Here is a 72,089-nt window from a genome sequence, read left to right as displayed (position 1 = left end):
CAGAGGTGGACACAACTGTAATTGCGTCATTAATCGGACATGGGGAATAACATATGCATATTGGTCATGCACACATAACATATGATGGATGAGGCGTAGGGACACAGAACATGGCAAAATTTACTTTTCCACATTCCCTCCTTGTCACTACGTTTCCATCAGGAAACATCAATTTTCATGATACCATCTATCATTTCATACAGTACCATTTGCTCGTCTCGAATTGTCTTGGAACGGGATTTAGAACGGGGCTTGGGACTAGGAATACAAGAGGTAGCACACATACTGCAAATCGCAGGGCCACATTGTATACAGAGGCAGCAGCTAAATATGATCGCTACTGCAATACCTAGAAAGGACAGGACTTTCCATCCCCATGCGGAAATTACATTCCAGAACCAACCGGACCATGTCCAGGTGCCTGGATCTTGGTGTAACAGATGGGCAATCTTATGGAGTCTGGTTATAGCTGAATAAACAGACGGCGCGTTATTTGGAATAAAAATGCAGCAACTAGATCCGATGACTCTACAGGCCCCGCCCCTATCGGCCAGTATGACGTCAAGGACGAGACGATTTTGCAAAACGACAAATCTCATAGCAGATTGTTCTTCGGTTAAGTTACCTAGAGCAGAGGCAGTTTCATTTACTACAGCTTCAAGGGTTCTTGTTAACCTACGGATCAGTTTACTATTCTGGACAGGTCCTACAAAGAAGAAGAAACCTTTATTGAAATCTGTATACTGTTCTAGAGTAGTTTCAGTATAGTCGACAATTGGGGACTCCCTTCTATGTCTAATGTGTACTAGATGTGTGTTTCTGTGATAATCAGATGGGGCTAGGAAAACAGGTGGCAGTAGGAAGGCAATGTAACAGGTTCCCTCCCAATCGAGGGGCAGACGGACATATGCAGTTTGACCACAAATAAAATAAGAATGACGTGAGGCTTTAAAAATAGATTTCCCACTGTCACTATACTTGATAACAGTAGTACATTCACTATGTCCTACGTGTACAGAACCATAACTACGGACACATAATTCGCCTTTGACTGGTAGTACTGAAATAGCAGGTAAGTCTGGAGTAGTATCAGACTGAACATTCAGGACCATGAAATTCGACGAATAATTACCTAAATTATAAACTTCATTTTCTAGATCTAAACCTGTTCTGTGGGGGAAACCTTGCTTGTCTGAAAAACATGTACTGTTAAGAAAAGACATATCTGTTGAGGATGACGTTAACGTGGACCATGCTCCACACGAACCATTATGTGAGAATGGATAAGGAAAGAGTGGCAGAACTCCCTTCGGTGTCTGAAAAGGGGGGAGTCGACCACACACCCAACAATTAGTGGCATTGCTGGTCTGGTGTGAATAATGTAACATACGGATAAATGTGTTGTTGCGCATAGCGAGGCGGTATGAATATTCGTGAGGAGGCAGATCACTAAACGTGTGCTCTACTGTAGCATTAGCAGACATATTAGCATGAGGAACTGGAAAGTACAGATAGAACGCATAGCTGGTGCAGGAAATCAAAATGCTGATGAATAATACGAAACTCAGAAAAACGATACATCTGATTGAACTTTGACTGACTCTCTCACTATGGGGGTCTATTTTATACATGTCAGAAACAGTCTAACCGTTTCACCTAGGGGAGGACTTATACAATCAAACTGACTGACTTATTTTACTAGACCTTAATTTGAGCTTATACTCCTGTTGCGGAGTTTTCTCTAACAAGGGAGGGGTTGTAATAATGTCTTGTGCGGGACAGTCCTTTAAAACAATGTTCTGGCAATCTCTCGAATCTTGGGAATCCTTGGAAATGTTTTTAGAAACTGGTTTCAATCCTTTGAAAAGTTTTACATGAGAAAGGTGGACCCACCCCTTCCTGCCTTCCAACTTGACGGCAGTACGGGTGGTCAAGAGGACCTGGCGTGGCTCCTTCCAACGTGGTTCCAGCGGACTTGATCTGTCAAAATTTCTGATCATCACCAAGGAGCCTGGAACGATCTCGTGCGGTGCCACCTCGGTATTGTCTGGAAATGCGGCGGCAACCTGTGAACGACATGAGTTGAGGGCAGACATCAAGGAAGCTAGGTAATCTGTCAGCATATTACATGAAACATCGGTAATACTTCGGGGTCTAGGAGTACCCCACATGTTAGGGGGGCGGCCGAATACGACCTCATACGGGGACAGACCTGATCTGGAATGTGCGACCATGCGCATATAAAACAAAGCGACTGGCAGAGCTACTAGCCAGTCTACACCTTTGTCCTTACAGACTTTTGCAATGCGGATTTTCAGAGTCTGATTATGTCTCTCTACGAGACCGGCTGCTTCAGGATGGCGTACACAATGAAACTTCCACTGGTACCCTAACAAAAGGGAAACGTGCTTCATGAGTTCAGATGAGAATGGCTGGCCGTTATCAGAATATACGACTCTAGGGAGTCCATATCTAGGGAAAAATTCACGAACCAACTGCTTGGCAGTGGTCGCGGCTGTGTAATCTGGGACTGGATATGCTTCTGTCCACCTGGACAAAGCGCATACAACTACAAGGACATACTTGAAACCTCGACATCGCTCCATCTGAATATAATCCATCTGGAGGACCTCAAAAGGGTGGCCAGGGGGCTGGAAACCACCTTGTTCCACCGGGACACTTTTACCTGGATTAAACTGACAACATATCATACAGGTACGGACTTTCTGCTTGGCTGCAGCTCGTAAATGCTTGTTGAACCAAATGTTCTGGATACTGTCTAACATAGCTTTTTCTCCTAAATGTGCTGGACTATGTGCGGTATTGATAATGACTTGAACCATAGAATCGGGGAGAAACCATGTGGCTCTACCCTTCGTTAACCATCCTTGATCTGTCTGGACCCCTCCTTGTTCAGACCATTTCTTGATTTCATCGGGAGTAGCATGTAACTGGATATTTATGACATCTTGTGTAGGGTCCTTAACTGTCATGCATGTAATCGGATCTGGAGTATGTGTCAGATTAACTGGAATGTCTGGAGTCTGTGCTGTAAGCTTGGCTGTGCGATCTGCTAGATCATTACCTTGGGAAATAATGTCAGTAACTTTCGTATGTGCTTTGCATTTCATGATAGCAATGGATGTCGGTAAATGTATGGCATCTAACAGGGCTTGAATAAGGAGACCATGCTGAATCTTGGTTCCATGAGAAGTCATGAAACCTCTCTCCTGCCAGAGCACTCCGAAGTCGTGTACGACTCCGAATGCGTAACGTGAATCTGTGTAAACATTAACTTTCAGGTTCTTGGCATGTATACAGGCTCGTGTCAGAGCGACTAGCTCTGCTGCTTGAGCGGACAGGGTATCGATACGGTGTGTTTCAATAACTTCGGTGTCAGTAGTCACTGCATATGCGGCGACTAGTTCTCCTGTACTAGTTCTCATACATGAACCATCCACATAAAGTGTCAGGTCAGGATCTGGTAACGGAATGTCTGTCAGGTCTTGTCTTGGCTTAGTCGTAATGTTAACTACTTCCACACAGTCATGTGGGTCAGGATTTGGATTAACTGATGGTAACAGTGTAGCAGGATTCAGGACGTTGCAGCGTCTAATTTCTATGTGTGGCTGGAACAGTGTCAATTCATAACCTGTTAAACGTGCAATTGTCAAGTGCTGAGTTTGTGTTCGGTTTAAAAGAACTTCTACTGAATGTGGGACTTGTACTGTCAGAGAATGTCCTAAAACTATGGAATCACTTTGTCTGATAGCTAGTGCTGTGGCTGCAACTGACTTGAGGCACGCAGGCAACGCCTGGGCGACTGGATCTAATGTGCTCGAAAAATAAGCACAGGGCTTGTATTGTCCTGCTTGATCTTGTGTGAGAACAGATAATGCTGTACCTTCCCGTTCAGTAACGAAAAGTGTAAAAGGCTTACTGTAGTTCGGTGTGGCTAGAACTGGAGCTTGACATAGGGCTTTCTTTAACTCATTGAAACTAAGTGTATGTTCAGATGTCCAAGGGAGGACAGTCGATACGGCTACCTCCTGTGTCGTTAACTGTATCAGTGGCTTGGCTAGAAATGCATACTGGGGAATCCATTGTCTACAATAAGAAGTAAGGCCGATAAAGGCACGTACCTCCTTCTGGGTTCTGGGCTGGGGAAGACTCGCTATTAACTGGATACGGTCGGGTGTCAACTGCCTACCCCTCTTGGACAGCAAGTGTCCTAAGTATACCACTTGCTGGACACAGAATTGAAGCTTCGAAGGTGACACCTTGTGCCCCATCTCGGCTAGAAAATACAGAACTGTAAGGGATGCTCGCTCGCAGTCACGTTCAGAACGGGCTGTGATCAGTAGATCATCGACATACTGGAGCAGGGCAGTGTCAGTTGGCATGTGAATGTTGTCTAGTTGTCTCTTAAGTGCTTGACTGTAAATACTAGGACTTTCTGTGAAACCTTGAGGAGCGCGTGTAAACATATAGCTCCTTCCATTTAAACAGAATCCGAAAAGAAACTGGCTGTCTGGATGAATTGGAACACTAAAAAATGCATTCTTGAGGTCTATGACAGTGAAAAACATGGCTTCGGAATCAATAGCAGTTAACAGGGAAGAAATATCTGGGACAACTGGGTACTGAGGAATAATACATTTGTTAAGCTCTCGTAAATCAATCACTAATCGATATACTGGGGGTGCATTCGGATCAGTACGTTTCATGACTGGAATGATCGGAGAATTACATACATTGGAGTCAGTTTCTACAACTACTCCTTGAGCCATGAGCTCGTCAATAATTTTGGATAAGGCTGCTACAGCCTCAGGTGGCAATCTGTACTGTCTGATTCGTGGTAACACTACACCTGGTTTGAGAGTCACACGATGGGGTGTGATTTGCATGTAACCTACATCAGTTGGACCTTGCGCCCATAAGTGCTGCGGAACATTAGACAATCTGGAATCAAAATCTCGTAATACATAGTGACCCTTAAAGTCACGTAGGAACAGACGTATTCCCTCTGGGGAACAGCAAATAACTGCACCTAATTCTTTCAGTGTCTTAATGCCTAATAGATTTTCTGGACATGACTTAGTAAGTAACAGGTCAGTAGTACGGGACAATGGACCTACTTCTAGAGTGACTGGCTTTGATATCTCATTAACTATTGGCTTTCCTGAAAATCCAAGGGAAACATTTCTTGAGCCTGAGAGCGGAGCCCCTGGAACTTCGGCATGACTAATTGTGGTCCTACTTGCCCCTGTATCGATCAAAAACTTTCTGTCTTTCCCTAATACTTGACTGTGAACATAGGGACCTTCTTGATCTACAGGTATCTCGATGAGAGGCAAGCCTACCTCCCTCTCTAGGCTGTTTCATGAATATGGCTGGTACTCTGGATACTCTGTCTGAGCATACTGGTACATCTGCGATGTAACGTGCTGTGTTGCAGCAATAGGCTGCGGTGCGGGAACTGTCTGTGGTGCATTCTGTGACTGAGGAATCTGTGAAACTTGTTCTTGTCTCGGCGGACGTGGTCTTTCTTTAGTCTTACCAGTAGCTATATTATGTTTCAGAACTGCACACTCGTTTATAAAATGACCTGGGTGTTTACAATAATTGCAGTTCCCTTTAACGGGAGCCGCAGGATGACTGGCTTGATTCGGACCCCTCTTCTGACTGTCTTGAGGAACAGATTGTGCAACTAGCACTTTCATTTTCGTGTCTTTCATACGTTTTCTCTCGTGTTCTTGCTCTTCCCTGATTCTATTCTGGTGGTACTGGAGCATCTGGAGCATCTGGGACGGAGTATTTGCTTGCCAGGTGCTTTCGACTTTCAAAACTCGATTTTTAATTTGTGGACTTGAATTCTCGACTAATTTAGTAACGAAAAGGTGAGGGTATGACTCACTACTTGTCTTGAGACCACTGTTGATACTGAAACATTTCTCAAATCTAGAATAAAAATCACTAATATCTTCGTCTTGTTTCTGTTTACAGGCTGAGATTGCATCCCAGTCTTCTTTTCTCGTTGTCAATAATCTGGGTAAAACTTGAATCAATAATTCTGGTAATTCTTTACATTTATCTCCAAGACCGGTACCTGGTACTCGTGCCTTGTCTTCAGCTTCTAGAGCTGTCCAATCGATCTTTTTCTCTCCCACCTCCCATTCCTTTTCCTTTAACTTTTCATACACCCCTGCGGGTAACAGGACCTTTAACATTTTAATGATATCTGGGTAAGTGTATTCTCCCATACGGAGCATGTCTTTTAATTCTCTATGGAACCCCGCTGGATCTTTGTCATGACAGGGAATTAATTTCTTCATTTCAAGAAGTTCCATCTTTGAAATCGGAGTGTATACAAACACTCGTTGCATTACGCCACCCGCCCCTTGGACTGGGTGGACTTCTCGTAACGGATTCTGTCTGTCTATGTAGAATGATTTACTTTCTGGGGGTGAGACATGAACAAAATGTGGGTTCAAAAACGTTCTATACTTGTGACGCTGTTCTAGAATGACACTTATTAAATCGGTACCTAGACCTCTCCATTTATACTGGAGTAACTCGTTCAGGATATCATGCAACGGGCCTGGATCAGAATGTTGACCCTCATACAGAGTAATGAGGTACTGGATCATATACATACCCACCAGTCGTTGCTCGGCTGGGGGCAGTTTCAGAAACATTTGTGCCACTATTTCGTCTGGAAAAGTGGTAGAATCAGTAATCCATCGGACTGCTGATCGGGCTAGTTCTTGTTCATGCATGGTACTTAATTCACTATAACCGATTCGTGATTTCAGAATGTGATCGGTAACTTGAAATACTTGTTCTAGAGAACCTTGTTCTGGTGCTGGATGATGAAAAATAGACTTGTGTTCTAGGCGTAAATGGCGATCTGGAAATCTAGATTTTCCTACATACGCTATTCTGGCGGGATTCTCGCTTTCTTCCTCTTCAGGATCAGAGATACTTTCTTTCTCGCTTACTTGTGCTGCTTTACGCTGTTCGTGTAACCTTATTATTTCTTTACGAATTTTCTTGTACATACTCTCCATGGCACTGACGGTCTTGTGCTTACCCTCGGCTATATTATCACTCCACCTTGTCAGGATTCTCATTTCGGCGGGATCTTTAGACGGGTAATCTTGTTCTCTTATTAGACAATTGATCAGGAACTTTAATATCATGAGCTGGATCTCGGCTTTCCTTTGAGACATAATCTCCCCAATACTTTCTGGATCATCCCCTGTACGGATGAAACGATATATTCTGTCTAGATCTTCTTTCATATTCGGCAAGGTGACTAGATACTCGGTCACTTTTCTTACGCGGAATGAATATAAAACCATATTATCCTCGCCTGGGACTGGATCATAGCAACATTCGGCAAGGGATTTTCTTATTTCTGCAACAGACTGATATCTAGGCGTACGCTGTGATGCTTGTGCATGTAATTCGGCTAATGTTAAACGCTTGTGTGGCGGCGGGGTTTGAGGAGGACCTCCTCCTACGGCCCCTAGACTAGAATCGTCGATTGACATTCTTCGTCCTGGCAGGGTCGGTAATTGTAACGTGGGCTGGACTTGTATGGCAGGCTGACCCGGGGGAGCTGTTAAGGGCACCCCAGTGTCTGAAGGAGCAGGAAGTGCCTGATTTACAGGGACTGGCGGAGCTCGAACAGGATTTGCATATTCTGGGACTGTGTCGTCCAAGTAGGACGAAATAAAAATGTCAGCTGCGGTCGGTTTATGACGTAGCTTGGTCGGAACTAATAGTGGCGGGAAATTACTGGATGCCTCTGGGGTCGCTTTTGGCAAGCCCTCGGCAAGAAGAGGATACATACCCTTAATGAGGGCATGCCTCTGTCTGTCTGACTGTTCGGCTTTGACTTGTTCACTTATCTCGATTAATTCTCTTTCTTGGGCTCGTTCCTGGGATTCTCTACTTAACTCTGACTTTCTGACCTCCTTTTCAGTTCTTCTATGCGCTTCTTTACGCCATAACTCGATGGCATCCTTTTGTGACTGTCTGGCTTTCTTTTTCCATAATGCTTCCTCTACTCGCATGATACATTCGGCATCCCATGTACCCGATACGGGCCATCTATACTTTTCTTCTAACTGTTTGGTATACTCTACCCATAAATCTAGATACATTATGGCGCTTATGCCATGTTTCTGATACATAAAATGACCTGGACTGTCCCTAGGTGGGACAGGAACCGCTTCTTCTAACAGACCCTTTCTAGTTTTTAACTGACGTAACTTGGAAAAGAACGGCATGACTGAACTGTAATCTGGACACAATACAATACACAATGAAAACACAAAATCACATCACACTCATACCACGACAGCAAAATACACAAAGAACATTATAAATAACAGTTCGAACAGAATATTACCTGGAATACTGAGAACAGAAACAGAACAGAATTTCTCGAGAACGGAACAGACTAGAATTACTGGATGCACTGCTGTAACAGTACGGAACATACCGGTCCCATAAAGGGACGCATCAAGACCCGTATCCACCTAGGTGAACACTTCGTTTGTGAGTCTGGGCACCACCAACCCACGGACCAGGAGTCAATTTAGATTGGTCCTGTCTAGATACTACCCCAGCAATGGTACTCACCGGGCAGCACGGAACGGAAGGCCTCGGACGGGACTGGACTGCTACGACGACGAACTTCGGACTTCGGACTTCAGTTACGGGTGGGCCTCCGGATACCTCGGACCTTGGACTCTCGGCTTGGGCTCTGGTCGGGACTCGCCGCGTTCCTCCACCGTCTCGTTTGGATGCTGGACCGCCTCCTCCGTCTCCTCCGTGGGCCTGAGGGATACTTGAGCAGAAATATCTGCCACTGCGCAGAAGAGTTCCGTCACGACTGCAGAGGGTCAGGGGGTCGGCGTGGCTTCACCGACGCGTGGGGAAAGGGCAAGTCCCTATTCGGGCGCCATTATGTGGTATATAAATAAATAATACCGGATCTATTTTTGGATGAATGAATGAATAACAGATAGCTCAATGAAATAAGAGTCAAGATTCGAGGTAGTAGGAGTTTCTGCAGGTTTATTACAGCATAAGGACAGGATCAGGACAACCTGCATAGGATGACCCAGCAGCTGCTGGGGCTTGGTCTGGGATGAGCGCGCTAATCTTTTAATAACAAGACATCAACTTATATACATAGCGCAAACACATAGCATTACATTGCAGTAGGCGTAGCAGTGGGTGGAGCAGAAGGCGTGACGCGGAGCAGTCGCGAAAGATAACAGTAAAAAGAGGTGTAACTGGGAGTATACATAGACATGTGATGCAAACATAACAGAATATGTCATGAATGGGCGGAAACATAGGAGGGGGCTACCTAAGGAGCCGGGACCTCTAACCTAATGGTGCGCGAAAACTGGCAATGACGTGTTACTAGGAGAAGCTGGGGGCTATGAACTCTGTGCTAGGAGCAGAGACTAGAGTCTGGAGGGTCGGAGCGACATGTACCTAAACCCTATCTGGTATCTAATGTTTTAGGGAACATGTTGATATAAACTAGAAGTCATGAGGGGAAAAGCTAACTTGACTCTAAGACTGGACCATGCATTATTCTACATGTAGTGCGTGATGAAGAATATTAAATGACCATTAATACAGTATTTCTCTAACGTGGAGCCGAATAGGCTAGACAATGACGGAAACTATTGATGCAGTTCAGTGGCTTAGGAATGCAGAGGAGGAGGACTGAACTCATAGCTGGAACTATAACATACTTTTGGCAGACTCAGAGGCAGAGCCAAGCTGCACCGGGCACTGCGAGGCAGGAAGTAAGTGAAGGGTCGAGGATACAGGTGGGGGTTGTATCGCTCCTCAGCGAGGCTTCAGGAGACAGGAGCTGAATCTGATGTCCGGGCCCTTTTGAGGCCTGGAAACGGGGACTTTATAATGGAATAACGTGCACACTGGGAAACGTGGCAACATTACTTTACATAGGCCTGATATTCGTAGTATTCACGAGGACTGGAAAATGTCATACCAGAGGTGGACACAACTGTAATTGCGTCATTAATCGGACATGGGGAATAACATATGCATATTGGTCATGCACACATAACATATGATGGATGAGGCGTAGGGACACAGAACATGGCAAAATTTACTTTTCCACAACCCGCTGGTCATAGGGGAGCCGACCCTTCTCCTTACTCTCTGTAAACATGGACCACACAAAGGGGGCCAGTTTGTTAGCACTCAATTTCTATGGGAATTCCGTTCAGGCCGATGGCTTTCCCGGAGTGAAACCCTCTTATGGCCTGTGCTACTTCGTCATTGGTGAATGGTGAGTCCAAGTATTCCCGGTTGTCATCCGATAGAGTGGGCATCTGGATGTCTTTGATAATTTCTACATTTTCTGCCTCAGAATATTTCCCAGCTGTAGTGTATACCCTCTATAGTATTCGTCAGTCACTGCTTGTGGGTCCCTTATCATACTGGAGTTTCCCCCCTGTAGCTCTGGCACTAGCCGTGACGCCAACTCCCCTTTCTCAAGCCACGCTATTAATTTACAGGCCTTGTCTCCATGTTCGTAAATCTGGCTCTGCGTCTCAAGATTTTGTGCTCTGGCCTTGTCTCCAGCAAGTCCCCTATATTCATCCTGGCACCGCTTTAATCGGTGCACATCATCTGGGGCTGCTGTCCGAAACACCTCCTTCTCCAGCCTCATCACCTCTGCCTCTACCCTATGCAATTCAGCCCGCCGCTTCTCTTTTGCCTGGCGACCAGAGACACTAACTCGCCGCAGATCACAGTTTTGAAAACTTCTCACAAAGACTGTGCCGAGTCCACTGTGCCATTATTTTCTAAGAAGTACCTGTCCGTACTTTTAGTGATTTCTCTCTTTGTGGCCAGGTCTTTCAGGAGCCACGCGTTAATTGGGGGGACTCTGCCTACATCTACTTGACCAGCCTCCATCCGGAGCCAGATCGGGGAGTGGTCGGAGATTCCTCTCACCAGGTGTCGCGCCTCACACATCGCAGCGGCATGGGCCACTGGTAACAGCACGTAATCTATTCTGGACAGGTTGTGGTGCGCGGCGGACACATGGGTGTAGTGTAAGTCATTTGGATTTCATATCCTCTACCTGTCAACAAGCCCCATCGTTTCTAAGAAGTCAGGGTGCCTCTCTGTGCGGGTCTCAATGTCCGCACCGGGTGTCTATGTAGTTCCCCATCTACCACTGCATTGAAGTCCCCCCCATCACCAGGAAACCCAGTGGCAAAGAGAGAAAAATAGTGCCCAGATCACGGAAGGTATCCGTCTGAAGACCAGGAGGTACATAGATGGACATGAAAGTAACCAATTTCCCCTCCCATTGCCCCGATATCCCGATGTAGTGGCCTCGCTGGTCCGACCATGTGGCTTGAATGCAGAAGGGAAAGGAGTTCCTGACTAAAAGGCTAACTCCCCTAGAGCCCGAGGTGAACCCAGAAATAGCAACCAGTTTATAACCTCCTCTGTGCAGGGCCATACATCTACTTCCAATAAGATGGGTCTCCCGAAGTAGTACTACATCTGGGGAGCGTCTTCTAATTAACTGATTCACCATTCCCCTCTTAAGTTTGTCCCCGAGGCCGTTCAATTCCAGCTGAGCACAGTCATCCCCGTCTAACACATGGCATAGAAGCGGTATGGATAAAACACAAGCATAGTTCTGTCACCTGATGCGGAACAAAAAGGAAAAAGAAAAGAAACAAATTCAAACAAATCAACAAGCCCCAGACCCACTAGCCTTTCAGCCCCCACCCTGCACCCCTGCACAAGGCTTCCACCCATCCCCAACTAGCAGTGTGCCTGTCGCCCCAAACCAACTAACAGCTAACTAAAGGTAGAAAATAGGAGGAGATCTGGGCCCCTCCCCCCCAAGTCCCTTTGTGAAACAGTCAATACCCCTGCCTGCACCATTCCTTAGTACCGGGGTCAAATTAGAAGAGGTCCTTATGGGTGTAACCCACTACCTGCCAGACTCCATAGTCCTTCACACAGCTGTCTCCATCACTCCTGTTCCTGTATGTCACCATCGCCATCTCGAGTTCGTCCCTCCAACCCATCCGGGGGGAGGCCGTCCAGCCAGTCTGACGCCACCTCCGGATTGTCAAAAAACCATGCTCTTCCCTCGACCTTCAACCTCAACCGGCCATTCGGTGAACTTTTAAGGTTTTTTGTTATGTTCATAAACATATCTTTTTATCACACCTAATTATAATATTACTTTAATCTTTGGTTTTTCATTGAATATAGATATAGTTTATCATATTCAACCCACTCTGATAAGCTAAATAATTGTTTTTAATTCTGTTTTATTGAATTTCCTTGTAATACAAATTGATTTTGTCTCTTATTCTAATCAGGTAACACCAAACCTATAAAGGGTAACATGTAGAGAACCAGATATGTCTGCAAACATTTGTTGTTAAAAGGAAATGGGGAACAATTCCTCAGTCAGCATATTGTTAGTCTAGGCTTATAGGTTGATGATACCAGCATCTATAATAAAAGAGATATCAATGGCAATTTAAAAAAAAAAAACACGGTGCTTGGTATTGACAAACAAGTGGGTTCTAACAATGAATGTTCTACAATTAGTTTCTCTAATTTCTAATTTCTAAGTCTGAATTGTGTTTTCCTCAACACGTCTGAGATGTTGGAATGAAGCTATAACCCCCCCCCCATTCCAAGAGTAATGCCTGCAACTTTAAAGCTCATGACCCCCAATAATACAAGGGTACAGACGCGATCCAACTCTTTCTGCAGTGGTTGGAGACATATCATAAACATTTATGTGGACTTTGTGCTGTTTTGCCTTGAAATGTCATTTCACTTAAAGGGGCTTTTACAAAAGACCGGACAATTTTTTAAGCAAATGAGCTCAGTCTCTTTGCTGCTTCTCCTCCACCCTGTTTCACTAATTACCCCTGTATTCCAGTGAACATCTTTTATGCAACTGTCTGTAATGATGAGATGGAATGATGTAATGCACACTGTGATGTAAAGCGCGCAATACAAACGTTATTCTTCTTGTGTTCAAAAGATCGGTCGCTTGATAGATACGTTTCTGTGGCAAATAAGAACAGGGCGTATGGGAGCACATAAGAAGGAAATCAGATGGGATTTTGAATTTTGGCCAAACGCATGCGTGTGCATAACGTACGATGTACCTCACGTTAGTCGGCCATTTTAAAGTCAGGCACATCGTTATGAACTGTATATGCAACATCAACAGTAACATCAACGCGCTGAAAACTGTATATGCAACACGCGCTAATATACACATGTATTCAGCATCAACAGTAATATATTTAACATGCTGATGTACATAGCAACCGACTAAAAACTGTGTGTGCAACGTCAACAGTGATGTTTTTAATGCGCTGATGCACAGAGCAAATTTTCAACAGTCAACAAAGCATATTAATAAAAAAGTAAAAAACTAAATAAGTAAATGACTAAACAAAAGGAACAATAAATAAGTAGTACTAAGAATTTAAGTAAACAAAAGCAAACAGCAACAAACATGACATCAGACAGGGAAGCGATAATAAATATGAATTCTGATATTTATGATGAAGTAAATGATGCAGGGAAAATATCAAGCACTGTTTTTAGGAGACCTTTACTGTTTGACCTTTCAGAACAACAAAATGTTGCTCAAAGATGGGAGAAATGGGCAAGAAGATTTGAGCATTTTTTAAATGTAACGTGCAAAAATCACACTGATGAACAGGCAAAGGACTTGTTACTTAATTTAGTAGGAGATGAAGTAGAAGACCTCATAGTTACATTTCCCCAACAAGAACGAAACACCTTTAAAGGACTTATGAAATGTCTAAATGACAAATTTGATCCGCATAGAAATTTAGATTTTGAAAGATACAATTTTAGCACAGCATGTCAAAAAGAGGATGACACAATGGATGATTTCATGACCAAACTTAAAAAACTAGTAACATTTTGTGAATTTGATAAATATAATAATGAAGAAGCAAAAAGATTAAGAGTTATACAAGTTTGCAGCTCAAAAAAATGTAGAAAAAACTCTTAGAAAAACATATGATCTTCAAGAAATTCTGCACATGGCAAGAACAGAATCACGAGCTGAGAAACATGCCACAAACATGGACGAAGGAAGAATCAAATCTTTAGAACAAGTAAGACAAATGTCATCGAAAACAAACAGTGAAAAGAAAATGGAAACACATTACAAGGAGAAAAGACTGTGTTATAGATGTGTTTTTCAATTTCCCCATCAAAAATTCTGTCCAACTGTAGGACAACAATGTAAAGAGTGTGGCGGATATAATCATTATTCAAATATGTGCAGATTTAAACAAGAAAAAAAAGGAAACTGGATAAAAAAGGAAAATGGAAATAAACAGTTTAATTTTAATAAAGGAAAAAGAAGTGAAAGCGTGAAACATATAAGAGAAATGGAAGCAGTTGAGAAAGAAGAATCTGAAGAAGATTTTGAACATAGTGAGAGGCTGTATATGATGCAAGAAAAAGAAGAAATTCAGCATTTTAATATGATTAGAAAGGAAGACATAAAAAAAACCTCAGTTGATCTTATTGTAGGTGCTCAAAAAGTACCTTTCGTTTTGGATAGTGGTCCAACTTGTAATATAATGTGTGTGTCTGAATATGCACAAATTACCAAACAACCCCCTCTTAAACCATCTAATGTAAGTGCTTTTCAATGGGGTACAAAACGTCCTGTCTCTTGCCTAGGAAAATTTGAGGACATTTTAAAACATGAACAAATAAGCAGTAAAGAAGAAATACATGTTCTACAAGGAGAGGTTCCAGGGCCATGCTTACTGAGTAATGTAACTGCTCAATTCATGGGACTATTAGCTTCCAAAATTATTTGATGGTTTGGAAAATTGAAAGACAAAGCAATACCTTAACACATATATGAAACAATAAAGCCGATAGCTCAATCTCACAGAAGAGTCCCTATTTACATGCAAGCAAAAGTTGAAAAAGAAATCAAAACACTATTAGAAGAAGACATAATTGAAGAAGCAACAGGCCTAACACCTTGGGTATCTCCCATTGTAATTGTCCCCAAAAAAGACATTGAGAACATCAGAATGTGTGTGGACATGAGAATTCCAAACACTGCAATTGAACGAGAGTGATTCCCAGGCCCTCATTTAAATGATATGATTAGCAACATTAATGGTGCAGTTGTTTTTTCAAAACTTGTTTTGCGTAAGGGTTATCAACAACTAGAAATTGATAGTCAATCGAGATACATTCTCAAAACATTTGGTTCTTTTCAGATATAAACGAGATATAAACGAGTACACTTTAAAATATGCTCTGCTGCTGAGATGTTTCAAGAAGTCATAAAAAATATCATAAGGCCTGTACAAAACAGCATGAACTACAGTGATGATATCCTAGTGTTTGGAAAAAAATCAAGAAGAGCATGATCAAGCTTTAGATAATGTATGTCAACAACTTCTTAAAGCTGGACTAACTCTAAGTCTTACAAAATGTGAACTAATCAAAACCGAATTAACATTCTATAGGCATATATTTTCTTGTGATGCAATGAAGCCAGATCATAAGAAAATAGTTGCGTTAAATGCAATACAAAGACCCAAAGATATAACACAATTGAGATCATTCTTGGGAATGGGCTGTTATTGTGCGAGATATGTAAATAATTTTGCAACTCTAAGCTCACCACTCAGAGAGTTAACAAGAAAAGGTAGAACATTTGAATGGAGCGAAAGCTGTGAACAAGCGTTCATACAAATAAAATCACAAATAACTATGGCAGCAAATTTAAAATACTTTGATCCAAATGTGTGTATGGAACTGGTAGTGAAGAGAGCTCGAAACTATTCTCTTCCCCAAAGCCTAAGACTCAGACCTTAGAAAGACTCTACTTAGGCTGAATGTAAGCTATAGCTGAAGCGGCAACAGTTCAATAGCGCGGGGACACACTTGCTAGTGTAACCATGCGCTTTACAAGCTGTATAAAATAAATAGTGGATGCCAGTCCTGTAGGGCTAGGTGCTATGCTTGTACAACACAAACCTGGAAGAGAAACTCCAAGATGTGTAATATCTCATGCCAGTAAAAGTCTTTCAGAGGTTGAACAAAAATACTCTCAGCCTGAAAAAGAGGGTTTAGCGGTTGTATGGGGATGCGTCCATTATCATGATTTTATCTATGGGAAACCTTTTGTAATAATAACAGATCACCAGGCCCTCATTTTCATTTTTGGGAACCCAAGAACAAAGATGCCTCCAAGGATAGAGAGATGGGGAATGAGACTAATGGATTACGATTTCAGAATTATTCATAAACCTGGGAAAGAATACAATCCTGTGGATTATCTCTCTAGACATCCTTGTGACTCAAAAGAAAGACAACAGTTGGAGGCAGAAGAATATATCTGTTTTTTAATAAAGTCAGCAATACCTGAAGTTATCTCGGAAAAATAACTGATTGAAGCCACACACTCAGATGATACCATTCAAGAAATAATCAAAATTATACATGAGAACAGTTGGAGATTAATAAATACAGCAAGTCGTTTCAAGTCAAATGTAAGAAAAGATGATATTCTGGCTTTTAAAAATATACTAGCAGAATTATCTGTAGCTTCTTCAGGCATATTATTGAGAGGAAACAAAATAGTTATTCCAGTTTGTTTACAAAGGAAAGTAATTGATCTGGCTAATGAAAGCCAAAGAGGTATATCTGCAACAAAAAATTTCATAAGAGAGAAAATGTGATTTCCAAGGTTGGATCAGCAAGTGGAAGAAGTAGTTCAATCGTGCCATATATGCCAATGCACTTCACGAGAAAAAGAAACACAAGAGCTTCACATGTCAGAATTACCAGACACTGTATGGGATAATGTGGCAGAAGATTTTTATGGCCCCTTGGATTCAGGATATTATCTTTTAGCCATAATTGATGAGTATTCTCGTTTTCCCATTGTAAAATTAGTATTGTCAATTTCGACTTCAATAGTGCTTCCAGTTCTTGATGACATTTTCTCTACGTGGGGTATACTCAATGGGCTAAAAACTGATAATGGTCCTCCTTTCAGTGGAAGTGAATTAAAACAATTGTCTGAATTATCTGGGGATTGTGCATCGGAGAGTTACTCCTATTTGGCCACAAGCTAATGCAATGGTAGAAAGGTTAATGGCTACCATCAAGAAAGCTGTGCAAAGAGCAAAATTAAGTCTCAATAAATCAAGTGTTATGTCAAGTGTTGAGAGATTATAGGAATACTCCACACACATCTTCTGGAGTATGTCCATCGCAGTTAATTTTTGGACAATCAAGGCATACTCGTCTACCGCACTTACCAGCAAATCCACCAGAAATTCATAGTGAAGTGCTTAAAAAAGACAAGGAGTCAAAAGAAAAATAAAATATTATGCAGAAAACAAAAGGAAATGTCACAGCCAAGAGTACCAAGTGGGCGAATTTGTTTTAGTTCGACAACAGCAAATAAAAAAGTCACAAAGTAGATTTCACCCAATGCCTTTGGAAATAACAAAAGTCTGTGGAACAGCACTAACTGCAGAAAATGAAAGTAGGACCATAACTAAAAATAAGACATTCTTTAAAAAAGCCAATTTTACTGAATATGAAAATACTCAACCAAATACAAACAAACTAAGTAGAAGAGCTGAAAGAATCTTCAAGAAACCTGTTCGCTTTATTGAACATTGGGGAGGGGGGAGAAATGTAATGATGAGATGTAATGATGTAATGCACACTGTGATGTAAAGCATTCTGGAATGGAAGGTTGGGGGATTTTCAAGTAAGTACAATACAGTTGTAGTATAGTTATATCTGGGGATTGGATAAGCTAAGAAGCTGTTTTGCTGATGACAATAAATATAAAAGAACATACCTGGATGATTGAATCAAGTTATTATACTGTCGATGCTACTGCTGGAATTTGTTACACTTTCCCTGCTAATGTGTGACCTCATTTATATTCCACTGTGCAACACAAGATACCTTTTTACATTAGATCAATGTAATAGAACCTTCAAAGCCCCCGCTCCTCTCCCATGTTGATTTTTATCATGTATACAGTTCCTGTTGCAAGTCACAATGTTAATACCAAAAATATAACTAGACATAACTATCATGGCCTAAATATTATTTACAAAAACATTGTTCAATTAGATGTATATTTTCTGTGATTTACTTCAAAGAGGTGGCGCTTTTTAGGCGATATTCAGAACAAATGTTTTGTGAAATAATATATAAACCATAATGTTTGGGTACCATACCATTCAGCTCCAAAACACACATAATCTTGCCTCACTCAACAGGGGGAGAGGATGTACCTCCACTCACTCATTCCCTCAAGTATAGGCTGGGTTTTGGATCTCCAGATCTGAGCCTCACATCCCATTCCTGTAGCAAGCATTAGAATAAGAGCTCCACCTTATCCCAACCCTATCAAATGTGTCTACTGTTTCCTGAAATTTCCTTTTACTTCTTGGTGCCATCTATGATTGCCCACCTTGCATTATTAACCCTGCTCTTCTTCATAATAATTGATTAAGGCTTATGATGAGTGGAGCAACTCTACTTCTTGTGAACATTTTGCACTGATAAAGCAAAGCATTTGCACATGTAGTTTGACCATCGCTCAGAATTAACTATAACTGTAAACACTGTTAATTGGAACCCTTGTGTACCTAACTCAAGTCATAACTTTAGTTGGGTACGTGTCTGCTGTAGATCTCTATAATTTGCCTAATGATGCAAGGATTAAATCCTGATGGGGCTTTCTAATCATATTATTCTTCGGATGTTCATAAAATGAGATGACTTATCAACTGATATGTGCCCTGTCACCTAAAAGTCACTACAAGCAATGGGGTTACGGATTGAGGCAAGGGTGAAACCTTCGTCAAGCAGGAACTTCGGCCCCCTGACCGAAGGACCCTAAATCGTGGTTATGGATCGTTGCTAGGACACGTGCTGAGAATGTGTCATGTACTTTTAGCGATGTATCGGTTCCGAAGAGCTGCAAGGCGCAATGTGAGAACCTGCCTCATCTACGAAATTACCATTGACAAGAGATTTGTGATTGTAGGGCCTGCGTGGGTGAAGCTTTACACAGCGGCAGTTCTGATATGACTGCAATGTTGCTGTTGAGTCCTTGGTTTGAGAGAACCCTTGCAGAAGAGGCGATCCATCAGTTCTGCTGGGGATTGCGCCATACAGCAAAGGTGATGAGCTAGTTCTTCTGGATCCATAGATGGGCAGGCAGATCACCTTCAAGCCCACTTCCAGGGGTCCAGGACAGGGGTGGCACTACTTGGCTGGGCAGGACTCCCAGATGGCAGAGTCCCGGGGCTGAGTTCAAGGTTGTTGGAGCCTTTTGTCCCTGAGGCTCTAGTCAGCAGGCCAGCCCTCAAGACTTTGGAATTACTTTGGAGCCCTGGATTTAACAGAGGCTGGTTCAGTCCTTCTCAACCAGGCAAGAGGGCAACAAGCAGCAACTCAGCACAGCAGGGCAACAGTCCTTGGGAACAGGAGTCCAGCAGAGTGTTGCTGTCCTTTCAAAAGCACAACAGTCCTTCGTCCAGGCATAGTATTCACAGGTTCAGAAGTCTACTAAAGAGTTGGTGTCTGAAATCCAATATGTACACTCAGTTCTGCCTTTGAAGTAGGAGAAGCTTCTAGAAGTTTCTCTTTGAAGTGCACAGGTGTCCTGCCTTCAGTGCCCTGGCTCCAGGCTAACTGCATGGGCTGTGCATCCCTTGGTGTGGAGGCACGACACAGCCTATTCAAGCAAAAGTAGGGCTGTGCCCAGCTTCTCCCTCCCATTCTGGCAATGATGGCCCACTAGTAGCATTAAGTTTACAGGTCCTGGGAAAATCTAGTGTCACTTTACTAGGGCTTCACAAGTATGTTAAATATGCCAGTTGTGTATAAGCCAATGTTACCATGTTTTTAGGAGTGAGCACATGCAGTTTAACACTTGTCAGCAGTGGTAAAGTGTGCCGAGTCCTAAGACCAACTAACAAGAGATCGTAAAAATGGAGGAGGAAGTCAAAAGGTTTGGGGGAAGACCACCTAAGACAGACAGGTCTAAAAGCCTGGGTCCACCTGCCCTGCTCTTTCTTTTAGCAGTGTTATGAAAATATGATGTTCATTTTTTCCTGAACGCTGCTAGTGCACATTTCAGCAATCTCTGTCCTTCTAGGATAATGATGACTGGGGTAGAGGATGGCTGCCCTGTCTGGCTCCTTGTTTGTAGTGCAGAAACCATGAGTTGCTGAGTATTATTTCCAGCTCCGGACACCTGCTCTGCTGATACCAGCAGAGGAAGCAAGGGAAGTAAAAAAAATCCATTGTTGCTCTGTGCATGTGTGAGAGTTTCCAAATGTTAATTTGTTTTCAGGAAGAACTAAATCTTACCCCTTTGTCCCCCAAATGTCTCCAGCTCTCACCATCTGTGCAGGTGTGAGTATGTGTGGGTGAGTGTGAATGTGTGGAAGTTGTTCTGATTCTGTGTTAGAACGTATACCTAAAGTGAGTGGGACTGAGTGAGACTGAGAGAGAAAAAGTGAGAGTGAGTGACTGAGAGTGAGTGAATGCATATGAGTGAGTGAGAATGAGTGACTGACAGTGTGTAAGGTTGAGTGAGAGTCAGTGAATGAGATTAGTGATTGTGAAAATATTAGTGTGAGTGACTGTGACTGAGAGAATGAGTAAGTGCAAATGAATATAAGTGAGCATAATAAATAGGTAAGAGTGTGTTTTTGTTATTGTTTCTTTATTAACCATTCGAATATTTAAAATGATTACAGTATAATGTGCTATGCTGTGCCTCCGTACACCACTTCCCCTCCCCCTCCGCTTTATTGAGACCTTGGAGCAGGAATGTTCCCCTGGCCTGCGTATGCTCTTAAGTAAAAGTTATTTGCACCTGCAGATGGATGAGGCTTTGGCTAGAGGGCCGATTGTTGTGATGACTTTCCTCCTGGACATTTGGCTGTGTATCCTAAAGTAAGGTGAGTCTCTTCCTGTTGAGCCTATACTGTGCTACCCTACATAAGCCTTAGCTCGTCCTGAGGATCTGTGAGTGAATCTGCGCATTCAGGACCTTATTGAATATACAGGTGGACTGTGAAGCCTTGGCAATCGAGGTTGTCTGCGCCTATGACGGGTCTGCTGTACAAATACGATAAAAAAGGATAAGGTGCAGGAAGGGCTGGTTTAAGTGCTGTGTGGTTCCTCTCTTAGCCCATTAATTATTCTGTTGCAGCACAGTCAATACAGACTGGCAGGTGTTAGTAACTTGTTAGTCAAGAGTTAGTAAACTGGACCAATGAGTTATTGGGTGGTGACCCATATTATGCTCCCAGTTCTAACCTGTCAGTAACCTGGCTTGCTGCCCCCTTGAAGGGATAAAGTGTACTGAGGTGCCGCTCGCAGCGGTAGGACTTTGGTGCTGTTTTTCGTTGCTCTGGGCCATTTGGAATCGGTAGGGACTGTGAGGACCAGCAGCCTATGCTCACCACCAGCTGTGTCCTCTTCCCGGACCACGCCCACGCCTGCAGCCTCATAGCCGCTCGCGGCCCCCGCTTCGCGGGAGCCGCTCGCAGCGGTAGGACTTTGGTGCTGTTTTTCGTTGCTCTGGGCCATTTGGAATCGGTAGGGACTGCGAGGACCAGCAGCCTACGCTCACCACCAGCTGTGTCCTCTTCCCGCACCACGCCCACGCCTGCTCAGGTACATAGGCATTCCTCACTCCCGCTTCGCGGAACGCGCGCGGGCGGGCACCGGGCGAAGCCCGGGCCAAGGGAGGGCCCTTCTAGCCCGTTACAGACCGAGCAAGACCGGACCGGGCCATTCCTCTTGGTCTGTTGCTGCAGGCCCGAGAGTGACGTTTAACTCGGCCATAACCCTCGACGGTGATTCAACTAGGACCGGGGACGATGGCAACAAGAGAAACCAGAAGTAAAGCCACGACATCCTCTTCAATGGTGGCAGGTACTTTGGACAATTTCCTCATCAGAGCAAACTCACTGTTGGCAAATGAACTAACGATAATAGAAAAAAGGCTCTCGGAGGGGATTGAAAGTGTTAGAAGATCCTCTTTGAGTCTAATAGCAAATGCTAAAACCCCTGACAAGGGTGAGGACTCACATATTGCCATTTTGGACTGTATTGATCAAACAATATCATCCGTCCTGCAAGACTTAAGGGACAGCCCACCACTTCCCAGTGACTCTCAACTGGCTATCCCCGATGTCACTTCAGTCCCACTGTCAGTTAATGGTTTAACATCTGGAGGGGTGCATGACTCAAGCTCCCCTCAGTTACGAGGGGTGAGGGAAGGGGCTGTTCCCAAGAGGAAACGAGGGATGCAGACAAAGGGTGGCAAAAAGCCTAAATTAGATCTTCGCTCTACCAGCACTGAGACTACAGGTCCCACAGTGGACCGGGTCCCCCCTCCATTAGTTAACGATATTTGTTGCTCGCCCACACAAACTTTGACGGTAGCACAGCCTGCTGCATTCAGGTTTGGGGAGGGGCCTACTGGGGGGGGAAATAACCTGATCTCCACTTTTAGGGAGACTATGAAATCTCTGTTGGCTCCCATGGTGGCTAGACTAGATGGTATTGAGTATAGGTTACAAGCACTAGAAACTGCCACCGGGAGCATTGGGGATTTTGTGAAAAGTTTGGGGACTACCCAAAGAATTGCCAGGGCTAACGGGAGGGCTCCTACTCAATCCAACCCCCCTAGTTTAGCAATCCCTCGCCCACCCAATCCCCCTATAGTTCCTTTACCTAACCCCCCTAACCCAGCAATTACCTATCCCCTCAACCTCCCTTCTGTAGTTAATGCCCATTTGCCCACTGCCCCCACTACACTAATTGTCCCCGTGCTAGCCACTCTTCCTAGCTCAGCCCAGAGATCTGCACCGAGCGTCTCTGTGAATTCCAACAGGCTGACTGGGAAATTGTTGGTGTCGGGTGATCGGTTTGTTAAAGACACAAGTAGACCTAACTTGAAAACTGCAGTCAATTTACCACCTGAGGCTGCTCCACACGTAGTGTTTCTAAATGGTGTTCCTGACCCTGCACTAGAAAATTTTGCTTCCTTGAAAATTAAAGTGGTGAGTTGGTTGAACATTTATAGACCCCTCCCCCCTAATATTAAAACCGAAATGATGATGGTCCGAAGAGTTCCATGGGTCGGATTTACATCAAAGAAAATCAAGGGGGATTGCATCCTGGTAAATTTTAGGAATCTACAGCCTGATTCATGTACGGGCCGTTTTGCGTGGCCCTAATAGCGAATCATAGCGACTCGCTATTGAGGACACGCAAAACGGCATTCATGTAGGAATTGCTAAATCAATAGCGATTCCTACATGTTCTCTATTTGCGAGTAGCAATTTGCTACTCGCAAAAAAAGGAATGACTCCCCATTCATTCCTATGGGCCAAAAGGCCCATAGGAATGAATGGGGAGTATCCCTCATTTGCGAGTAGCAATTTGCTACTCGCAAATCAGTTAGCGATTTGAAGGGTGCCAGGGATGTCCAAAGGACACCCTGTAGCACCCCTAAAATGCACATTTGAACAGGTGTTGCGCACATGTTGCACATGTGTGCAACATGCAACTTGCAACTTGCAACTTAGAAAAATGCTTTTAAAAGCATTTTTCTGAGTTTTTGCTATTTACCGAGAGGTCTGACCTCTCGGTAAATAGCGGCCCAAAAGTGTAAAATCGCAATTTTTTTTTGGGTCATGAATAGCATTTGAGGAATCTCTATTAGAGATTCCTTAAATGCCATTCCTCGCAAATATGCGAATTCTTAAATAGCGATTTTTGCATTTGGGATTGTGAATACCAAATGCAAAAATCGCACTCGCAAAGGGCCAGATTCTCAGAATCTGGCCCTTTTGCGAGCGCTATTAGCTACATGAATCAGGCTGCTAGTGATTGTATCTCACATTTGCAACTGGCTAGGCAGTACGGGGGATACAGTAATCCAGCCACTCCCCTTGTCCTTTTTCTATCCATCCCCAAATAATTGTATGTGGGATCCAGGGTATGATGACAGGTGGACCTGGGTGGGCCCAAAGGGTCATTCCAGAGGGTCCAGGCCAAATCCCTACGAAACTATGAGACCTATTGATTATTTCCATACTAATAGGAATAGCTGCCTCGACCAGGTAGACTGAGTACATGGGGAAGTAGGCTCCCGGGGTAATGCTGGGGGATCAGCTTCAACAACCCGGACCAACATCCGGGAATCAGTCTCTGAGAGCACAGCTCAGTTGGAAACAGGGGTAGACTTCACATGCATCTGGGAAATGCAGCATCTTACTTCGATTCATGATCCTTCACATATTGGCACTAAAGAACACCCAACGCAAGTCCAAGCCCGATCCCCTGGTCTTTCTGCAATAAAAATACTTTCCTGGAATGTAGCAGGTCTCAGTAACAAGCTGGCCTGCCCTGATTGGGGTTCTTTTATAGATACCACCGAAGTCTGTCTCTTCCAGGAAACATGGGCCAGGGAAGAACAATTTCGAATAGGGTTCGTCTCATACTCCGTACCCGCAAGGTGGGGGGGAAAGGGCAGACCGTCGGGAGGGTTAACGATATGGATAAGAGCTGACCTAGGCTGCACCGCCAGGGTTATGAACACGGCATCAGAGGACGTGCAGTGTGTGATCCTGGAGTGGTGGAAGGGTGCCAGACTTGCTCTGGTTAACATTTACCCTAGACCTGTGAGTGTTATTTCTGAGTCCACAGCTATTGAAGAGCTTCCCTCTTTTTTAGGGGGGATCCCTGAGGGAGTGACATTTGCGATAGGGGGAGACTTAAACTCCCACTTTGAGCCACTCGAGGGTCTGTTGGATGGTGTAAACTAAGAAGAGGATGATGTATGGAAAATCCCACAACCAGCTGGGCCGCCTGTAAGGTCATGGGCGCCTCTGGCATTGCAAATAACTACCCTGACGTTGAATTACTCAATCAGGGCTTGCAATGCCAGGGTGAAATCGGATATCCCTCCAATGAATACTTTTAACAAATTAGGGAGGGAGGCGCGCCTTGATTATATTTTTGTTGAATGCAGTGCTTGGTCTAGGGTTTTGGAATTTAAAGTGGTCTTCTGGGCAGAGAGCAACCATAATGCACTGATCCTTGACTTTGCTCTTCCTATGGTATCAAAGCGCAGTTCTACATTTGAGGATGGCCGGGCTAGCAGGGTCTTACTTTCAAACAATAGACGCAGGGTTAAATGGGACAAGCTGGTCACTCACTCAGATCAAGTGGCGGGGCTATATGCTAGGCTTGTCCCAGCACTGGGGGCTGTTGCCACCCTAAAGGTACAACATCCTTCGTATAAAACCTACCCAAGGCTGCCAGAACTCAATAGGGAACTATTTGTTAACCTGGCTGAAATCCTAAACCCTCCGGATCATAGAGGGAGTAGGGCAGGTAGTAAGCCCAGCTGGTATAACAGGGCCTGTAGACTGGCAAAAAGAGAACTCCTTGAGGCATTGAAGCAAAATAACGATAGGGCACGGATAAGGCTCAAGAGGAAAAGATATCGGCAATTAATTCATTATGCTAAGATTGAGTGGGGGAATGATAATTGGGCAAACTTAACATCTGCCCTAGCAGTGAAGGATGCTCGCAAGTTCTGGCAAATCATAAGTACAGGTTCAGCCGAACCCGAGCTGGCAGTAGCACCTAATATCGCTCCTGAGGTCTGGGAAGAGCACTTCCAGACCTTGTACCAGGGGGGTAAGTCAACTGGGAACTCCCCCATATGTGGCATAGAGCTTACCTCTGTCCCCGCTTCATCTGAGTTTGAGTTCACTGAAGGGGAGGTCATGAACGCTATTGCTAGAATCGCTGTTGGCAAAGCTCCGGGACTGGACAAGGTCCCTGGTGATCTTTTTAAACATGAACCTGGGATATGGGCACCTTATCTAACATTGATTTTTAATGCTATTTTAGGGGGTATGGCGGACCCAAGTACTTGGCTGGGAGCAGAGATAGTTCCTATCTATAAGAAGGGATCACCTCTGCTTCCAGCCAACTACAGGCCGATCAGCCTAATAGACGTTTCACAGAAACGTTTTGCGAGGCTGATCGTAGACCGCCTCGAAGGCTGGATTGAGGAGTCCGAAATTTTAAGCCCATATCAGGCCGGTTTTAGAAAGAATGTCTCGACCACGTATCAGATTTTCCGACTAACTATGCTTTTTTGGAAAACAGTCAAAATCAAGGGCGGATCACTTTATACTGTTTTCGTGGACCTCCGTGCGGCCTTCGATTTGGTCCCACGTAGGAAATTGTGGAGTGTGCTCTCAGATATGGGCATTCCTGCCCCTCTTCTGTATAATTTAATCAGACTCCACACTGACAACTTCGCGCAGGTCAGGTGTGGGAGAGAAGGCAAACTGTCATCTAGCTTCCCCGTTGGCAGATGGGTGAGACAGGGGTGCGTCTTGGCGCCCACCCTGTTTTGCCTCTACATCAACGGGGTAATTGCCCACCTGAATGCGGTCCCCAACAGAGACGCTCCAAGGCTCGCTGGGGTTGGGGTCTCCGCGATTATGTTCACGGATGATACTCTACTGCTCTCGAAGACTCCCATGGGTATCCAGCGGGTCTTGGACGGTTTTGTTAATTTCTGTTACGATTGGGGGCTGGAAATTAACACTTCCAAAACGAAATTTATGATTTTCAATCCTCCGAAAATAACACGCCCAAGCCCTCTGATCGGAGGTGTTAGGCTTGAAAGAGTGCAGACGTTTGAGTACCTGGGTCTTACTCTTAACGAGAGTATGACCTGGGCTCAACACCAAATAAAATCTCAGTTAAAGCTCACTCAAAAGGCAGGGGGCATTCTTAAACTTCTAAGTAAAGCTACAGTTAAGCCAATTGGACCACCACTGGAAATGTATAAATTACAGGCACGTGGGGCGGTAATCTATGGCGGCGAATTGTGGGGCAATAATTGTGCCCCCGAGATGGTTACTACGGAAAACAAGTTTCTCAGGCAGCTAGTATCACTGCCACCAAGTACGCCATTGCTGCCCCTAAGGCTCGACCTGGGCCTTAGACCTCTAAATGAGGAATTGGGCCTTAAACCCCATACCTTCTGGAGGCGACTCTGGGTAACTCCAGAGCTCAATAATTATAGACAAGAGCTTGTGGAGGTTCTAAAACTGCCCAATGTCTGGAAACTCTCCTGGTTAAAATACATAAGACAGGAATTTGAGAGGCTGACCCTCCCTCTTATGTGGAGTAACCCGGAGCAAGCATGTACAAGTATATCACGCAAGCAGTTGGCTAATCTGTATTTTGAACACAATTTATCTGCCCGTCTAGTGAATGCTCAAATCGGAACTCTGTCTAACACATTTATTTTAACGAAAGACTACTATAAACTGGAGACTGTTCTGAATGATATTAGTCCCCCCGGCTATAGGAAGCTTTATCTTCAATGGAGACATGGCTCTCTACCAATCAGAGCCCTTACAAGTAAATGGTGCCCACCTACCCCAATAAAATGCCCAGGCTGTTCTGCGGATGCAGAAAACGAATTGCATGGTGTCTTTTTCTGTCCTGGATATCAGAGTCCAAGGAATAAATGGATAGTTCCAATCTGTAAGAATCTGGGGATCAGACAGTGCTCTGAATCATTCCAGATACTAAAAACTGATCTTTCCCCACCAATCGTTTTTGCTGTAACAAAATTCTTAGCAGCAATGTGGAATAAGAGACGGAACTATCTGAATGTCTAGTCCAGTGGGAGAAAGCATATATATGAATTTAGGCTCTGAGAGTTTAAAGTAAAGCTGGGGTGCTCCGATGCTCATGTTTTTTACATGTTTTTTATGGACTCCTGTATTTTTTAGAGATGATATAGCTCATTGGAGATTTCTTATTGATGTTTTTAATTTAATGAATTGAATTGAAGTGTGCTAATCTATATTGTTGAATTTAATGTGCCTGCTTTTATGACAATGTTGTCGAAATAAAGATGATAAAGTAAAAGTACTGTGCTAAAAAATTTGCTATCATTATCCTGTCAAAGGGAGTGCCGTTAGTCTGTGACGATTCGTTAAAAGCAATCTATATATATTTGTGAACTTCCCCAGTCTGGCTAAGATGGATGCCATTGTTTTAGTAAGGCACAGATCCGAAGCCTCCTTGCACATCCTAACTCCTATTTGTCCTAAAAATAGGACAAAGCAGGCGACAACGACCGTTGACCGGTTTGAGGCAGCAACACAGAAGATGCAGCCAAGATATTTCGAGGTAAAAGCATAGTCTGCACTATATCATTTCCCCCTTACATGCCCAGGCTGGATTAAAACCTGTAATTCGTAGCGATGTAAGGTGAATGTGAAGTATCTTCATCCGGGCCTGTGCTGTCAATGCATCGCAAAAATAGGGTTGTGCTTTTCCCTGGATATATGTCTTTTCCAGTGGCTCTGTAATGGAGCTGGGGCAGCAGGTAGAAGAGTCTTTTTCAAACAATGTTACCAATACCTGCTTTTTCACTGCTTTCTTCCAAGCTGATCAGGAATGTGGGATGATTGCGGGCTAGCGACTTCAATCTTCAAGGTGTCAATTGCCTCGCTGAGTCAGGTGGAGCCCTCTTCCTCAAAGATTACCCTCAGTTGGTGTTTAAGTGTATCTACTTTGTCTCTCAAGATCCTAATATAGAGTTTTATTAGGTCCCCTTGGTAGGCCAGGTCCGGGATGCCAAGACCAAGCTCCAGCCTCAACCATGCTTTTCTGGCTAGCCGCGGTGCTATCAGCACTGACATATGCCTTGGCCTGTGCAGTAATTATGGACCTTTTCCAGGGCTCCAGGAAAGGCCAGGTGGCCGTAGCTGATGGCCGGTAACAGGTTTGCTCCTAAAACTGTCAGCATTGGTTCTGCAGTCTGACTTAGCAGGCAGTGGCTCAGTTGTTTCAGTGTGTGAATGAGAAAGTTGGCCTTTGTGCTTAGGTGCTGTTGGTGGGTGTTCGAATTGGCCCTTTTGGAAAACAAGACCCCAAGGCAGTTGTAGGCAGTTACTGTCCCAATTTGCAGATCTCCCAGATGCCAATGAGCTTGCCTTTTATGTGGGTGTTTCCCATACACTACTACCTTGGTTTTGTCCTGATTCACCTGTATATGGTTCTCCAAATTCTAACGGTCAAATGCAGTAAGGGCTCTCTGAAGGCCAACCCTGGTGTATTCCATTATAGCTGCATCGTCTGCATATTGCAGGATAGGGAGACTCCCCCTACCTAGCCTTGGAGCTACTGAACTAGCACCTTGCAGAGAGACCCCCAAGTCTGCAGTGTAGAGGTTAACCCCTTCCATGCTGATGACGAACCCCAGCCGTCATGCACTACGGTGCTCGTTTGCTGATGACGGCTGGGGTTCGTCATGAACCCGCCCACTCAATAAAACTGCCGCACAGGCGCAGAATCGCGGCCGCATGGAAGGGGTTAAAAAAAAGAGGGGGGCCAAAACACAGCCCTATTTGAGCCCGTTGTTTTGTAGGGACTCTTTAGGTTACTATATTAGGGCTTGTTTTGACCTGAACCCATGGCCAATGATATAGTGATGTTATTGCTTTTAGCAGTTTGGGCAGGATCCCCCATGTGATCAGTTTCCCCCAAAGTCTGCGCTATCCACCCTGTCATGCAGTACTATAATCAATGAAGCAGCAGAACAGTGGCAGTGATTCTTCTTAAATGCTTGTGTAGATAAGTAGGCCAGCATTATAATATTATCCATAGTAGAGGAGTGTGGCATACATCCTGACTGAAAAAAGGGGATGATTTCTTCAACAGTATTCAGGCGTAGGCCTTCGCTTCAAGATCAAGAATGGCTACAAGCCTGTAATTTGATGGCTTGGAGCAGTCGTCTTTTTTGTAAATAGGAAAGAGTATAGAACCCCTCCAGGGGTCCGGCGTCGTTGCAGTGTTAAAAGCATTGTTAAAAAGGGGGTTCAAAATTAATGCCTAAAAGGTCTGTTCTGTTTTAAAAACTAGCGCAGGGATCCCATTTGGTCCCAGTGTTCCATCATTCCGTATTTTCTTAATGATCTTCATGATTTATTTATTTTTGTATATTTTATATAGCGCGAAACCGACCCTAAGGTATTGGAGTGCTTTACATGATCACCGTATTTACATTACACATTCAGGCATGGGGAGATTAAGTGATTTGCCCAGAATCACAGGATGTGGACGCGAATGTAGTGTCCTGCTAGGACACAGTCTAGTTGTTTTCTATGTAACCCTACACTAAACACCCACCCACCACAGACGTCACTGGGTCAGGTGACACTGTCAATAAAAGAGCCAGAGCGCACGTGCTCGTGGCCAGATCTGCTATCACTAACTGGTGTCCTGTGTCATGCTTTACTCCACCATGTGGGCCTAGGGCCCAACACCACATTGGCGACGAGGCCTGTAGTGAAGCCACGCGTGACCCTGCCATACATCCCGGAAAAAGGGGGAGAGGGCTGCCCGCCTGCAGGGCACCCCCTGTAGCAGGGCGCAGCAGCGCCGAGAAGCCGGTGGGCACGTCGGAGCCCCGCAGCCTGCAGCGACCGTGAGGCCCACCGCACCAGCCTTCAAGGCCGAGCCGACCGGAGCCTACCCGCGTCGGCCGCCACCAGCCAGCGCCACCTGGAAAGAGCGGACCGCCCAGTGCCCACCTGAGACAGCCGCGAGGCAGAGACCCCCACCGGAGAGGTGCACCGGCCGGACGGAGCCCACCCGCCACGACCGCAGCCCAGGACCAGGCCCGCCGGCCGAAGGTGAGCCCCAGGGGCGAAGTGACTCATGAACTGTGCCCCAATATAAGCAGGACCAGCGGAGCCCACCCGCGGCCTGCCCGAGTCGTCCCCTGCCCCCGCCGCGTGTGTGACTGAAGCGGCGAGCGACGGCGGGGGGGGGAAAGTGCGGCCGGACCCGCAAATAACATTAACAACGAGGGGGTGGGAGCGGAGTAGCTAACCGCCTCCCGACCCCCCTCGCAACGTGATCCGGGCCAGCGGAGCCCACCCGCGGCCCGCAGGTAGCGCCCCCCCCAAAGGAAGACTCAGCAGTGCCTGCGGAGCCCACCCGCGGCCCGCCGGTGGCGCCCCCAGCGAAGAAAGACACTGCAGAGCCAGCGGAGCCCACCCGCGGCATGCGACAAGCATTGCAGGTCTCCGCAAGGTAATGGCGCCCTGCCTGGTGAGAAGCGGCCTGACCCTGCCCGCAGTGTAGGCACTCCAAGGAGGCGCTGGGCGAAAGCGGAGCCTACCCGCACACAAGCGCCGGGATTGTGAGCGTCAATGCCCCCACAAGCGGGTGCTCACCCCGCACAGTGACACACAACACTACCGCAGTCATCCAGCCCCTCTCCCGAGCGCCCGGAGGGCAGCAGGACAGCTCCGGAACAGAGCTAGCAAGCTCCGAGGGCAATGTCGACTTTTCCCCACCCCGCGCAGCGTGTGCAATGAGGAGCTGCGGGGGTGGGCTGTGAGCGAAAATGGAAGCTGAACGCCGCTGGGGATGAAACAATTATGCCCCCACCTGCCAGAACAATGAAACGCCGATAAGCGGCCAGAACGCTCCCAAACAGGAGAAAGCAGAAAGTGCCGGTACAACCAGCAAGACAGTACATCCACGCACAGGCCCTCCTGCCTCCCAGGAACAAAGAATAAAAATAAGCACACACTCACCGAGGAAAGAGGTGAGGTCTCACTCCCGCCGTCTACGGTCAGCAGTCACTCCAGCCCCCGGTGCAGCCCGAGAGCAGCAAGGACAGTAGAGTGCACAGCCAGGGAGGAGAGTATCAGGCACAACAAGCTACGGCTGGAAGGAAGCTATCCAGCATCACTGCCACCCAGTGGCCAAAAGCAAAAGTGCACCTGCATCAATAGGAAGTAAAAACAAGCACTGCACAACACAAGAGAAATCAGCAGCAGCAAGGGGCAACAGACTGCGTAACGCCCCAACGAAAGCATCCAATACCTAGCAGCAAGTAAATGCGCAACGCAACCACGTAGGAAACACCACACCCACACACACCAGCAAGGAGTCGGCAGTCGCCACTTCCAACGCAATGTGGGAAGAGGCACGAATGCCTCGGCAAGAACTGAAGCACTGACAGAACGTCTAGAGGGAAATGACTGCCAAGCACTGGAAAAACGTCCAGGGGAATGACTGTCGCGATCAACGGACGGAGAGAGCAACGCCGCCTTGTGGCCACAGGCACTCACTGCAGCCTCAACTACTCCCGCCAACGGTCCAAAGCAGCAAGTCCCTGACAACAGCCAAAGCAGCAAGTACCCAACGACTCGCAACAGGCATCCAAGAACTCCACACCCGCACGCCAGGACCGCGCAGCACTGCGCCGGAACATGCCAGGAATCAGGAGCGCCACAGTGACGCTGCACAGCGACACGCCAACGCCACGGGACAGAGCACAAAAGTCCCCAACAGAGACAGTGATGTCTCGCAGCAACCGGAGCGCCATCGTCAGCACGCATGGCAGCATGCACCAGAGTTGCACCAGGAGCGGTGACGCAACCCTCCTCCGCGCAGACAAAGCGCGCCAACGCCAAAACACCGTGACGGTGAATAGCGACCACAAAGAAAATAGCACAGCATGACAACTCATGCCCAAGATGAAAACCGCCCACCCAGTCTGGTCACCACGGAAAGAAAAGCAGCAACAGAGAAGATACGACGACAGGTCTAGTCACCAAGCCAAGTGAAGACAGTGTCCTACCACATGGACAAGACCACGGGGATGACATGTAGAGGGCCCGCTACATGGAGAATCCGGGTTAGCATGAGAAAGCAAGAAAGAAGACCGGACCGCGTCGAGGAAGTGAACGAAGAGGAAGAATGGAGTAACACAACATCACTCCACAGAGGAGGAGAGAGAACCACAGCACACAGGAACATCGGTGCTGTCCCAGGAGCATCGCAACAGTCAGCACACAGAAACATCAGTGCTGGCCAAGAAACATCGCAACATCCGTGTGGATCCCAGTAATCCCTACAACCTGCATTCGAGGAGACCAACCACTGAAGAACTGCATGGGTGCCCCGTGAACCTGAAGCTGGCCGAAGCAGAGCATACCCGAGCACTAGACAATCAACCCTTGTGGACTACACAAGACTCGACTGTGGCCATGTCCGAAGTTCGGCAGCGACCCGCACAGCCCACGCGATCATGTGGCAGTCCAGGGGACAAGGGCCTCGGCCGCATGTCCTGTGACAAAGGAATCCGGATGGGAGAGGTGCAGCAGTGGCAGCTCCACGACAGGCAACAGGAAGCATGAAGGCCCCAGGTAAACACCCGGCACCGAGAAACGGTCTGTTGAAGACACTGAACCCATGTCCTAACGGCAAGACCATCCTGGCGGATGACATCAACACCCCGAGGACATCATGAGAGACTTGGCGGTGAGTCCGTTGGCAGTTCGGCAGCGACGCCTTTGCGCGGCTCATGCGAAGCCCGCACGGCCCACCCGGTCCCATCGTGTCCGGCAAGAGGGTCCTCCCAGCGTCTCTAGTGAGAGAAGAGTCCAAGCAGGAGAGGCCAGTCTTCGAGGCTCCAGTGAGAGAGGAGTCTGGCAAGGAAGGCAAGTCGGAAGTTACTTGACTGGACGGAGATGTGGAGGCATCAAGAGCAGCAAATCCAAAGAAAGACCTCTCGTGCCATAGTCGTCTCCTACAACCAACAAGCGTTGTCATCCACTGGACTAGGAACACCTGCGAGACCCCTCAAGGGTCACACCCTTTCTGCTCCCAAAGTGATGAACACTGTATATAAGCGTCAACACAGCAAGACAAGGATGATCTGAAGTACACCGCCGAGGTGAAGCTCATCTGACTAACTTTGTAGTCCTGGAACTTTCAACATTCTCCCAGCTGATCGCCTGAAGAAGATCTGTTGGGGCTATCAACTGTTATTGTTCTGTTTTCTTGCAGGTTGGACATTCGCTTTTCCTTTCATTAAAGTTTGGGAGGAATGTAGTGTCCTGCTAGGACACAGTCTAGTTGTTTTCTATGTAACCCTACACTAAACACCCACCCACCACAGACGTCACTGGGTCAGGTGACGCTGTCAATAAAAGAGCCAGAGTGCACGTGCTCGTGGCCAGATCTGCTATCACTAACTGGTGTCCTGTGTCATGCTTTACTCCACCATGTGGGCCTAGGGCCCAACACCACAGCGACCATGAGGTTTGAACGCTGGTTTTCGGCACCTGCGTCGGGCGTTTATGCCGACGGACCACATTCCCTCCCCATCATTTGTTAACTTGCCTTGACGCATGGTGTCAAATACGTCAGAGTGCCTTGAAATAGTGGGACCTTTGTCCGATGGGACTGGCGAGTATAGCTGTTTGACGTAACTTCCCCAGTCTCATTCAGATACCAAATTCTCCCTTTTCACCCCTCTGTTGCCGAGCTGGTTAATGTGCCTCCATAGCCTGGTGGGATTCCTCTCTTTCAGCAGGAAAACACTTTGAGAATGTTTTTTCCGATGTGCTCTCTTTTGTTCTTCCATACTTTCTTTTTGTAAGCTGACCTCAGAGCTGTGATAGAGCAGCCACCAATCGGTTTTCTGGCTCTTTTCGTGGCTTCCAGAGCCCTGCGGAGAGCGCATATGCAGTTGATTGAGTCCTTAGGGCGGCAGGGAGCACCTGATGTCATGGCCGGTTTACTTCACAAGCTCTTGTGTTGTGCATTTCCCTGTTCCAGTTGAAGCTCTGCAACGATGGCCTCCCAATTACTTGTTACTGAGGCTGGAGTTGATGGGTTTGTGCTGTGCTTTCTCATCTCCACCCACGCTAACAGGTTGTCTCCGATTTTGGCTGGCCATTTTATCCTTCGGTGTACCTTGTAACGCTCTTCTCTTGTGGATTTCCAAATGACTTGGAAGGTGGTCGCTTTGGGGACTGCTAATTGCAGTGTGATCCACAACAGCCTTTGATCAATTTTGACCCTGTAATCGATATCAAAGTCCATAAGCCTGGCTTCAATAGTTTCGCTGACAACGATGCAGTTGATTATGGACGTGTCCCTTAAGGTTTTTGAACAAACCAGGCCCCTGCACCAGGGCAAAACTATTCTCTTGTCTAGATCTCCCAAATTGAAATCGCCGACTACGATTGCCTGATGGGATTTATAGTGTGTCAGAAGATCTTCTTATGTTCTTGTTAAAGATTTCATGAATTCCTTCTTATTAATCTGTGCGGGGTTGATATAGCAGTTTATTAGCAGGCAGAGGGGTTGAAAATTAAGCTTTGGACCTTTGATAAATAGGACTTGAATCTCAGGTGTCTTAGTGCCTATATCTGTTACTCTGAGTTTACATTCATGTCTTAAAAAGACCGAGGGTACTCCTAAAGACAGGCCAAAGATATTCTGTTTTCTGGGCGCTGTATATAATTTGTAAACCCTGTTAAGGGAGTGGTGTTCATGGCCCAGATCTCCTGGAAATACAGTATGTCACCATTAGCTTGAAAATCCTGTATTGGCTTCTCCTTGGAGATTTTCCAGATCCCTGCTATGTTCCAGGAGTTCGTTATTGGTGGTCCGAGATTTCATCCCTTTCCCCATCTCTGATGAACTGACTCTGACTGATGTTAGGGATGCTCCCTCCGTGTTCTTTGGACAACTGTGGGGGCAGGTACAGCTTGGCATAATTGTGCAACGCATTGATTGCATAATATGTAACCCTGATGTTGGTGGAGGCACTTGAGCTAATTTGGCTACAGCTCCCGACCTTGGTGCTATTGGTGCCCCGCAGAACTGAGGAGGCCCCTTTCTCCCCGTAGATGGGGGTAAGGACAAGAGGATATTTCATCTGCCGGGGGAGGCTGTACATCTATGCCCCAGTCTGCTCGCTGTTGTGATTCTCCCAGTGCAGCATGTTGGAGTCGCTGTTGACTAAATCCCACTGGGGTCGAGTCGCTGTGGGTGTCCCTGTGGAGTTTCTTTAATCTGACCCATTCCAGGTCATCTGAGAAATTTTGTGCAAGGGATGCAACGTGTTTAAATAACCGAAGGATATTGTTTCTTTCCAAAATATCATGCGGGCCCTTGATGTAATATCTAGGAGTAAGCACTACCTCATAGATGCAAGCGGTTTCCTCAGAGGTTATTGCTTCTTCTACACCTAGGTCCTGGCCGTGAATTTCAATTGGAAGGTGGGGATTTAGCAGGACTCTTTGCCATGTTGATGCCCAGTTGCCTTTGATGTTCAGACAGTATTCAAGAGAGTGTGTGTTTTTTCATGTGAGGGGGTAAATGTGAGGGTGTGCTTGTCCATGTGTGTCGTTATTGCAAGTCTACCTCTGGTCCTGGCAGGTGATGTTTGCCTTATGGGCAGTGGCATAGCTAGGGTATCATGAGCCCTGGTGTAAGAAACAAGAGCCTCATGGCTGCTTCATGAATAATAACATACATCAAATAATCAGGGTTTGGGGAACCCATACTCCTCTGTACCTGCTGCACCAATGATAGCTACGCCCTCGGCTTATGGATTCCCCCAAGGCAATATATAGCTACTGACATATAGCAGATTGTTTGGCACGAGGGAAGGCACTATTGGCAAAATACAGGCCCATGCATACTATTGGTAATTCTTGGTATATGGAGGCACCCAAGGTAAAATGCTGGTGCTGGCATACTGGAAGTATTTCTTGGCATACGGTGTGGCAATCGTGGCATAGGAGGGGCAGCACCCAATACATAATCCTGGACATGATATGCTGGAGCTGATTTTTTTACATGGCGCAGCAGTGGTATATGGTTGACATCAATGGCAACATTTTGTCTGGCACTGGCATACTGTGGGTAATTCTTGGCATAAGGGGGCACTGCTGGCATATGGGAGACCATGACACAGTGACTTTAATTCTTAAAATATAGGCACCCATGGCAAAATGTGAAAAAGAGTTCAAACTTGCATGAGGGTTTAGTGGAACATCATGCACAGACTGGAATATTACACGAGAGTCCTTGCTAACCTAGAAAGAAAGCTTGCTAGAATTCGGGACTACTATTACACCCAACCGCTCTCAAATATCGCCAGGCGCCTGTGATCATAATGACCAATACTGCTTGTGGGATTAACTTCTGCGACTTAAAGCGCCGCAGACTGAATCACAGTTGCAGCAAGCGCTATATGCACAATCTCTCATTACTCCTTTTAAAACTTTACAGTTTGTTTACAAAATAAGAAGGAAAGGAGTGATCAACTCTGTGACTGGCATGCAGGAATTTGTGTGGAACAAATGAGATGCATTAATGTGTATACACATGGCTTTTCTATTTGAGCGATGAGTCATTATAACTCACGCTCATTTGCAGTAGTAACCTCTGATATTTTGCCCGGGGCACGTGCAGAGATACTTTAATTCATTGCTTAGAATCCTCAGCTTCACGAATAGCTCATTTTGCTAGCACCCCACTGAGCAGACATATTAAATGTAGAATCTCTAATGGCAAAAAAACCTCGAATGCATAACATTTTCATTTCTAGGATGGTCGTGGGGCTTTAGGACGATTCAGCGTATAACCGAATACCCGGTATCCTGCTCCTGTGGGAAGGATACTGGACGCGCATCCTATGATGTTGTGTATTTTAATTTGTGATCGTGAGGTGTGTTATTAGCCTCTGACTGTTTTCTCCACTTGCTTGCTGATTTTGAAATCATAGGAAATTGCGTTGGCCGACAGGACTCTAATTTAATGTCAGTCTTCCACGTTAAAACAGGAACGATGACGTGGTTCTGGCTGGGGGCGAGTCGAGCGCGCCTACCCATCCATGTTCGCCCACGTGTTGTTTTGCCAAGGCTCTCTTTTCTGAACGGAAACGGCGTCGCAGTACTTTAAGCGATGTTCTCTGGGATCAGGCCGCCTTTTAACTCCCCTGCGTTCCGCCCCTCTGTTAAGACAGCCATTTTCTGTAATGGCGGGAAAACACGTCATCTGGATGAGCTGCCGTTCTACATCGAATGCTTAAGAAGTAGCCTTCTCACAAGTGTCGGATGCCAGCCTTCCGGCAAAAGCAACTTCGGAACATATTTTTCAGTCTGCACAAAAAACAAGCATTTGCAATGCAATAGGTCTCGCAGCATTAAACTTTGAGTTACTGGCATTGTAAATGACAATGCTTTGCATTCATTTTTTTTTTTAATTTGCAATTGGTATATAAACATTGTTTGTGAATGGTTAGCTGTTGCCTATGCTAAGCAAAGTTGGCAGTAATATAGAGTGCTAGTCTTGCTTGTTATAAGCATGCTGATTTAAAGCGCTCTGATACCTGCGGGTAAAGTTTGCGCTATATAAAAGTGAAAACTAATAAATAAATTTAAAAAAGCCTATCTGTACCACGTCCGTTCTTATTCTTTGATCCCACATATCTTTGGGTCCCTGTATTTATTAACTGCAACTGGCTGTGGGAAACCTCCATGACAGGAACAAGGTGTTGCGGGGCAGACACGGGCAATGCAGACACTGTCCTGTGGCAGGCAGTTGGTAGTGCTGTGCCATAACACTGCCGCCGCCTTCAATGTGAAATTCATACAGTGCTGATCCAAGGTACTGATGATTCTCTGCTAACAGCAATTTCAGTCAGCGTATTTTAAATGAGAACACAAAAAGCAAACCAGTGAAACACTTCTACAGTGTTGTTGGGCAGGCTCCTGGCCCCAGGTACAGAGGGTAAGGGGGAGGAGGTCTTGGCAACTTCAGAGGCCTTCCTCAATCTGCATCACACAGGGCTGAACCATCTCGCAATACTTTTTACATTAGACCATCCCTGCCGTTCCGGGACGCATTTTTAAAATAAAGTAGGGGAACGGACTGCACTAAATTTAAAAAGTAGGGGCACGCCATGCCCTTCCGATCCCGCCCACTTCTACCACTGTGCCTAGGGAAGAGCGACCCCTCTGACAGGGCTGCACTGTGTTTACTGTAACATGCACAAAAATGTAAGGCTGCTGCTACTTAATATGGTTCAATTGTGAGCAAATACACTACAATCATGGTTTTTCCAATCCCAGCATTGCAACACTTTCTTTATTACCGTTCTTTATCCATGCCGCCATCTTGGAAATGATCAACCCCATATGGCTGCTGCTTTTATTAGCCTTTTTTGTCTACGCAGAGTGGCACTGGTGGTGCTTTTCCTTCAGTGTTGCAGTGCCTTTGTCTTCTTATCACACATTTCTGCAGTCTTGTCTTTGTAAGGCCTTAGCCAAAACTCATACGTTTTGCCATGTTATGACTTCAAAGGAATCCATTCAGTGCCTGACAAACTAAAAGTCAAGCTGATTTGAAAAGATTATGCCCAAGCTGCTATAATTCCAAAGCCACGCCTTTCTTAATCTCGGTTTCTTCTGCGAGTTGACTTCCTTTCAGTGCTCATGATAAGGCCTGACCTACATACAATTTTAGGGGAATTATCTCAGTGTGAGGTAATTGAACGGGACACTCAAGAACAAAATCAATGCTGTACATGTTTTTAAATATGGTAATTTATTACTAAAGTGAATATATTGTATGTCTGTCTCAAAAACGAATCGCCTGTGCCAGCTGAATACTGCGTGCACTGAAAAGTAAGTCTTGAGCAAAGTTATTTTGCGCGTTTCCTGCCCAAATTACATGTAATGCATATGAAGCTGTTTTGGAGGCGGATTGGGCGCTCATTTCTCGCAGCGACGCGTGCACCAGATGCCATCCCAAAAAAAACAAATCACACAAGTGTCAGACCCTTCGCCCCCACGTGTCTGACAAGGGACACAAGCCGGCGTTTGGGAACAGTCAAGAGGGAGACAGCGCAGCAGGAAGAGACAGCTGCAAGCTGCCTTTGACCGGTGACTGCGTCCCAAGGCGGGGTGTTTCAAAAGGAGAGAGTAAAAGAAAGTAAAAGTCTAGACAAAGATCAGAGCAAAGTGGGACGTACGTCCGAGCACACCAGGCTCTTCTTAAAGTAAAACCGTGCAGTGCCAGGGTCATACATGTAATCGGGTGATGCCGCCTTGCACACACGTTTAAGGAGAGTCCTAGGGCGTTTCACGCAGGTGCATGAACCTCGATTCCAGACGGGGGTGGGTGTTAAGGGCACATGCCGGCAGCAGAGATGGAAGGGTCTCTGCCTTTTTGTCCTGTAATTCAGTCTGTTACAGAATTATATTTCTTTTTCCGGTATAGTCATGTTAACGCGGGATTTCTGGTCTATTGTTATAGATCTAGATCCCAACTCCGGTCGACTGAACCGTTGGTACCTGTCAAAGAGTAAAAGGCAATCCACTACTAGGTCAATCCGTTAATGACTTACTCCACTCTAAAGAACCACTGAAGCTTAAAAAGTTTAAAAGTTTATTACAAAGCCAAACTTAACTGGAGATACAAACACCTCAATATAAGGTTCAAAAGATATACGGGTATCAATACAAACATGAATTTTCTAAATGCTCTTAGTCGGCAGAAGAATATTACCAAAACCAATTCAAAAATCATCAAAGTTGCAAGAATAGACACAAGCTGTAGCTTATGAGTCATTTACAGAAAGGAAGGAAAAACAGATTAGACTGTCCCTACACTAGACTAAGTGACATCCCTACTTAGCAAGATCTTAACCTAAAAAGGTGTCAGCAGTGGTGACTTCCAAAGAAGATCACACACTTCCCTTAGTCTTTGTTCCAAAAACGATGTCTCGCAGTTCCCTATCTGCCTACCCATCCGCTCTCTTAGGTTCCTCAGATCATCTGCCTTAACTCCACCCCGGGGTACTGTCCCTAATACAAAATCACACTTACAATAGGAACGCCCTTTGGAGACACCCCTTAGAGACGCCCCTCACGTGGTGTTGGTTCTGGTATGTTCCATGCTGGTACTCCTCTGGGCCCATCGTTAGCGTTGACCTTGCTTCCAGGCTCCTCTCCGGCAAGACGGTACCCCCAGGAAATTCCTGAAGACTCCTCCAGGCCTGTGCCTGGCTCTCTTGAACAAAAGTCTATTCATCACTCTCTTGATTAAAACCTCCTCGCACCTGCAAACAGACACTTGTACTGTGGGCCCCAAATTCCGGCCTCCACCATATCTTTAAGTCGTAAACCATTTGAACAGGCTCCACAGTTTGTGCTTAACACGACCTTTCTCTAACGAGCACATACAGATCAAACGAAATGACTTTGTCTATTCAGGCCTATCTAGAATTACATGAACGGGCCTGTGCACTCTGCAAAACATTTAATTTCTTCTAAACAGCATTCTAACTTATTACACACAATGATTATATGAAACGTCTATAAAACATATTTCAGTTCTAGGATCAATAATACTTTGAATTACAATAACATTGAAATCCACCATCGTGTAAGAGTGTAACAGCATCTTGTACTCTATGTGAACTGCCATGTGGCCTACACATTTCTACGTTTAGCAGCATTACATTTCCCCTACAACAGCCACATAACATGAGATTTCAACATCATTCTAACATCTCTACAAACATCTACATTAGCTTTTCACACTTGATATAAGTATTCTATTTTAATTAAACACTCTCATATATTTTCACTCTATAAATTCGACACTCTTATAAAATGTTTACTAAACTAATACAACGTGCTTGTAAATATGGTGCACTTCTATATTTTCTTGAATTGCGCTCTCTCAATCCCCCCTTTAATGACTTTTAGTAGTCATCATCATTACAACACCATCCCTGAGGTAAGGTCTGAGTCAAACTGAAGTCGTTGCAGTACCCCCTCGTTTCATCATCTCTAGAGCCTTCAAACTCCTATACTGATTATCCTGCATCGCAGTCAATCTCCTCTCTTGCCTTCTCCTGGTTCTTTGCAACCGGTTTGATCTATACCATTTGTACAGCCGCACCAATCCCCACAAAATGATTATACAAATCACTATTATGATGATAGGTTTCAGTATGTACCAAATGATATTCTTTCCTAGGTTGGCAAACCAACCTCCAACTTTACCCATTCCTTGACCTACCTTTTCACACACTGTTACCTTCGTCAAATCCTCAATTTCATTGTGTATTTCAGTAATGTTTCGAATGTACTTTTCTAAAGGTTTTGAATTGTCTGGAATGTAAGTGCAACATTCCTGGACCTTCAAAGCCTTACAGACTCCTCCCTCTTTGGCTAACAGAACATCTAGAGCCTGGGCGTAGTTCGCGTAGCCGCACTCCGCGAAGCTACGCGAAGACGCACTTGCACTCCGCGAGCTACGCGTAGCTCCGCGGACATGCGTAGTAGGTTGCTAGACCCGTTCGCGCGCCGTTTTTCGTCTTCGGGAGCGCGGTGCGCGTGTTCGGGGCGCTGCCTGCATGCTCGCGATAGCTAGCGCGCTAAGTTACTCAATGAGGTTTGTCCCGCCCGCTTGCGTTCCCTTATTTCCGGTTCCGGGTCACAAGTAACGTGTTCGCGTTGTGTTAGACATGTTCGGGAACTCATCTTCTCGTTCGCACTGCCAAAGTGCGTGATCGCGTCAAATATCGCGCGAACTTACCGCGGCGGTCGCGACGGGCAGAGCCATCTTCGATTTCACACTCTGGCTATGGTTTTGGGCCTACTTCAGCATCTCACTCCTATCTCTTCCATCCTGGTCTTTTCCCTCAGTTTTTCTAACTTTCTTTACTTCGTACCTATTTCTGTCTGTGCCTAGGTTTATATTTCTCATTTTATTTTTACTTTTACCACTTTTTTTGCAACTTTTCTCTTGTTTTATATTACTTCCTTCTTTTATCTTTCTTCTTTCTTCCCCTAACCTTTTTGTCTTCAACTTTCCTTCTCCCCTCCACCCAGAACCATGGTGAAGGGTGCCAGCAGAATCGGCGGCTCAAAGGGCAAGGCGGCTGTGCCTAAAAAAACCAGGCTGCCTTGCGGCAGAATGCGCCCGGCAGGAGTGACGCCCCGCCAACTTTTTGGGGAGGAGGAGTTGGCCGCCCTGGTCTTTTTTATCCAACGTCACCTCCCCTTGACTTTGGCAGCAGGCGGCAGGCCCGGCTCCGGATACCAGCACATTGAAGAGCGTCTCCGGCGGTGGGCGAAGGTGCGCCGTGCAGTCTTCCGCTGCTCCGGTATCCGGCGTACCCACCATCAGCTGTCCCACCGCTGGGCCGACATTTTGGACCGTGAGCAGGACCTGTTGGACCTGCTTGGTGTGGAGGTTGTGGGTCTTGGTGAGTGGCTACCCCAAAAATAAAGTGTGTATATATATATATATATATATATATATATATATATATATTATATACATATAGATTATATATATATATATATATATACATATATAGATATATAGTTGTCTAAATATTGTTATTGTATCTTTGTAAATATTGGCTGAATAAGTAACGCGATGACTGTTGCCCCTAGTTACATTTGCGATGTATTCCGGTATATCTACTGTCATTGTATGACAGTGTTCTTCTTCTTCACTGGCTCTTGCGTGTTGTTTCAACTTGGCGCTAGCTGTTGCTGTTTATTGATGTGAGATTTTCTTTATTGCTGAGAACTGGAGTTAGTTAATGCTATTAATAGAGTCTTGTCCTTCCTTTGTCCGTCAGTGAAATAGCGGTGGATGGATAATTATTAATTGTACGTTGTTTGCATATTGTAGCATTTTTTTCACGGCCTTCTCTTCTGCATGAATGGAATCCTTTTCTTGCAAAGAATGCTAACGTTACTTTGTTCTTCTTACCTCAGCCAGGGCCGGCTCTAGGGGGCATGTGCAAGCTGTGCAACTGCACAGGGGCACCAAACTTCAGGGGCCACCGCACCAATAGATATCCTTAATGTAATAATACTCTAAGGATGGATACATATTTGCGTTGCGGCCCCTGGCATGGATTTGTTGCCTCCGGCTCTGTTCCACTGTAGCAGTGTGATTTGCAATTATGTCTATGTTTCACATCACTCAATGTATTTATCTATGTTTATTATTTTAATTTTTACATGAACCACAGAATCCAGGGGCAAGCAGAATACAGGGACCGAGTCGGCGGGTGAACCACCAGTTACACAGAGCTCCTCTACTGCGGATCCTGCTGCTGTCCCCAGTAAGTCCAACAGTGCTTGTTTTTTCCTCTGTAATGTGTCTGCAGTGCTTTGTCAATTGACAGCAACCAAGTAGGCATCCAGAATGATGTTTGTCTAGTATTTTTGTAAACGTTAGTATACCACTACTAGTCTTGTGGGTATTCTTCTATCTCCTACGGAGTTATATACATATTGCACAACTATGTAACTATGCACACGAAAATTGGATGTTGTTGGTACTGATAGGCAGGTTGGACCTTACTTACACCTCAGTCACAGAACTCTGAGGAACGCACAATTCACTGAACGTCAGCCTATATGGCCTGAGTCATTGGTCTATTGTTCAAATCACACTCCTGAACCCCAATACCAAGATGCCGAATGCTTTTAGGACACAAACCGTTAGCTAAGAAACCCCCTTTTGCTCACTCACTCGTGTGAGTCTCTAAGACAACAGACAGTGAAAATAAACTTCAGAGTCAAAGTGGTCATTCAAAAGCTTTATTTTGTTAGAAGTAAGTAAGTAACATCAATGTTTTTAAGTGCTTCCGTCCAATACGTTGAAGGGCCCACCAGAAAAAATCCAGAGTTAAAACAGGCATTATAAAGTAATCAACATTTGTACAGCTACTAGTGCACAATAGGGAAATGTGGCAACTATCGGAGACCTCTCACCAACGTATACTGGTCAGATATTCCTCTTTTTTTGTAAGCTATGGAAATGTCCGCTTCGTAGAAGGCAATCTTCTCACCTGCCGAAAAATAATGACAAAAGTGGTGCACGTTAGACAGTATTAAATACATTTATGCCAGTTTTATGCAGCCATGCTAAAAAGAAGTTGTGTAACCTGTAAGCAAACTGTATCCCACAATCCACATAGAAAACTTAAATACGGGCCCTTTTACTTTCCCACCTCTTCAGGTGTATGCATTGAACAATGATGTGTTGCCCCAGAGCGTCTTCTCGTACTGCGCAACAAGCTGCGAGTTAACACATGCGCAAAACTGGATACATTGATGTACAAAGGTTACATAGTTCACTTCCAATTTCCAAGGACTAGAGTAGCAGGACAGATGAGATGAGCTTGGGTACCATACCATAACAATGAATGCTAATAATATGTGTAGTGACTCTGCTGTACTATGCAATGTGGACTCATACTGATTACGTACGTTGGACTTAACTGTTTTGAAGAACTCCATTCTTGGTGAACAAGTACAAAGTGGGCTGTGCATCCATCTAAAAAGGCGTACTTATTTTTATAGGTGCAGAACCCTTACCATCGACCAGTGCCGACGGGGACAGCGGCGCTGCTTCAGCGCTCCCGGCGGGGACAGGAGGAACAGAGGCACCTACACCAGCAGCAGTGGGGGGGGAGCCAACAGCGGCGGGCGATGGTAAGTTACATTCAATAGTGATCTGCATTACTTGGTGGGAGGGGAAAACTTTCTCACTGTACTCTACTGGAAAATATATGTTACCTTTACTTGTCATTAGCATGCTAAGCATTACCACTACAGTAATGCAAGTGCCTGATAGCAGTCGGATGCATGGGTTGTTGTTAAAGCATGTAAAGGGGAAAACACAGCTGCCAGCGTGGTTGGGAGACACACCCAATACCGGTGGTTAGTGGATAGTCTCAGCAGCTGCGGTGTTTTGGGCAAACCCAAAGGCAAGGGAAGGAGGGGACGACTGGGTGCATGGGTCGTTGCTGGTGAAACACAAACCAAATAAGGTTTGTTGCGCGGTATAAAGTATTATAGTCTTTACTAGACATGTGCTACTAGCTGCCCCCTGTTAATTAATGTTACGTTGAGAGTGTTCCCGCCTTCCCGGAACAAAAGGAGATATGTAAAAGACAGGTGTTCGTTCTAATGTGTGTGACCGTTGAAGTACACCCATGCTAATAGGGCAGACATAAAGCCGTGCCAAAAAGTCCGAAAAATGAATAGAGGCTGTAGAATGTTCAAGATAGACGCAACACTATTTCTGGTACTCAGCTTGCTTGCTAGTGCTACTGTGCCGCCCACTATGTGTTGAATCAATGTTGTGTTCTTGATTTGCGGGGAGTTTGGATTAACAATTCTGTTTCTTTCTTTATAGTTACTCCTTCCCAAAAACCAACCAGGAAGGAGTTGGCAGTCCGGGCCCGGCAGCGGAAACTGCAGGCAATTGTAGAGGCCTACCGCCGGCTGGTGGATCAGGCCGAGGAGGAGGAGGAGGAGGCGGCGGCAGCAGCTGCTGCCTCTTCCAATGCCCCGGGCCCCAAGCCTGCAGGACTACGTCGCCGTGGTCAGGCAGCCGCCCGCCGCCGCATTGTTACATCTTCGGCGGCCCCCCCACAACAACAACAACAACCACATGCATGCAAGTGTAGGTGCCGTGCTTTCAAAGCAAAGATTCTCCGCCGGGTAGCGAAGTTGGAGGAGGAGCGGAAGAAGCAGGAGGACAGTCTAGAGGAGCGTGTCAAAATACTGGTGGACAAACACCTGAAAGCCCGCCGGCTTTGAAATGGACCCTGTTTTTTGCCGCTTTTTTAATCCTTTTGTTGGTGGGTGGGATGTGGGAGTTGGGGTGTACATTTGGGTTGAAATTTGGTTGGGGTTAGGGGAGGGTAGGGAGGGACAGCTCTGGGTCAGGGGGTTACATTTGTTATATATTTTATTTTTCTATTATCATTATTAAAATATAAAAATAAAACAAAGATATTATTTTCACAAGAAAACATTTGAAGTTCATTTGTGTTTGTTGGGGGGGTGGAGGGGGGACTGTTTCACCAAATAATGTACGTTGTGCAACATGAACATGCACTACGAACGATAAATTAAGTACTGACTGCACCTGTAGTAGTAGGGTCACAAGTGCATAAATAATTTATATTATTAAATAACATGGGAAAATTGCCCATCACGTGAGTCTGAAGTTACTACTAGCATACTTTAATTCCATGCACATTTGCTCAGAGTCGGCTAAACAATCCTATGCAATGCATTGCATCATTCCTTTAACATACCTGTCCTAGTTGTCAGGGAAGAGGAGCTCGTCCTCAAACTCTGTGCGTTCAGACAGAAGTAGGTCATGTAACCCAGTAGTGAGGACGTCTTCTTCACACTCGCTTTCTTCATCCGGCGGTGATTCACGTACTTGATAGTCTGGTGGTATGAAGCGTTGATTCATTTTTATCATTGTCAGCCGCTCCACGCTTTTGGGGGAGAGACTAGTCCTTTTCGATGTGACAATGGCACCAGCAGCACTGAAAACCCGCTCAGAGGAGACAGGACAAGCCAGATACTTTATCGCCAGCCTGCTCAGCACTGGCCACTGTCTCCTTCTTTCATACCAATAGACCAATGGGCTTTGCTCCATGAACACCTCTGTTGTGTCATCCAGATAGGCCTGAACCATCCGCTCAATGTTCATTGGTGCTCGGCTTTGCTGGTCCTCTTTTCCCTTTGCAACAGCAACGGACTTACCCATCCCTTTCTGTATAAAAAAATCAGTTATGCTTTTGGTTGGGTCTGCTGAATCAGATCGTGTAGGTGCTGCTTTTGGTACTGTTGGTGCCTGCTGGAAAGCAGACGCACTGCTCTCACGCTGTGAAGAACTTGCGTCAGGAGTACTTGGACTGGCCTGGGCTGGCAGTGGCAGGCCTTTAAGTAACAGCCGTTCAGTTTCTAACTCATTAGCTTCCGCAGCTATGGAAGTTTTGTACTTGTCAACATCCTCATCTGAAAATGGAATTACTTCGTTACTGCTGACAAATAATTTGTACCGTGGATCCAAGATTGTTGCAGTTATGTAATGTTCACCTGACACAATATTGTTGAGCCTTACATTTTCACACAAGCGGTTGACTAAGCCCTTGGCTAAGGTATATGCATCAACTTTTTGTTCGTCACCTTCGTATGTTTCACAGACCTCCTTCACCTGTTGCTCAAGCATGTACAACAATGGGATGGCTTGGCCCATAGTACAGTCCTCCCTGCTAACTGCACGTGTGAAGACCTCAAAGGGTTGCAGCATCTCTGTGATGCATTTAATGAGGTCCCACTGCCACATCTCAATGGTCAGGGCTTTAAGATTAACAGTAGGATCCCCTAATCTTCTTGACATGACATAAGCATTCAGTGGGATGTACTGCTCAAAGAGACGCTCAAGCATGAAATAAGTTGAGTTCCAACGTGTTGGGACCTCCTGTATCAGTGCTTTGACTGGCAACCTATGCTCTTGCTGAATGACCCGTAGCAGCTTCCGTCCTTTGAAAGAATGGTTAAAGTGCGTGCATATTCTTCTGCAGATGGCCATTATGTTGCTGACTTTGGCTTCATTTTTCAGAAAGTCTTGCACGACTAAGTTTATGCAGTGTGCCAAACAGGGTACCCTGAAATAATGTCCTTCTCTCATTGCCTTCACTACATTACTGCCATTGTCGGTGGAAACAAAACCAATCTTAAGGCCTCTTGGTTTCAGCCATTCAAAGACCTTGTCATTAAAGTCAGACAAAATGTTTTCAGCAGTATGACTTTTGTCCATACCAAACATGGCTATAGTTGCATGTCTGCGCGTATCATTAAAAATTCCAGCAACGTCACGGAGGCCTGAAGTTAACTTGTCTTTAACACCTGCAAAAGAGATCCAGTGTGCGGTGATGCACATGAAATCTGTAGCATCGCAACTGCTCCACATGTCTGTTGTCAGGTGGATACAATGGACAACACTCTGTTGTAAGGCTTTACCAATCAATTCCAGCACATCGTGGTGTAGTGCTGGAACAGCCACTCGGGCAAAATAGTAGCGACTGGGAACGTTCCATTTTGGGCAGAGGGTTGCCACTAATTCCAGAAATCCAACAGCCTCAACAAATGAAAATGGGAGAAGGTCCAGTGCTAACATTTTCGCAAGTTTGGCATTGTATAAACGTGCTACTGGGTGGTTCCGCTCGTACTTTTCCTCCTGCCTTAACATGCTAGGAATGGTAAGCTGCTTTGCATGTCTTTGAGTTGTGCTAGACGGACCACCTTGCATCGCAGACTTTGCACTCCTTGGTGTTTCCAGCTGACTCTGGTGCCACTGAGAAGTTGCAGATGCGGAGGATGTGGTCTTTACCACTCCAGTGCTGGCGACAGGGGTCGATTGTGTACCACTCCTAGATAGAAGGTCATCGTCTCCCTCTTCTTCTACCTCCTGATCAACCATGAGTGGACCTTGTACCACTGTATCCCCACCAACACGAGTGCTAACATTTTTTAAGCTTGCAAGGTGGTTCTCCCACCTGATCACGTGTGTTTTTTTCAAATGGGTCGTTTGGCCTCCAGTCCCATAGTTTGTACCAAGCTTACCACGACTAACATTGGCATGACAAATGGTGCATACAGCAATGTTCTCCTGAACTGGGTGAACCGTAAAGAAGTCCCACACTGGGGAGGTAAACTTTTGTCTCCTGCCATAGGAAGAGGAGGACCCACTGCCAATGCCGGATGGACTGGAGGATTGTGGAATTTGACTATGGGACAGCTCAGTCCTAGTACTGCCACTACCTCCTTCTGTTGAAGTGGCGCTTCTGCTGGATGTCGGATGCTGCCGGGCCTTCGCTGTTGAAAAAATTGGAGCTGGTGTTACTGTGGGTGTTGAGTGTGTAGGAGTTATGCGTGGTACCTGCTCATCAGTCATTGCAGCATTTCTGGATAGGGTGAAAATGTTTGTCTCTACATCCTCTGCACCAGGAATAACGCTTGTGATGATGACAGTGTCAGACCCGTCTTTATCACCAGCAGTATCCTGCTCACCTACATCGACCTCCATAAGTTCAAGCCTGCCTGGAAACTTCCTTTTTCCTAGCATGGTCTTCTTGGGATGTCTCTCCTTTGAATGCGCAGATAGTTGTGGCTGCCAATCCGTATCAAGGTCATCGGAAGCGATGCTTTGCGAAGAACTCGATGCACTAACCCTCCTTTCCCTTGGTGAATTCGAAGGAAATAGATCACCTACAGAAGTGGCTTCCTCTTCTTCTTGCTCGGAAGGAGGCTCTACTTCCTGAACTGCCCCGACTTCGGGAGGAACAACTACTACTATTTGGTGCGGAGATGGTGGTTGTTGTTCTTGAGGAAGTACTATTGCGGGCTGGGGTTTTTCAACAACAACTGTTGCGGGCGGTGGTTGTGGTTGTTCAACAACTGTTGCGGGAAGTGGTTGTGGTTGTGGGTGAACAACTCCTATTGCGGGCGGTGGTTGTGGTTGTTGAACATCTACTGCTGGCGGTGGTTGTTGAGCACTTCCATCTTGCGTGGATTGTGTACTACTTTGAGACAGCGATAAGTTTAGTTCTGGCTCAGTATCACTGCTCGCAAGCAGAAGGCTGGCTACCTCTTCGACCCTCATCATGTGCTTGGCCCTGGGATGCTGGCTTGCCCCCACTAATGCAGATGTGCTGGTCCCAGCTTGCACCCCAGACCCCGCTGCTGCAGGCGTACCTTTTGGGGTGCCAAAAAAGGTTTTGGGGTCCATACCAGACTTAAGTGACACTTCCTTCTGCTGTTCCTTCTTCGCAGCAACTTTCTTTGTGGTGGAGGACCTGGTAGCTTTCTTAGGGCCCATCTTGTTCTGATGTCAGTCAGCTCACAGCAGCACAAATTGCAGAGATGTCTGGTCAGATGAGTCACACACCACATGTGGCGTCCAACTGAAGGACGTCCGTCTGGCGGTAGAACGAGCGATGGATGAAAAAACAACCAGCACCTCCTCAGTCTTTTTTGTGCACCTACAAGTAAAGAAGGCAGAACAACATCAGTCAAACAAGCAGTAAGGCAACGTGAACAATTGAAAGACACACAGGTCAATGTATAAAAGACAAAACAGAAGACTAATAATACCAGTCCAGCAGCACCACAGCTCAAAGGCCACATGAAGTCCAGAAAGAACCAATAAAGTGAAGCAGGCCTATAGATACCAATATGGACAGAAAAACGAGGATGCCTGCTGCACATGACAGGTTAATGTGCAAGGAATAAATAGCCCATGGCTAAGACAGAGGTTGTAAACATAACACCGCAAAAACACATACAAAGAAACCCCTGCCCAGGCTCCCAAAACAACAACCAAATGACAAATTCTGTTTTTTTGGGTGCACAAGAAAGACCTGCAACATTTTTGAGAAACTTTTATGCAACTCGGGACATATTGTCCGCGAGAATGCTAAATCGGCATGTTCGGCAGCGCGAACGGAATAAAAAGTCGTGTTCGCGTTCCCGAGCAAGTACATTGAGTGCGCGAACACGACAAAAAATGTAAGTTCACGTGCTCACATGGTGCGAAGTTACCAAAACTACCCAAGCTGTATTCCTAGGGTTACCTAATGGCAGAAATTGACAGAGTATTTAAAGTTTAAACACACCCAAAACCAGAAATACCCCACACATAAAAATAAGATTTTCTATATCAATCCAAGCCATCCATGATTTTCACATTTAAGGGTACACCACAAAAACAGTTGATTAACTTTCATGACCCTATGAGTAGTACCTATGGCCTACTGCCAGAGTAGGCCACAAGGTTGGAGGCCTATGCCTATGGCAAAAGCACAAAGGAAGGACACACAAAATGGCCGCCGACATAGGGCCTGGCCACCGACAACAACATGGCAAAATATATCACAAAGGAAGCATACACAAAATGGCCGCCACCACATGGCCTGGCCACCAACAACAACATGGCAAAATCACAAAGGATGTATATACAAAATGGCCTCCACCACATGGCCTGGCCACCAACAACAACATGGCAAAATAAATCACAAAGGAAGCATACACAAAAAGATCACCACCATAGGGCCTGGCCACCAACAACAACATGGACAACTTTACAAAATGGCCTCCACCACATGGCCTGGCCACCAACAACAACATGGCAAAATAAATCACAAAGGAAGCATACACAAAATGGCCGCCACCACATGGCCGGGCCACCAACAACAACATGGCAAAATCACAAAGGATGTATATACAAAATGGCCTCCACCACATGGCCTGGCCACCAACAACAACATGGCAAAATAAATCACAAAGGAAGCATACACAAAAAGATCACCACCATAGGGCCTGGCCACCAACAACAACATGGACAACTTTACTAAATGGCCTCCACCACATGGCCTGGCCACCAACAACAACATGGCAAAATAAATCACAAAGGAAGCATACACAAAATGGCCGCCACCACATGGCCTGGCCACCAACAACAACATGACAAGAAAGAGAAGACAGACAATAATGCCTATGGCAAAGGGACAATGCTTTGCTTCAGAAAATGGACACACCACACCACCGCCCAAATTGGTCACCCCACCCCAAAAAAAAAAAAAAAATAACAGAGGAGAGAAAATGGAAGTGGTCCATGCTCCAAAAAGAGAAAAGTACTAACAAAATGAGAACATAACATAAATGAGGAATTTTTAGGTGCACAAGAAAGACCTGCAACATTTTTGAGAAACTTTTATGCAACTCGGGACATATTGTCCGCGAGAATGCTAAATCGGCATGTTCGGCAGCGCGAACGGAATAAAAAGTCGTGTTCGCGTTCCCGAGCAAGTACATTGAGTGCGCGAACACGACAAAAAATGTAAGTTCACGTGCTCACATGGTGCGAAGTTACCAAAACTACCCAAGCTGTATTCCTAGGGTTACCTAATGGCAGAAATTGACAGAGTATTTAAAGTTTAAACACACCCAAAACCAGAAATACCCCACACATAAAAATAAGATTTTCTATATCAATCCAAGCCATCCATGTTTTTCACATTAAGGGTACACCACAAAAACTGTTGATTAACTTTCATGACCCTATGAGTAGTACCTATGGCCTACTGGCAGAGTAGGCCACAAGGTTGGAGGCCTATGGCAAGAGCAAAGTGGCTGGAAACATTAAATGGCCGCCAACACATGGCCAGGCCAACCACAGAAAGTTAATAAAATGAACTCATGCATGCCTACACACTAACTACATGGGGTACTAGCTACTAGGGTCACATATTGGCTTAAAAATTAGAAACATTTTAAATTCCACAAAATGCAATGTTAGAAAAAATTTACAATTTGGGACCTCATGAAAGTACAGGCCTCCATCAATAATTTAATTCCAGGATTGAATACTGTTGTTAAAAAAAAATCAAATCAAACAAGCACAAGTCTACATCACTCATACATTACACAAACTTACTTGAAAAAGAGAATTCCAATTCAAAAAGTCCTCATTAAATCCAAGGTAAATCAGTAATGCAGCCAACACAGACAGAAAGTGATCCTTCCAGCTCAAAATCCAAAGGAAAGTGAGCACCACATGGACAAAGCACTGGGAGGAGCCTGGTGGACAGGAACAGGAAGTTGTAAACTCAAGAGCCCTTCCTCCTTACTCTGCAAAACAAGAGTAGAAACAAAAAGAGGGGTCCTTCCCCCCTAAAAATAAAGCCAAAGGTACAACTTTAAGGTTTTTTGCCTTTTTTTTCCTAACCAAAATGGTAATTTATTATGGTTTTAACATGCTCGCGAGTTATTCTGTGCAAGAATGCAGTTTCTGCGTGTTCGGCAACTCGATCTTACCAAAAAGCATCCTCGCGCGTCCTTATGACGCTATCTCGCATCAAAATGACGTAATCGCGTTCGCACAGTCGCACGGGACTGTGCGAGAGTGTTTCCAAACATGGTGGCACAAGCGACCAGGAAAAAACGAACGCAGAACGAAGGTAAGCCATTGCCGCGCACGCGATAATGTTATTCAGCGCGCGAGAACTACGCTACGCACCGGATCGCGGAGTTATCGACAGCTACGCGTTCTCCGCGGAACGCGGAGCTGCCGAAACTCCGCAAGCTCCGCGAGCGGAGCGTAGTTCTTCGCCCAGGGTTAGTTCTGAAGAACCATTGCCCTTATCGATTGCATCTCTCCCTCCACCAGCATTAATGATCTAGCAGTACTGGCGGACAATCTATCTACAACTGTTGCCAATCTCCTAATCTTGACATCATTTAGTGCTATCCCTAAAATAGGAAACATAGCACCAAATACGTCTCCAACTACCTCCTCAGCGCTTACATCCCTTCTTCCTCTAGCTTGAGTTCCTCCCTCTATAATTTCCAAATCCTTAGCATGGTATATTTTGGGGAAGACAATTGCCAAATAACATGATCCATACCAATTTTCTGGTAGTTTCACATATTCATTTCTTCCACAGACAAAATATACATTTGGGATCACCTGCATTTCCTTCAAGAAGTCTTTTGAATAATATTCTAATTGGAAAGCATGTTCACAACTCACTTTTCCCACAAACACATTCTCCTAATAGGTTTCACCCCTATGTATACACATTTTCCCCCTTTTCTCTCGATCTAAAGCTATTGGACCATTGCTACCCTTCCTTTGGTGTGCCCTTTCTTCCTCAGTCCAATCTGTTTTCCATAGACCTGAAGCTTTTAAAATCTTCTGTCTCCTGTATCGATCATCCACCTGCCCTACAAACTTTTTCTCAATTTCTGACACTTTACAAGTCAAATTATTCCTTCGAGCATGTGAAGTGTCTAATGTTTTCCAGGGAAGGAAACATTTCTGTAATCTGTCTTCACTCTTATAATAATCCCACTTATTTAAATGCTTGTAGTTCGGTACTTCAGGTAAAATAGCATCGAAGTTTGAAAAATAGTATTCAAACCCATCACGTTCATAAAATATACTAAGCAACAAACTACAGGTGATTCCATAAGTCAATGGAAGATGATGATATCTGATACCTTCGTCTACAGAGGCTGGCAATTTCATGCAAACGTAACAATTTTTAGCCTCCATAACATCGATATATTCATAAAGCAATTTAGCATATGCATTCGATTTAAAATTACCCTGTGATTCATCTACGTTTAACCTACGAGTCTCTGCTGCTAGTAAAGCCTTATCTTTCTCTGTATTGCCCCCCTTTTTACCAGCAATAGTAAGTTTCTGTGTCGATAAAATTTTTGCTTCCCTTGCAGCCTTTTCTTCATTTTCATGTCCCACTACATATGATATAGTAACTACTAAAGCTATAAGAAAAATCACTCCCACTAAAAGTGTGCCTATTATACATTTGGCCCTGCGGTTCGGGTTGCCAACCTCCATGTTCTCAAACAGTGTAGTTCCAGTTTTCTTTCACAGCACAATGTCTCTTCCCTTTGTACAATGTCTCTTTTCGAACCACACCTGGAAGCTGATAATCTTCTCCGCAAGATCAGTCTTTGTTTCTATAGCAACAGACAACCCTAGCCCTTCTCCGTCCACTAAATGGAAGTCCCTAGTTTCTTCTTCTTTCCACTTGGCGCTAGGTTATCTCTCAATTTGTTTATTTACACAGTCTTTCACACAGTCTTTTAGCAATCCGAAATTATACGTGTTCCAGCGACTCTAATCACAGCTTCTAGTATTTCCAAACGAAGAAGGACCTCCCCAAGTATTGACCTCCTTGGACAACAAGTCGGGAAATCTATTCTGTTTAAAACCAAGTCTCTTATTCCACTCAGATAAGGAGGATAGGGGATATTGAGTGTCAGCAACCCTTCGACTTCCACTCCCGGTATCAACAACACTATTGCCACTGTTATGATGGGGTCAGTGCTGATCAGGGTCACTTCCCTCACCCTCCCAGTTCCCTGTACACTGGACATCTGCAGCGAGGTAGGTCCACTAAGGAGTAGCGTATCTTCTGCTAGGCACTCGCACCCTCCTCGATCTTCTCGGACCTTCCTGTTCCTGTCCTTGTGTACTTTCGTCCAAATCCGAGTCTTTGAGATACAGGGGCAAGAGTTTTCTGTGGAGCTGTCTTCAAGCTTGGCCTCTTCCTTCTTTCAGGCCAACTATCTTCTCCACGCCTTGTTCTCCTGTATCTTGTTCTCCCATTCAGTTCTTGATCACTCTGGGCTTGATCTGGGTCTGAGCCGTATTCACAGCAACTTTCTCCTTCTGTGGCCACTTCAGTTTCACTGCCGTCCTGTCCTTCTTCTTCTTGTTCTGTAGCGCTCCCAACTTCTTCCGACACCCCCACAGCTTGACTGATCCCCTCTAGTGGTTCACCATCCACAGCTGGATTCTCATCTGCGAGAGGAGCTGTTTCTTCCAGGGGTGCTGGAACTCTTTGAGTATGGGAAGCGTGAATCCAGTTTGGCAGCCCTCCACACTTCACAGCGGTATTCGTCGTCAAGATAACCTGATAGGGCCCTTCCAACGCACGTCTAAGCAGTTCTTCCGGACGTGCTTCTTCAGCAGGATCCAGTCATCTGGGCACAAGTCGTGACATAGATCTCTTGAAGATGGAACTTCAGCAGCCTGCACCTGAAGAGACACAGAATGAATGGCGTCAGACAGACCCTTGCAGTAATCCAGGATCAGGTTATCTGTAATATTCAACAAAGCTGTAGTGGGTACAGACGGAAGTCTCATTGCCCTCCCCATTAAAACTTCATGTGGAGAGAGACCTGTCCTCCTGTCTGGTGTGCTACGCATACTCATGAGTACCAAGGGCAGAGCATCAGGCCAGCTTAAGGAAGTCGATGAACATACTTTGGCTATTCGGGACTTCAAAGTGCCATTGATCTGCTCCACGATACCTGAAGCCTCTGGTCGATAGCTACAGTGCAACTTCTGATCAATATTCAATGCAGAGCAAAGCATTTTCACAACTTCACTGTTGAAATGAGTTCCTCGATCTGATTCCAGGGAGGTCGGCACCCCGAAGCGCGGGATCAACTCTCTAAGCAACAACTTTGCTACTGTGAGTGTGTCGCACCTGCGTGTAGGGTATGCTTCGACCCATCTGGAAAATATGCATACAACCACCAGAACATACCTGAGGCGGTTGCTTTTTGGCATCTCAATGAAATCTAACTGCATTCTGTTGAAAGGCCCCCCAGACCTCCCAATGTGACTCATTGTAACTGGTGTTCTTTTCCCTACGTTCAGTTGTTGACAAGTAACGCATCTCCTACAGACTGCTTCTGCTGCAATCCTAAACTTAGGGCAATACCAAGTCTGCCTAAATACCCTCAGCATGGCATCTCTCCCTAAATGTACTGGACCATGTATCTGTCGTGCCATGGGATTCGCAAATTCCTCAGGTAATACTGCCCTACCATCTGCTGAAACCCAGAATTCCATTTCACTTCTCACACAACCTGCTGTTTCCCATGCCTTTTTCTCAGAATCAGGTGCATTCTCTTGCATCTCTTTTAAATCCTCCCAAGTATCAACTGTTTCTAGCATCATATTTAACTCTGTCTTTTCCTGAGCCCCACCTACTTCCACCTCCGTGAAAGAATATCCGTGCTCCGCACAATAGCGGGCAACCTCATCTGCATATCTATTACCTTGTGACACAAAATCTGTATTTTTGTTGTGGGCTACGCATTTGACAATTGCAATTGCAGCTGGACCTTGTAATGCTTCTAACAACAGTCGCACAAATTCTCCATTTCGAATAGGCGAACCAGAGGGGGTCATGTAACCTCTCTGAGACCACAACTGCCCAAAATCATGAACTACACCGAAACCATATTGGCTATCCGTATAGATGGTGACTCTAATTTGTTTCCTGCTATACAGGCACGTGTCAATGCAATGATTTCTGCTACCTGAGCGGAGTGTACTCCTTCCAGGCAAGCGGCTTCCACAACTCCAGTAATGGTGCAAACAGCATAAGCTGCTCTCAACCGACCAGTATCGTCTCTTAAACATGAGCCATCAACAAAGAAAATTACATCAGGGTCGATCAACGGCTCATCCACGATATCTGGTCTTGGCTTCGTGCATAGTTCAGTCACATCAAGGCAGTCGTGATCTTCACATTCCTCGCCTTCAAAATCATTAGGAAGTGGCATCAATGTAGCAGGATTCAAAACAGAGCACCTCTTAAGGGTCACGTTCTCCGCAGCAAGTATAACTTGCTCGTAGCGCGTGAGCCTACTACTGGTCAAGTGCTGTGTCTTGGTCCTGGTCATTAACAGTTCTACAGAATGAGGTGCATACACCACTAACTGGTGTCCCATGACAATATTTTCACACTGTTCAATGCTGACACCCGTTGCAGAAACGCAACGCTGCGGCTACTGGATCTAAGGTAGCCGAAAAGTATGCAACTGGTCTACAGACATTTCCATGTATCTGTACCAAAACTGACAAAGCACAGCCTTCTCTCTCACAGCAGAAAAGGGCAAATGGTTTTTCATAGTCAGGCATCCCCAAAGCCGGAGCACGACACAAGTCCTCTCTCAGCTGTAGAAACGCCATCAAACAATCCTTGTCCCATGGTACCGGATCACTCACCTCCTTGTGCGTCAGTTTTTTAAAGGTTTTGCTTTCAGTGAAAAGTTAGCTATCCACTGTCGGCAATAACCAACCATTCCTAGGAACATCCTGACTTCTCTCTGTGTCGTAGGGGCATTCATCTTCATTATCACCTCTATCCTATCTGGTAACACTTTGCGCTTTCCTTTTTCTATCCTGTGACCCAAGTACTGTACTTCTGTCAGACAGTACTGCAATTTGTTCGGAGATACCTTATGCCCATTTTCAGCTAAATGGTTCAGCAATGCAATGGTATCTGTCTTGCAAGCCTCTTCCGTTTCTGACGCAACAAGTAGGTCGTCTATGTACTGGACCAGAACCGAGTTCTGTGGCAGTACCAGACTTTCAAGGTTTTTCTTCAACAGCTGGTTGAAAATTGATGGGCTTTATGTATACCCTTGTGGGATACGACACCATGTTAAAACGCGATTTTCCAGCTTAAAAGCAAAAAGGTACTGGCTCTCCTCATCCAATGGGATTGAGAAGAAAGCCTGACAAAGGTCTATCACTGTGAACCACTCAGCTTGGAATGGTATCTGAAACAATATCACTGATGGATTTGGTACCACTGGACAACATGAAACAACTATGTTGTTAATCTTTCGAAGATCTTGCACTATTCTAAATTTCCCACTAGGTTTCTGCAAACCCATAATCGGGGAGTTGCATGGACTTCCCACGATTTCCTTCAGTATTCCCTGTTTTATCATAGAGTCGATTACAGGTTTTATACCTGCAATTGTCTCTGGGGTCAGCTTGTATTGGGGCGTTCTTGGATATTCAGCATTTGGTTTAACCGTAATCTTCACTGGTTCTACTCCTTTGATCAGTCCTATCTCTTCTCCCGTAAAATCCCATACCTCTGACGACACTGCATCTCGTAAATCCCTGGGAGCTCCTCCACTGTCAGGGTAGGATACAGTTCTATGCATGTTCTCGAATTTACAACTTTGAAGGTAGCGTCATCATCTGTAGTCTGTACCTCTACTCCCTGAGGTGTGCAGTATATGGTGCAGTTCAGTTTGCACAATAAGTCCCTTCCTAACAAACACACAGGACTAGAATCACATACCACAAACTGATGTTCATCCGTGTAGTTTCCTATTTTCACTGATACTGGTTCCGTCAAGGGGCTATTCATTCTCTTATTTGCAACTCCTACCACCTGAATCGTTTCCCCCGACATTGGTAGATCTGGAACCACTGCCGATCTCAAAGTTGATCGAGTAGCTCCAGTATCCACCAAGAATGTTGTAGGACACCCTGCCACTTCAGCCTCAACAAACGGTCCTCTTTGATCCACGCGCGGCGGGCAGCCGGCGGGTCGCCAAAGGCGAGCCCGTCTGCGCCCGTCCGCGCTAGTCCGTCGCCAGTCGCCCCGACCCTTGGCCGTCTAGCCTGCCAATGGCCCCCTATGTCCGGGAGGAGCTAATTACTATCGGAAGACACGCAGGATGCACACCCCATTTGTGGTCCCCTGGCTCTCTTTGCGCTCAATGCGACCAGTGTGGCTTCAAGGCCTCAGAGACCAGCCAACTAGTAGCGCCTGCAACCTTAGCAGCTAAGTCCCCTACAAAGTTAAGCTTAGTGAGTCTCAATTGCAGGTCATTAGTGAAACATCATGAGGATATCCATGAGTTCCTCGAAGACCACTCCCCTGACTTCCTATTTCTGACGGAAACATGGTTAACCGACGACACCACGGCCATTTCCACCTTGGCGCTACCCCCGGGGTACCTCATATGCCTCCAGAATATACCAAAAGGTAGAGGTGGTGGTATAGCAGTGATATTTAAAGATATATATTCCTGCACCCTTAACCCCATAACCATAACTAACTGTGAAAGTGCGGTATTTAAGGCACGGGTTTCCGACACCTTCACCCTTACGGGGCTCCTAATCTATCGCCCCCCCGGCTTAGCCACTGCCTTTCAAGAATCGCTGGTGGCAACCATCACTGCACTGGCCTTACAGCCAGCTAATTTCAGTGTACTGGGGGACCTTAACCTTCATCTGGAATGTCGTGACTCGCCCACTATACTGAAATTCCTGGGTGATATGGAAGCCTGCCAGCTTATCCAGTTGGTCGAAGGGCCTTCGCATCAGGCAGGCCATTTATTAGATCCGGTGTTCACGAACATCCAGGAAGCGTCTGTCTCCATTCCCGGCCCTCTTACCTGGACAGATCACTTTCCGGTCTTTACTACTATCCAGATTCCAGCTAGATGCAGGGAAAAGCCACCACCTCCGCTGCAGAGACGCCCCTGGAACAAGCTTGACAATGCAGCGTTCGAAGCTAGACTCCATTCCTCCTGCCCCACTTGGCCGAGCAACCTGGACGAGGCCGATACAGCCTATAGGGAGTGGATAAAAGATTCTCTCGACCATTTCATTCCTATGAAGTGCTCTAGGCCCAAGAGGGGTCAAACTCATCCGTGGTACTCTGAGGCCCTTACATTACAGAAAAACAATGTAAGCAGTTGGAGCGCCTCTGGAGGAGGTCGTACGATCATTTGGCTAAAATCAACTTTAGAGTAGCTACTAAAGCCTACCACAAACTTATAAAACTATCTAAAGCCAAATACTATACAGAGCTGATCAACTCCAGCACCAATCGCTCCAAAACCATTTTCACCTTAGTAAAAGATCTGACCAAGATACCAGAAGGTCCAGGTAATTTAATTGCGTCCGATGCCCAATGTGAAGAGCTGGCCTGTTTCTTTGTAGACAAAGTCAAAGGGATCTATAACTCGTTAACCTCAGATGGACCCAATGCTAATTCCAACCTCATGGGGTCCATCGACTCGCCATTCTTACTACAATGCTTACCATCTATTGAGCAAACTGAGATGGACTCTCTGATCAAAAGAGTCAAATCTGGTTCCCCGGAAGACCCTGTTAAGCCAGAACTATTCAGACTATTCCAGGATTCCATCTTACGAGAAGGGCGGATGTTAATTAACAACTCACTTCAGTCTGCGACCATTCCCCCATCCTGGAAACATGCTAAAGTTGTCCCTCTTCTAAAAAAGCCATCATTAGATCCCACTAGACCTGACAGCTTTAGACCCATCTCCTTGCTCCCCTATCTTGCCAAGGTGATGGAGGCCCATGTTAATTCCATTCTAACCACTCACTTGGAGTCGAATGGAATATTGGACGAATCGCAGCACGGCTTCCGTGCTAAATATAGCACGGAATCTGCTCTGCTAGCCGTTACGGAACATCTGAGGGAGGGGCTGGACCAGGGTGAGACATCTGCCCTGGTTCTGCTGGATTTGAGCGCGGCCTTCGACACGGTCTCCCACAGGATCCTGCTTGCGAGACTGTGGGAGATCGGAGTCAGGGAGAGTGCCTTGGGATGGTTCACGTCGTTTTTATCTGACCGTTCATTCCAAGTGCACGCCCCACCGTACTCATCCAGCATACATTCCCTGGACTGTGGAGTCCCGCAGGGCTCTGCGCTCAGCCCCACATTGTTCAATGTGTACGTCCGCCCCCTGGCCATGCTGGCCAGGGATCGTAACATCAAATTAACATCATACGCGGACGATACACAACTCATCTTCTCCTTCTCTAAGAACAGTGGGGCTGACCAAATTAAGTTCCAGGAAGATATCCTGGCTATATCGAACTGGCTGTCACAGAACTATCTCCAGCTAAATTCTTCCAAGACGGAGATACTCATTGTAGGTAAGGATACCGAGAAATGGGACGCACATTGGTGGCCTCCCACTCTGGGACCCTCTCCTGTCCCCAAAGAGGCTGTTAAAAACCTGGGTGTGATGTTGGACAACTCACTCTCCATGGAAACTCATGCCAAGAGAGTGGCAGGCACCTGTTATGGTCGCCTGCGCTCTCTTAAACCTATCCTCGGATTCTTTGAGCCTTGCATCCGCCAGACTATAATCCAGGCCCTAGTCTTATCCCATCTAGACTACTGTAATGTCCTGATGCTAGGCTCTAACTTGACGGTGATAAACAGGCTCCAGAGAGCTCAGAATGCCGCGGCGCGCACTCTATTTGCTCTGCCAAAAAAATGCCACACCTCCCCTATCCTCCATCGGTTACATTGGCTTCCCGTTAAACAACGTATCCAGTTCAAAAGCCTTTGTTTAATTCATAAAATCCTGTATAATACCGCCCCCCAAACCTTGCTGGGACTCTGTTCCTTCTATGCCCCCTCGCGCGCCCTTCGCTCAGCCGACCTGTCTCTGGCACGCACGACTAAGATCCGTAGGAGCCGAGCTGGTGGTCGCTCTTTTAGGCATCTGGCGCCGAAGCTGTGGAATTCGATCCCACTTGGGGCTCGGGCCACTTCTAATCACCTGCTGTTCCGCAAACAGATTAAAACTTGGCTGTTCTCTTCCATCTAGCTCCACTCTCTCTGCTGTGTTGCACTGCTTCTAGGTTTGTCCGCAGCGCTGGGACGCCCCATTGCTGGGGTAGCCATGCGCTATATAAGCAGTATTAACATAACATTAACATAACATCCACTTCTAGAACTGCCCCGAGGGTACAGTCCTCCTCTCTACTTACACGTCGTCCCGTCAATGGATCAACGTAGTAACACTCTTCTTTACCTGTGAACAAAGGCATTTGTCTATAGACCTTTCCTCCTGTCGTAATCTTTGGTGGCTCCGGGAACTGAGCTCGTGGAGCCGAAATCCCCCCTTTGGCCACCTTACCCTTTGTCACGGTCACCCTTTGGACTGGAACTTCCTGAACTTCCTCCTCTAGAACTTCCAGTTCTCCGTTTTCAGGGTTATAGGGACACTCGCGTCTCCAGTGTCCCACCTGGTGACCCTGATGACACTTTGTCGTTTTCTTCAATGTAGCAAAGTCTATTCTAGGTCTCGGATTTTCCTCGTTGTCCTTATTCTGATTGTTTGATTTCCGTCCCATTGTCCCTGTTCCCTGTTGCTAATACTCATGGACTGTCTCCTTTGGTTCCTATCTTGTCCGGTCTATTTTTACCCAATCTATGTCTTGCGGTGGCACCTTCTCCTTCAGCCATGTCATTACCCTATCGTATTTTAACATTACTGTTTCTGACGGTCCATTAGTACGAGTATCCCTTGCTGGTTCTGCAGTTGGCCACTCGACACTAACTTTGCATGCTATCCACAAGTCTCCTGGGACCACAATGTCAAACAAGGTGTTCAAATCAATCCACAATACTTTTGAGATCTTCACAAACCTCTCTACCTGCTTGTACCACTCTACAGGGTTCTCCCTTAACTTCGGAAATGAGTTGGTAAAGGCAGCCAAATCTCCCCTACTCCAGGGTACGTGTACATAATTCCCATTCGCTATTTCTCGCAAAGGGAATGCCTCCATCTGCATTAGCCTTCCCTCCGGAGACATCACATTCGCGCTCCGTCTAACAGTTCCCTTTTTGGACCACCTCTCTTCCCATTTATCCAGGTCTCTCCATGCTCTTATTCCTGTGATCAACTCCCTTATGTGTGTCTTTAATCCAGTTGTCCTCCTTTCATCTAAGTCCTGATCTGAATAATGCAACCTGTGGTTACCCTGTAATGCCTTGGTTCTGGACAGATCTACCATATACTTGTCTGCCAGTTCAGACAGTTTCTCATGAGTTGCTCTGGCTTTTCGAGTGATGTCCTTTGCTATAAACAGCAGCTCATCTTGTTCGTACATGTCAATCCTTTCTATCGGCACTGTACCATCTATTATCACGTCCAGGTCATACTTTAAGCTGGACACGTCGAGTCTTTTGGCTTTTATTACAGCTTTCAATATGCCATCTCTAGTTAGTCTATTTACATCTCTCCCATCACAGCTCTGAGTCCTACGTCTAGGCTCAGGCGAGTTATGGGGAGTCCTCCCTTGCTCCCATCTCTCCAGGTCCCATGCAGTTCCATCCTCTCTGGGTGTATGGTGAAACACTCCTCTATTTCCCATGATCACATATTTCTCATTCTGCATGGTTTCTCTAGGTGTATGGTAAGACATTCCGTTATTCCCCATTTCTTCACCATTTGCCGGTGGTCTCTGATCAGTCGGCACATGGCAAGATCCTTCACTGTTCCCTATGCTCCCACGACTCCAGTGCTGTATATTATCATTAGGTGCATGGTGAGTGCACCTAAACCTTTCCCTGTATTCTTGGGTCCTTTGGTCTCGCCTTGGTTGAAACGAGATGTCTCTCCACACTCCGTCCTTCTGCCTCTTTGCTCCTGCCCATTTCCGCTGTCTGTATGACGGGTAACTCCTCTACTCTCCTTACTTTTACCTTCCCACTCCTGACTGCTTTCGCTAGCCCCACAGTGAGATAATATCCCATTGCCTCGACTTCCCCATTCTGCTTCTGCTCTTGACCTGTTGCTCGGTGCTTCTGTGGACCCATCCCATTCCCTCAAGTCAGCCCTCAACTCCTTGTAGGATTTCGGCCGTGGTCCCCTCAGGTCCATCGGTCCTCTCTAACCCCCCTGTTCTTTTACGGGATCCACTGCTGACTCCAATGGGGTGTTCCACGTTATCGGTCCCGGCAATTGCCTCCAGGCATTTGTCGTGTTATTCCTTCTCTCCATTTCAACTCTCTCTCTTTCTAGCCGTACCTGTTCTTTCTCTCTCCCTTTCTCTGGGTGGTAAACCGACACTACAGGACCTATGGTAACGGGTACTTGAAGAGCATCCGGTAATCCATAAGACTCAACCCTTTCTGTTGCTGGCGTCTTCTGCACCACAAACCTTCCGACTACTCTCTGTACAGGACGATGTTGAGGTGTCTCCTCACCTTTGGTAGGTACCCAATCCGCTATAGGGAGTGGCCTGTTCTCTTCTGTGCCAACCCTACCTTTCCTTGAGAGCTCAGTACCCTCTATCTCCCTATTGTCCGGAGGTGGTTTATCTATCAACAACCTATTTATTAGGCCGTCCTCCGACTCGCTCTCATCATCCTCTTCTAAGGGTTTCTTTCCACCTGTGACCTCTCTCATGGGGTACAATTTATCCACCTCAATCACCTGTACCCTCCACTTCTTGGCTTCCGCATCCCATTTGGCATCTTGCACTGCCCTCACTGATCGCCGTACCCTTTCTTGGCGTCTGTGCTGACTCCTGTCGTGCGCCGCCATAATCCATGCATTAAGGGCCTCAAACTGTGTTGGTCTAGGCAAAGGTCTCAATGAGGACATAACTGCTTTCAACTGATGTAACACTTCTAATCTAAACGTTCCGTATTTCGGAAAAGTCAGTTCCTCATTCCCCTCTGTAATCTTACTCCAAGTCCCACGCCACAGTATAGTATGCAACCCAACATTCATTGCCATATAGTGAGCTGGTGTACCCTCCGGCGGTGCCTCTTCCCCGGAATAGGATTCCCTTCTTTTTCTCTTAAAAATCCCTCTCAAACATTTAAAACACTTCATGTTCAAAATTTACGAATTTCTATTTTTCTCCGCGTTCGTTTACTTCCTGATGACAATCCACCAATCTCAGCGCGGTTTTCGCTAACTGGCCTATCACAGCGTGGCTCTTTGCTGACGTCACACCAACCGCCCTATCACAGCGCGGCTTCACACCAACCGGCCTATCTCAGCGCGGCACTCGCTGACGTCACTCGTCTCAGCGCGGCTTCACACCGACCGACCTATCTCAGCGCGGCTCTCGCTGACGTCACTCGTCCCCCTTTCGCAGCAGTTCCCCTCCTTTCTCCGATCGTCTCCCGGTCATACATGCGTCCCATTCATACTCTGAAAAATGATTACTTCCGACCAAGCGATCACTTTCCTTGACTGTACGTCCACAGTCTAACTGTAATTGTCACCTTAACTGACGACATGTCTTTCCGTGTACGTCCAGACAATCGCCTTCTCTGATAGGTTACTTGCACACGGTAACTTTCGACCTGCGTCAGTTACCCACACACTCACTCTTGCATTCCCCCTATCTCGGTCCTGCGGGCGATCAATGGTACCTCATGACCCCCTTTTCTCTGGTCGACAACTACTCTGGATGTTCGATACACCCGAACCACTTAAGCTCTTCCCCGAACTTAAGATTTTCACCAGTTCACCGGTTCCCCCGTTTCCCAGGTTACCAGTTTACCAGTCTGCCAGGTTGCGCGCGCTCACAACCCTCTCTCATTCACACTACAGGCATTCAACTCCGCATGACATTACAATAAAGATACAACACAAAACACCGCAATCTGTCCACGCAGACCCTTGTTATACTCACTCTCGTCCGATTCTGCTGCTTTTCTCTCGTGCCGTCAGCACCCTCTTCGGCAGGCCACCTCTCGATCTCTAGGGACCTTGGGGTAAACTTAACCTAGTCTAGATCACCTTCCTCAAGAAGGTAACCATCCTCACTCTGCTACCAACTGTTAACGCGGGATTTCTGGTCTATTGTTATAGATCTAGATCCCAACTCCGGTCGACTGAACCGTTGGTACATGTCAAAGAGTAAAAGGCAATCCACTACTAGGTCAATCCGTTAATGACTTACTCCACTCTAAAGAACCACTGAAGCTTAAAAAGTTTAAAAGTTTATTACAAAGCCAAACTTAACTGGAGATACAAACACCTCAATATAAGGTTCAAAAGATATACGGGTATCAATACAAACATGAATTTTCTAAATGCTCTTAGTCGGCAGAAGAATATTACCAAAACCAATTCCAAAATCATCAAAGTTGCAAGAATAGACACAAGCTGTAGCTTATGAGTCATTTACAGAAAGGAAGGAAAAACAGATTAGACTGTCCCTACACTAGACTAAGTGACATCCCTACTTAGCAAGATCTTAACCTAAAAAGGTGTCAGCAGTGGTGACTTCCAAAGAAGATCACACACTTCCCTTAGTCTTTGTTCCAAAAACGATGTCTCGCAGTTCCCTATCTGCCTACCCATCCGCTCTCTTAGGTTCCTCAGATCATCTGCCTTAACTCCACCCCGGGGTACTGTCTCTAATACAAAATCACACTTACAATAGGAACGCCCTTTGGAGACACCCCTTAGAGACGCCCCTCACGTGGTGTTGGTTCTGGTATGTTCCATGCTGGTACTCCTCTGGGCCCATCGTTAGCGTTGACCTTGCTTCCCAGGCTCCTCTCCGGCAAGACGGTACCCCCAGGAAATTCCTGAAGACTCCTCCAGGCCTGTGCCTGGCTCTCTTGAACAAAAGTCTATTCATCACTCTCTTGATTAAAACCTCATCGCACCTGCAAACAGACACTTGTACTGTGGGCCCCAAATTCCGGCCTCCACCATATCTTTAAGTCGTAAACCATTTGAACAGGCTCCACAGTTTGTGCTTAACACGACCTTTCTCTAACGAGCACATACAGATCAAACGAAATGACTTTGTCTATTCAGGCCTATCTAGAATTACATGAACGGGCCTATGCACTCTGCAAAACATTTAATTTCTTCTAAACAGCATTCTAACTTATTACACACAATGATTATATGAAACGTCTATAAAACATATTTCAGTTCTAGGATCAATAATACTTTGAATTACAATAACATTGAAATCCACCATCGTGTAAGAGTGTAACAGCATCTTGTACTCTATGTGAACTGCCATGTGGCCTACACATTTCTACGTTTAGCAGCATTACATTTCCCCTATAACAGCCACATAACATGAGATTTCAACATCATTCTAACATCTCTACAAACATCTACATTAGCTTTTCACACTTGATATAAGTATTCTATTTTAATTAAACACTCATATATTTTCACTCTATAAATTCGACACTCTTATAATATGTTTACTAAACTAATACAACGTGCTTGTAAATATGGTGCACTTCTATATTTTTTTGAATTGCGCTCTCTCAGTCACCCACTATTACATCCTACCTCTCTAGCCTCTCAGCCATGTTTCTCAGCTCTTTAATCCTATACTCCTTCTCACTAATGTCATTCATACTTTCTATCACCTCTCCCAATACCTCCTTAACTAAGACAGTCGCTAGCGTCAGATTTCCTAATGAGCCCTTCTTTTGTTCTCCTCCCTCAGTTCCAATCCTGCCCTCTGAATGTCTTACTAGCACCTATTCATGGTAGGAATGTTCCGGCTGAATAGGTGGTACTCCCCGGCACGATATACCCTGTTCAAGTATTTTATGGGGCACAAGGTTCAACGTCAGAGAAATGAATATGTTGCGCTATTAAATTTACGTAAAAACGACGAAGCGGAAAAAAGTAAAAGACGAGTTCAAATGGTTGTGGCTCCTAATGCGGGACTTTAATTCCTTAGATGAAACGGTTACCAACAGATTATTTTAAACCCTCGGTATTGTTGTGCAAATGACGGACGTGATCAAAGATACTTTGGATTTAACGGTGGCAGCAGGGCCAGTGATAACATGTACTGCTGTAAAAGGTAAAACATTAAATAAAGCAGATAACCAGGTCACTACAGCATTTTATTTATTGCTTTTTTTTTTTTAAACTGGGACAATTCCGCTTTATGACAGCTGGCCGCTTTCTGGGCCCGTCGATAGCTAATCATGCATCTTCCATAATGACACTTAATCAGACGAGAAATGTAATTAGAAGAGCTCTCTGATGAAACCTATCCACAGTCACGTTTGCTTCAAGCAATCAATTTCTGTTTGTAAGCAGGCATATGGTCAGAGGCCAATCCACAACAAGCATTACCCCTTCCTCCAGCGCTTCCGCCGCCTCCGTTGCTGCTCGTCATGGTTCCTCCATGGGCGCCGACGCTCGTCTTCACACCGGGTCTGAAAACGAAACCGAAACTTAAGCAGCTCACGCGACCGTGCGACCAAATCCTAAAGCGCGCGTCGTAATCCGACTCTGCCATGCTGTTTGAATGCTGAGCGTGGTGCGCGTGGCCAGCTCTTGTCTCCCCTCTTGTCTCCCCTCGTTGTCGGCTGAGCTGACAGCTAAAGTGCTCTCAGCGAGAGCGCACTTTCGCGCCCTTTTCGCAGCGAGCCCTAAAAAGGAACATCATAGCTGTTTCCCCCAGTGTTCAGGGTCAGAGTAATGCTGAATGCGTTTTATTGTCCTGCTAATTATTTTCAAATATTGACAAAAGGAATACAGTCTGGAATGGATCAGGCAGTAGTCCCCTCCATGTAGGTTATGCTGCTCTGAGGACAAAGAGGGCTAATAGTCAACAAAAAATGATGTCTCTCCCCACTCCCCCACAAAGGACTCGATCTGATCAGACAATTATGCAAGTCACAGACCAAGCTGCACAGACACAAACCAAAAGAGCAATATTAAATCGGCATAACGCTTGTGGTAATACGAAGGGATCTGTTGGAGAAGAACATCTTTTGCGTGCTAGTCCGCCAGGATTTTGCCTTGCTATGCTGAACCCGTTTTTCTTGGCACTGGAGCTCTAGGCCCTTTTCATCTACCACCCTTAGATAGTGCTTATACTCTCCTGTCTAAACATAGGTAAATCAGCATACATCTAGGTGTCACATTTGATTTACTTACTTATATGTCCTTAGCATATGGTACTACATGTACTCAGGCCTGTAAATTAAATGCTAGAAGTGGATTGCAACACTTGTGCCACTCACTACAATCGCTCCGTAAAACATGTCTCGAAGCCTGGCCTTGCAACCTCTGGGTGCAGTTTTAAACTGCCATTTCACTCCGGCAAAAGAAACCTTTAGCCAGGCCTGAACCTTCTTTTTTAATACTACAAGTTACCCTAAGGTTTGCTCAAAATGACCATAGAGCAGGGTGCATGGTATTTAAAAAGTAGGACACGTACTGAGAGTAAAATCATTTTTAGGTCAGACTTCGACCTGTTGTTTTCTCTTCTGTGAGTTTTACGCACACCTACCTAATGCCATTGGTTATTATCTATGGCATCATTCAGAAATGCTGGCTTGCTATTGCTGTTTGTCAGTGTTGGTCCCTCCTTTGTGTCTGTTCCGCCTGGGGGCGATTTCACTAATGGTTTTCTTTGGTCAGCTGCAACGCTCCTTCATAGCGCACAATGGCCCCTCCACCTCACGTCGGAAGAAGATCAAGAGTCGGATGCGGACGCTTATCTTTTCAGCCACGCAAAACTAGTACCTGATGGCTACTTTCTCCTGGGTATTCCTTCCCTTAGGACTTCACAAAGTGGTGGGGAATTACATTTAGAGTGCCTGCTACCTTTGAGAGGCTTGTTGAATTATCGGCAGGACATCGGTGCCTTCCCCAGTATCCACTATTATAATTCACGTTGTATCTTTGCATCAGACGACTGCAGCCCCTGTTCTTACCTAGTATATTCTTCTTGATCCTACCTTGGAAAATTTTATCTCTGGACCTCGCATAACGTTGGACTAATTCTGAGGTAGCGTGATCTACCTTCCTCTTGACAGTGGATTATATTTTGTACATCCACTTAAGATATTGTCATGGAAATGTTGTTCTAAAGAAACTATGTTCTTTGAAAATATTCAAGTAATCCTCCATCTGGAAGAAACTAATGTACACTTATTGGCCCTCATTGCGCCCTGACGAAGGAACTTTTGGACATATTGTATTTTCCGAAACGCGCGTCGGCGCATTGTTTTTGCTTGTCATTTTTTCTTTTGATGTATGGTCTGTTGACTATTTTGTCCTGTGTTTTGTAGTGTATGATGTTATGATTTTGATTGGTCGAGAGGATGTGCGAATGTGTGAATTTGCTTGGGGGCTACATGTTGTTTTAATTTGATTAACTTGAACTGTATATCTATATATATTTATGTCTTTTATGAATTTTTGCCATTTGATGAATTTGTAACAATAAATATTCATGTTGTTCTTATAAAATCTCTTGTGTGGGAGAATGATATCATATATAAATGGAAGGATATATTACCTATTGTTATACAAAGTTCTAGGAGAGGTTCTCTTTCGTTTTTTGGACTGTTTTTCCCTGCCTCCTCTCCTAGTTATCTGCCTTCAGGGACCCTCTATTGTTTCTTGAACCCTCCTCCTGTCTAGGCATGCTTGTCATTATAGTCTCCTGCCGCAGAGGTTATTTAACTTCCTGCTCTGTTAGATCCACACCCTCCCTGGCCCCTCGACTGCCCTGCCAGTCACTTCACTTTTCTGCCATCACTTCGCTTTCTCTGTCGTCACTTTCCATCCTCATTGCTTTTTAGGTCTCGCCAATGCCGCACGCATGCGCTGATTAGGCAAAAAGACCTTTTGCAATTGCTTTGGCTTTTCAGCCCAAAACACCCACGCGTTCCATTGCCTTCAATGGCAACGCGTGCACGTGTGGCGATTCACTTGCGGGAGCGAGCAGCATCATTTGGTAGCAATTATCGCTCCTGCAAGTGAATTGTGCAGGCCCCCTCTTCCCCCCCTGCTGCCGCGCGAGGTTCGCTTGTGCTTGTTTCAGTTTGATATATCCACTGAAAGCATTTGAAATCAACTAATTAGTTCTTGCTGGCATATGGACGAACTTGGCAAGCTTTTGAATTTGTCAGGATTCCTAATGCAATTGTGCTTACATTCCAAAGTATGTATTCCTCATGGCCCGTCAAAAACGGAACACTCGTCTTTGTTCGTCCAAGGACACACACACAACGTGCGGTTGGTACCTTAAAGATGCGCCTCATA

General features: G+C 45.7%; 1 long non-coding RNA gene across 1 annotated transcript; it reads left to right on the top strand.

Annotated features, from left to right (window-relative positions):
* Positions 1-43,498: 43,498 nt before the first annotated feature.
* On the top strand, positions 43,499-46,605 carry LOC144771594 (uncharacterized). Its single transcript, XR_013599379.1, has 3 exons — positions 43,499-44,182; positions 45,429-45,560; positions 46,267-46,605. It is a non-coding gene; the product is annotated as an uncharacterized LOC144771594 (long non-coding RNA).
* The last annotated feature ends 25,484 nt before the right edge of the window (positions 46,606-72,089 follow it).

The sequence above is a fragment of the Lissotriton helveticus genome, chromosome 8, assembly GCF_964261635.1.
Source record: "Lissotriton helveticus chromosome 8, aLisHel1.1, whole genome shotgun sequence".
NCBI classification, from domain to species: Eukaryota; Metazoa; Chordata; class Amphibia; order Caudata; family Salamandridae; genus Lissotriton; species Lissotriton helveticus.
Note: the sequence above shows the minus strand (reverse complement) of the source record. Positions and strands in the feature narration are given on the sequence as shown.